The sequence below is a fragment of the Apodemus sylvaticus genome, chromosome 20, assembly GCF_947179515.1.
Source record: "Apodemus sylvaticus chromosome 20, mApoSyl1.1, whole genome shotgun sequence".
NCBI classification, from domain to species: Eukaryota; Metazoa; Chordata; class Mammalia; order Rodentia; family Muridae; genus Apodemus; species Apodemus sylvaticus.
Genome location: NC_067491.1, coordinates 37,554,833 through 37,626,921, shown reverse-complemented (window position 1 = coordinate 37,626,921; position 72,089 = coordinate 37,554,833). Strand labels below are relative to the sequence as shown.

Below are 72,089 nucleotides of genomic sequence, written 5' to 3'. Positions count from 1 at the left end.
AAATCTCAATGCCCAACTCCCTTTAACAGAGTTACATAATATTTTCATATAATCTATCTACAGTCTCTTGAATCATGTAAGTCACTTCTCTATTATTAATATCATCTAATACATTGTATATGTTTTATAGACAGTAGTTGTGTTCAATGCAAAAACATTTTTCAATATTTCTAATCGTTGCTTAAATCTATAGAGGTAGATCTGGTGCATATAGATGAGAGACTACACTGTTTCCAGACTCCTTTCTCTAAAAGCTGCAGTAGTGTTGCTGTGTACCGTCCTCTGAACATCTGGAAATGTTGACTAACTTGGATGCACACCATTTTGCTCAACCACTGAAGCTGTGTTATTCTCTGCTCTTTTACACAGGCACACACATTTAATTAGTGACCTGATACTCAAGGGCATTGTTTTTCCTGGATTCTGATTAGATTTCTTTCTTTTCCCTGCAGGAGTGGTCATTGTTTGGCACTAACATGGACTGGATTATTAACTATTTTGTTTTGCTTTTGTTATTGCCTGATCAAATCATTACAAGTCCAAGAATTCTTCAGTTCAAAGGTGTTGTCTGTTTCTGTTCATGCACAGTAGCAAGAATAGCAAATAAGAACTGTTATATAGTGGGAGTTTATTATGTGGCAAGGGTTCTGTTAAGAAAGTAGAAATCATGTCTTGCAAATGTTCATGACACTATCTGAAGCTTGTTACATACTTCCAGAAGGTAAATATTCTGAAGGTTCCAGAAAATTGAATCACTTCCTTTGTCACAAACCTCAAGTAAATCAGTGAAGCTTCAAATTCAACACTTATGACTCTAACATTTAAAGCTCTCAATAATTACCTGGACCTACTTGAACTCTTACAACACTCCTTGTCAGAGCTCAAACACATCCATATTTAAACATTACAAAGAAGAATTTGCAGTTGGAAAAATCAAATCATAACTTGATTTTCAAAAGGGTAAAATTCCCATCTCTCCCTTGTCTATTACTCTGTAAGATGTCATGGAAGGTATTAGTGTTTCTTAAACTAACAGTGGAGATTTTTACATGTAGTGATTCTGGTTTTGGCATTAACTATGACTGATTAAATCTGCTTGAGATCAGGAAAGAGAATGATGAAGCCATCTGTCAGTGATTCTCATAAGAAACACAAACCAGCTATGCAAACTCATCTCCTGGGATACTTGATCACATCTCATATTTGATGTTCCAAGAAGTACTGGTGATCTGCAAGACTTATGACCATCTGTGACAAAAGCGCTATTAGACCTCAGCTTTTCTAAGAAATACTGGTAAGGCTAGTGGGTGCTTTTTCTGCCTAAAAAAAAAAAAACTAAGTGAAATTCTCCTATTACAGGAGATGTAATAATTAAACACCATCTACTAGCATTAAGCTGAACTGAAATGATATTTCATGTTAGAGCTAATGAGAATACTGCAGTTATAAAGTTGAATTGGCCCTATTTAATTTTATATGTTCCAAACAACTTCATCTCCTTTGTTTATGTTATTTTTGAACCACATAAAAGAGAAAAGACACATTAGCTTTGAGAGGCATGGGAAATCAGATCTTCTGTATCTCTATTGGAATACAGATGTTAAGCTCAAAGCCAGATTTGGCCCCTCCCATTACACACACATCCTCTCCATAAAGTTGATAGAGCTGGGCATCTGAAGGAATCAACAAGTACACATGCTCCTCACCTATTAGGCTAAATATCATTTTTACTACAGTTTGAGAGCTAATTTGTGATGAGTTAAAATATCCAATTATAGTCCTCTAAGTAAGGTTCTCCCTCTGTACCACTGGCTGGTTTATAATATGCAATTTCTCTACATTAATCCCCCAATTGCTGGGCCTATAGTAGAACATAGGTACATGCTACTTTAAATAACCTATTTATTATATCTTTATTCATGGTAAATTAAAAAGCAATACATAGTTCACAGACATATATAGGACAGTGGCTGTATTATTCAAGTCTCTAAAGTGTTCTTCCAATTCTCTTATAACCAGGGCTTAGTTTTCAGCTAATGAGATTTTTCAGAGGCAAATGGATAATGAACACCACTTCCTCACCAATGGATGCATACCCCAGTGGACTAGAGCAGGAGGTTGGAAGTGGTTAGATGTTAGTTGCTGCCACCTTATTTCTTACATGCATACCTTGTCCTGTACCCCTGCTTCTTAGCCTCCCCAATTACAGCACCCTCTCAACCATGATAGACTGTCTCAGTGGGTACCCAGAAACAGAGAGTCAAGGGATTGTCTTGCAATCCCCCAGACTCTGTGATCCAGAATAGCTTTTCTACTTTGATATTCCTTAGTCATATATGTTATCACAGCAATGCAAAGGGTTAACCCTTGCTTACAAAGTTATTTAAACTTCAGAAAAATGTTAGCACTTTGGCTAAATTGATGGACAGATGAGAACAAAGCCTTAGCCTCAAGTTTGTGTGAGTTCCTGCTGGGTACTAAATGGATCCAATATGGCGGTAGAGAAAGGGTATTACATGTTAGGCAGTAATATGTAAACTTATTTTGGACATAGATTATTCACTGTGGTATAAAACAACAACTTTATTTCCAATATAATTATACTGGAGGATGTAATTAATGGCTTGGATATGGGTTAAGGTGTCTGAAAAAGCTTGAATTTTTATATTCACCCCCATTCCTACCTTACATATTTGCGTAGCATAGTAAGGGAAATTCAAGGCCTGTGGATATCAAATATTTTACTGTGTTCACTGTCTTTCACAACTGTATGAAACAGAGGCAAGAAAATTTGAACAGAAAAAAATGTTCTGCTTTTATTTAATTGAAAGTACTTAATTCCATTTGACTGAATACAGTGCCAGGAGTAAAGTGTTAAATATATTGCAACTATTGCAGCCACAAGACCAATGGCCTACTTTTCTACTTATGAAGTTAGAGTTGATAATATTATATGTCTGTATATCTGAGAAGTCTGAATTTGGGTTAGACTCAGTGGCAAGCACAGGAGTCCTCAAAGAGACCTGAGATTATATCCCCTGAGGAATGGGAATTAATGTAGCAATTAGCTAACCTCAAAATAGGGAGTTTCTCCAAGGAATTCCAGATGTGCCTAACGTAATCACACAGGTCATCAAATGAGGAAGAAGGGACGTAATGCCACAGTGATGCATTGATGAAAGACTAGGCTAGCCCTCTTTGATTTGAAGATGGAAGTCAACTATCAGTCACAAGGCATGGGAAGCCTGGAAATACTGTAATAATGAGAAGACAGATTCTATCCCAGAGTCTCCACAAACAAATGCAGTCCTGCCTCTGCCTTCCTCTCAGTATAGCCAGATCCATTTGGAATCTTACTGGTAGGGACTATAGGATAAATTTATGTCATTTCAAGCTGCTAATTCTTAGATTGATTTATTGAATTTCGAGGAAATGAGAAAATTTCAGTGACAATGTGAAACTAATCTAGACTAGAAAGAATCACCCTCAGTGCCAACGCCCAGGACATAAATGGCTATTAGTTCTTAGTTAGAAAGCACAGCTGGGGGAGATCCTGACATACATGAGTGTCATATGGATGGGCTCTTTGCCACAAATATCCTTCAAAAAAATCACACAAAAAGACCCGGAGAATGGATTGCCGAAAATGCTTCCTTACCTCAGGGAACTGCCTACTATGAGAGAAAATGGGGTAAGATAGCCAAGGGAACTTTTCTATGACAGGCTTTCATGAGCACACTGTGCTTTCTCAGCAGTTTTAAACCACACTGCCATTCTGTGGCTACAGCAGTAAAAACCGGTTACAAAAGTATAGATTACACCAAAGCTAAAGAACTCTGAAACAATGTATCATGTGCATTTAACTGTACCTTTTAATCTAACGCTAAACCAAAGCATTTTGTGAGGGAAAAAAGTCTACCATGAAGGTTGACTTATTCTATTTCAGGAACTCATAAAAATGGCTATTAGCACTTTTGGTTAATTAAGGCCTTGGAAATACAGACTGCACTTTGGAGTGCATCAATTTTGTGCCCAAGCCAGTTAGCCAAACTCTGAGGCTTTATTTGTGATCTAATGTAGGAGAGGAAGTAGTTATAACTGGAGGCCTTAAGTGCTCTGGATATAAGGTAGGTCAGCACTAGAATGCTGTAAATAATGTTTGCACCCTTTGCACTTTTCATGATAATATATGCCTATAATTTTTCCTTGCAACGATTTTCTCTTGCTCAATCCCAATAGCCACTTTGTGAAAGAGGTACTGTATTTGACCTAGGTTTAGGAATCCTCAGAACACATTGCATTTCTGACTTGCTCATTCCTATAGTCCCTGTCTTTCTTTAGTGCCCGAGGCTAGAATTTGGAAAGCATTGCACAGGGTTTCTGCCCCATAAAACTACTTCAGATGCTGTGCAACAGGATATGGAGATACGAGATCTGTGCTGTAGTCATGCTTCCTTTCTGATCATAATTTTAGCAAAAGTACCTTATAGAATATTTGTGAAAGACAGTCCTTAATGAAATGTGAATTCCCCAGAAAGTGGACCTATGTCAGTTATAAGTATTTTATATATGCATTCACCAACTTGCTTCAGGAATTTGAATAATCACCTGGGAAAACAGAAAACAACACCAACATGAGATAACTCCCATAACAATTAAAGGTGGTATTTAGGAAAAGCTTTCTGAAGAGCTGAATTGTGAGCATGGATTCCTAGCTTGGAAAATCCTCATTCAGGTCAGACATGGGGATTTCCTGAATTCTGTCATGGATTTCACATATAAATCTCTTAATAAAGATTTTCTTCTATATCAATGGAATCTGTTCATGAACTTAGTTTCTTTTCCTTTCAACCAGTCACTAACCACATTGCCTACAAGACATTTTAGAAACATTGAAAAACACAGTCTTCCAGTTCCATTCTGGAAGCAGGTACAGATTTAAAACATGTACTTAATTAAAATATATTACTACCCCCTTTCCTTCCTTCTACCCTTACATGTCTGCCTCTCCTGATCTCTTCCAAATCCAGTCACTTCTCTATTATTACACACACACACACACACACACACACACACACACACACAAACATACACACACACACACACACACACACACTAAAACTTATAATTACCACCTGCTGAGTCTTTCCAATGTTGCCTGCATTTATTTGTTTCTAGGGTAGACCATGTGGTATTTGGATAACCAAGCTTTAAGGAAGAAAAGTTCTCCCTCTCACAGTCTTAATCTAGAGGAAAGGCCCCATGTGAGTTCCCCTGTCTACAATGTAACAATTACTGTTGGAATTGTTTAGGCAGCCATGTTGAGAATCCATGAGTTGCAGCTTTTCTGGCAGCTATAAATCACAGTATAACAACAGACTTCTTGATTCTCTGACTTTTACAATTCTGTGCTTGCTCTTCAGCAAAGCCCTTGAGTTTTAGATGCAGGAGTTGTATTTAAGATATTTCTAATTGGGGCTATGCACTCCAAAGTCCGTTGTTCTCTAGATTTTGGTTCATTATGGCTTTCACTCCCTCTAGTGAAAAAAAATATTTCCTTTGATAACAGATGAGTGGATAAGATCTACACTTATCTATTGGTATAAGGACAGGCATTTAGAATGCAGTTAGAGATTGATTATATTGATAAGAAGGTGGTGCTAGCAGGCTCTCCTATAAATTCTATGATATCACTATCCATGGGATGTATTTCCAATACCAGAGGTGATATCCACCTGTCAGACTGGTCTTGAGTCTAATTATGGAGTGGTTGGTTACTACCAAGGCATAAGTGCCACTCACTACTACATCTTTGGGGCTGCCTGCAGTTCTCATCATTATTGTAATTTGTGGTCAAAACAAAACACTTGTTTCTGAATAATTACTTTGATGATTTTGTTCCCTCTTTTGCCCTAATCATTTTTTCTTTGTTCCCTCTTTTGTCCTTGTCATTTTTTCTTTGTTCACTCCTTTGAATGGGCCACAATCCTGCTGGTAACAGCTGCATTCTGCACAGTAGCCATCGAAAGTTTACAATTCTTGAAGAGTGAAAGCAAAGACTCTGATTGTTGGGCCTCTACTTTGTATCAGGTTTCTGTGTGCCTGTGGGAGCTGACTCAGTTGTGGTCACTCATGAATAGAGGAGAGTGTTAGTTAAACCTAGTCAGCAATGTGCCCTATGTACAAAGTGTTTCCCCCCACAAAAAAACAGAAAGAAAAAGAAAGAAATGTGACAGATAATTTAAAAGGAGAAAGGACCCCTTTGACCTGGCTTATGCTTTTAGATGTTTTGGTCCATGGCTGGCTCACTTCCTTTCTATGAAACTTGAAACATCGCATGGCCTCAGGAGCACCAGTAAACAGAGAGGAGTTAGAGACAGCACACATCTTCCCAAGGCACTCTGCCAATAATTTATTTTCTCCTTTCCCATTCTAACTCCTGTTTGTCCATCAACAGATTATCCAATGATGAAATGAGTTCCCTCATACTTCAGTCTCCACCAGACTTGGATCAAACTCTCAATTGTAAGCCATTCAGAGGATGCTTCATATACAACCCACAATACCACACAAAATACTAGGTAAAGGCAGAGAACACATATTTCCAGAAAGGACGCTCTATATCTAACCCATAATATTACATATAATATTAGTGGAAATTAAAGAGTATGCATTTCAAGAATAAAAATCATGTGTTTTGAAGCAAGGGGTATATTTAGACGTTGTAGTCTCATAAAATTTTAGAAAAACATTTCAAGTTGGTATATTTTACATAAAAATTTTATTTTAAAATCTGATATTCTAAAATGGTGCCAAATTGTAGGAAGGAAGCGAGAGCCACTCTCTTAGAAAGGACATGTTTGTTCAGGTTGCTGCCATCTCTATAACTAGGGCACTATGGGAGCATACATTTCCTTCAGCCACTTTCAAGTAAGAAGAGATAGTACCAACTCCCCTTTTCTGTTCTTACTCCCTGTTCCTTTTCAATGATTCACTAGTTCAGTGCACATGTGCATACCATGCACAGATGAGTTGATTTTGAGACTGGAATAAGTAGTGATAAGACCATGAAAACAAACAGAAAGCAAAACAAAGCAAAACAAAAACATCCTATACTCAAAGATAATTGTAGCATAATGAAATTTGGATGTTTTGATGCATTCTATTTTACTGTAAATGGCATATATAGTTTTAAAAGTTTTGCTATTCCTGTTTGTTTTGATTATTTTTTGAGACAAGATTTCTGGGTTTCTCTGTGCAGCTTTGGCTATCCTGTTCTACTCTGTAGAACAGGCTCGCCTTGAATTCATAGAGATTTACTTGCCTTTGCCTCCCAAGTGCTGACATCAATCACCTGCACCACCACCGCCCAACCCTTTATGGTGTTGGGAAGTTGATTAATGAACTAAAGTGTTCATTAATTATCTAATTGTGAAATTTCACAATAGCTTAAGTAGGATACTTGTTTTCTTTACTTTGAACATAATTTACAGTCCATGTATTAGGGAAAAAACATATTCATATATTCATATTCATTTTCATGTTCTCTTGGAAATGAAGTGATGGTCCTGTGATTCATAATAAGAATGGTGAACATAAACACCATTGCTCATTTAGTACCTTACTGAATAAAAATAAATACAATCATAAATACAATCATTTTTTTGCTTCACATTCTCTTCTCTGGAAGTCATCTTCCCTGATTCTCCATGCTTGTATGGCCATATTACAGAGACTATGTAGTAAGAGCCATCAATAAATTCTGCTTTGTATAAATTACTGTGAGAATGTTTAGAGTTGGAAGAAATGAATTTTTAAAATAATATTTAATTGATTGTCAAAGCTGTTTTATGTGTATTGCATTTTCATTTCTTATTAATTTTTTTCATAAGACAAATAAATCACTTTTCTCAAGCCAATATTCTTCTTCTCTGGAATAAAAAATATCTTCTGAATTTTAATATTTGCCCACATTATAAATCAAAAAATTCTGTGTTTGTATGTCAACCAAAGAAAAAGTAGGTAAAATTTGCAATTTACTTCATGGAATAATTTAATGCAAGTAAAAACACACATTAATGGATCACTCTGAATACATAAATTATGTGCTTTTATGATTCATAACTGTATTTCTTACACAAATGTGAAAAATAAATGTTTTCAGGATATAAACCAGGTTTAGCTAATAATTACTTAAGAAGAGTAAAGACACTATAAAAGGGTAATCAAGTGTTAAGAACTTTGGAATTATTAACCTAATAACTTTGATTGTTCAGAACTATAATAATAAATTTTCTTAATCCAGCAGTTGTTACAGAAATCATGTTAAGACCAGAGAAAACTAGCCATGGCACACTTTTCTTTTTCCCTCTGCGTTTAATGTATGATGATCAGGGCTGTCATGGAGGCAAGCGCAGCAAGAAATGCTTGGCACTAGGTTTGACGTTTACAGTATCACAAATCTCAACTTTGTCACCATCTCTGCAAATATTAGATATATAATTAAATATAAGTATATTTTATACATTAATGGCTAACTAAGTATAAGCCTGAACAAAGAGACATAAAACACTGTGGTCAACACACTTGGGAATCCCAAATTTTTCAATATGACTAGTGTTTTCCAACATGAAAGAACAAATTGAAAGAAGAGTCTGCAGACTCAAGCATGAATGTAACATTAATCTCATATTTGAGATAATATAGTTTGCTTTAATTTTTTTCAGGAATAGAATCACAGACATGTGGCTCTGTAAGGTAAAATGTTAATTATTATAATTAAATGTAATAAACATTAGCTTCCACAGTCATCTGAGCTGCAGCTCAGTTGCTTAGTAGCTATATGTGGCTAGTGGCCACCACTCAAGGAAGTAAACATATCAAGTATACACAGCATCATCTGAAGTTTTGCTGGATAGGAATGAATTCTGTAAAATGGGAACTCTAAGAATCATTCAAATGACCAGATTAGTAATACTTTTTAAGCAAAAGAACTCAGGTTAAGGTACATAGTTTTAAATAGTAAAAGCATTTTTTATTAAATAAACTATATGAACATGTGTTTCATTTTAAAAGTAGTGATCCAGTTTCTTGATCAGTTCAAGACTTGTCACTTTGTTTAGCTCCTGCTTAGGCTGATTGGTGAGAATTTATGGGTGTAGCTTCTGACCTCACTAGAAGACAGAATCTCACAGCACACACCCTGGCTTTTGGCTCACACAGTCATCCCCCTCACTCCTCAGGAATTGTTTTATACATGTATCCATTGGGACTGCTCCACAACTCTGCATTATAATAGGGTGTAGTTTTTCCTAATGTTTTCCATTTGTTGTAAAGAGAAGATTCCTTAATGATGAGAGAAGACGACATATGTGAGATCATGAGGACAGAGATTTGGTGTCATTATGGTTTAATAAATGAGATAAAACAGACTTGAGAAAGCCCACAGGCCTTAAACCTCCACAAAGAACTATAGGCACATAGGCACGCATGCTGCCAGTGGGAGAAATAGTCTTCCCCAGCAAAGACTACACCAATTGGTTATCCAAAAGCATATGGAGAGAGCTAAAAAATAAGTAAATTTATACAGACTGATCAGGTTCTATCTATGTATTTAGGAATATGTATGTATACATGAACATATAATACATAAAACTAACTAATAAAATAAGAGCCCATGAATTTGAGTGAGGACAAAGAAATATACATGGGCGGTGGGGAGGACAAAAAGAGGGGGGAATTATGTAATTATATTATAATCTCAGAACTTTTTTCATTTCTCTTTTTTCTTTTTTCTTGAATATTGTCTTCATTTACATTGCCAATGGTAAAACCTTTCCCTATATCCTCCCTCCCAAAAGACATCCAACCCTCCTTCTCCTCCCCCTGCCTTTCCATATATGCCCCTCCACCGGACACATTCTCACCTCCCCCCCTCGGTTCCCCTTTGTTGGGGCTTCTGTTGAGCTTTTACTTGACCAAGGATGATTCCTTTCACTGATGCCCAGCAAGGCATTCATTCCTCTGCCACATTTTTGGCTGGAACCATGTGTGCACCTTGGTTGATGGTTCAGTCCCTGGGAGTCTTGGGGTATCTGTGTGGCCGAAATCATTGTTCTTCCCATGGGGCTGTAAACCCCTTTAGCTCCTCTGCACCATCATCCAGCTCCTTCACTGGGGACCTCATAATCTCAGAACTTAAAAGAAAAAAATTTAAATAAATAAAATATTTGAGCAACATATATAAATAGGTCATCTATGTTAATGTGTCCACCCCAAGACTCGGAAACTTGTTGAAGGGAGTATAGAAGAATCATAAGAGCTGGGAGTCAAGAAGGACTGGAGCTTAGAAATTTCCTTTTTATGGAGTGAAACAAAATTCTATTAAGAACTGTTTATGTATTCTGGTGAGACAGAAAGCACGTGTTGCCAAACTTTATGGTATCAACTTGATCTTCAGACTGCACATGGTGGAAAGAGAGAACCAACTAACACAGATTGTCATCAGTTTGATTCTTATGCTAATGATATGCTTTACAAAAATATTAAAAATATATAAATATCCATCGAGAGAAATGGAAGACACCTTCCTTTGGTCATGGAATCTATTCACAGGAATAAAATAGTAACTGAGATAAGTTAGTATGAAATGGTACCGCCTCCTAGTGTCCAGGTAGGCATGGTACAGGAGGAGCTGAGAGTGCTACATCTTTATCTGAAGGCTGCCAGGAGAAGCCTGGCTCCCATGTGGTTAGGAGGAGACTCTGAATGCCCACCCCCACAGTGGCACACTTCCTCCCAAAATGCCACACCTGCTCCAACAAGGCTACACCTCCTAATAGCACCACTCCCTGTGCCAAGCATATTGAAATCCCCATAATGGATTAGAAGGATTAAGAGGTGTGGCCTTATTGGAGGAAGTGTGTCAATGCAGAAAGGGCTTTGAGGTTTCAATAGAGCATCCCTACAGATCTGGAAGTAGCTCTCAGTTACTGCCTCAGCTCTTGTATCCATGCCACCAATGTATCCATGACAATGATGAACTAAATCTATGAAGCTATAAGCGAATCCCCAATTAAACGCTTTCTCTTAATAGAATGATAATTTAGGAGAGCAATGAACAACACTGACCAGCATGACCAGATATCCTAAAGGTGCAATTGTATTACTCCTATCTTGGTTGGGACCAAGAGCTATCTAAGAGGACTTACAGCCCAACAACAGATGGCAAATCATGCCTAGTTCTGGAAACAGCAATGTGGTAAATGAGGTAACGGATCTTAGAAGGGAATCTAGTACTGTTGCTTTAATAGACAAGCATAATTCTTAATTATGTGCTAAAGCTTATTCTATACGCACAGACAAATGTAGCTATCACTCCTCCATCAGAGAAGCCTCTCTATACAGCAAATAGAAACCTTCACAAAAACTCACAACTAGACTCAGGACAGAGACCAAAACATAGTAGGAAGTTCAGCCCCAGAAGATACGTCTTCAGTACACCTTCTGTACCTGTAGCTCAAGGAGCATCATAGAAATTGGGCAAGGAAGGAATTCTATGTGAGACTCGGAGGATCAGTAAGTCTGCTGTGAAACTGTCTCTCCTATAAATGCCTGTATAAATAAGATGTGGATAGTGACAATGTCAATAGTCATGGTAACCAAGCACGGAGTCTCACTCCTAGAAGAAGAGCTATAGGCAACTAGTGATGGCTTAGCAGGGAAGAATTGACTTCTCCCAGAGAAGAGTGACTTTATTGGTTGTTTAGTGCTAAATGGCCTGCTTAGAATACATATACACAGAAAGATTTAAAAAGTGCCTAGTGATCTGTATTTGTGTATTTGTATACACACACACACACACACACAGAGAGAGAGAGAGAGAGAGAGAGAGAGAGAGAGAGAGAGAGAGAGAGAGAAATAGAGAGAGAGAGAATAGTAATAATAGTAAACAATAATGAGACCATCAATTTGAAAAAGAGACAGGGAGAGACATGGAAACTGTTGGAGAGAGGAAGAGAAGGGTGGAGAATATAATTATCTTTTAACTACAATTTAGTAACTAAAAATAAGAATTGATTTTTAAAAAGCCAAAGCCAAAGCACAGAGCAGGCTAAAGTAAAACAAATTAGTATTCAAATAGTCAAAATACAAGTGCGTTCAATTAGATATCAATTTAATTACATCAGCAGTCATTCCTAATTAAGAGTATAAAAGAGATTCAAATTGTGAAAAGAGTTGTCTAGGAGCAAGGCCTAGAAAGTAACTTCAAAACAAAAAAATTATAAAATGTCAAGGTTAGAAAGAGAGGTCCCTCTGTGAAGGAATGTACTGTCTTGCAATCATGCCGACCTGAATTCTGTTCCCAAAACAAACATACCAAATCTAGGCATGAGAGCACAGCCACAATCCCAGCACTGGGCATGTTGAAATACATGGATTCATGATGATCCCTGACCAGCCAGCAGAGCCGATTTTGTGAGTCCCCAGCCAGTGAAAGATTTTTATCACCAGAAAGAGGGACAGTGTCTCAGAACAGCAATGAAGTTTGTTCTCTGGTCTTCACATGCATACAAACATGCATGTACAACTACATCCATGCATATGTGTGTCTCCCACACATTAATACACATACCCGTATACATACATGCACAAAAGCAATAAAAATTCATATTGATTTTACATAACATGGTGAAAGAGGATAAAGTATACTCATACTTATCACGAGAAGCCTTATGTATGTGTATGCATGTTTGTGTGTATGGTGTGTGTGTGTGTGTGTGTGTGTGTGTATGTGTGTATGTGTGTTAAGCTCACTTGGGATAGCAAGATGGCTGGCTAAGTGAAGATATCGTCATACAAGTCTGATGACCTAGTTCTATTCATACAACCATGGTAGAAAGAGAATATACACTGCTCCAAGTTTTCTTCTCACATTTATAAACTCAACATGACACACATGCCCTGGCTCTATTCGCAACACACATCACACGAAGTATCAAAATTATAGTTCAGAACAGGAACACAATGAGAGAAAGGATTTGCTACCTATTGGTGATGTAGTCAGTTTTAATTTCTCGTAAATGTACATAGTGCTGCCTAAAAACACTGCCAGAAATCATGAAAGGCATGAAAATCAGACTGAAAGTTCGAAAGATGTTTTCATTGTTTCTCTCTGAGTCACTGGCAGAACATATGGCAAAATATTAAATTGTGATTAGTCTCCGTATTACTGTCAATCAGTTTGATCTAACTGACATTCATGGAAGACTATAGCCAACCATCACACAGCTTCTTGGTCTCACATGGAAGATTGACTGCATTCAGGCACACTGAAAAAGTCTTAACTAATCTAAAAGTACAGACACCATTCAAAAACATCCTCAGTCTCAACAGAACTAAAATAGAAATAAGGAGGATATCTAATTCTACATATTGGAAATTAGACAACATACCTTTAAATAGCATTTAGTTCATAGAAGCCACCTCAAAAAAGGTTTAAGTATATAAATTAAATGAAAATGAAAATCCAGCTTATCAAAATCCATGCAATGTAGTAAAACTGGGACTGTGGGAAATGTACTGCATCCATTCATATACGAAAAGAAACTCCTAAAACCAACAGCCTCAGCTTCAAATTAGGGAATGAAGCAATTTTTAAAATGTATCTGTTTGCAATTGAATTATAGAGCTGACATGATACATCTATTTTTGTAGATTCCTTTACTTACTGTATGTGTGATTATAAATGTAATTAATCAAGATAGTTTTATTTTTTGGAAGTGTAATGTGAAATGGCTACAAAAATTTTTAAATGAATTTTTTTCTTAATGGTTCATCATTATGGATAGAATATCTATATCTATATCTATATATATTTACACACATACATACACATATATATTCTATATGTTCTCTATACTGTGTATATATGTGTGTATATATATATATATATATATCCTCTATATTGTGTGTATATATATATATATATATATATATATATATATATATATATATATATTCTATCCATAAAGGAAAGATTTGCAGAAGAATTGTCTCTTTAAAGTGGTATCATGGTTGGAACTCCATTGACTAGACAATAAGACATCCTGCTTCATAACGAAACACAGTTCAGTGCAATGCATTTTGTGTTCATGCTCTCAAGTTCACTTCAGATTCACCGTCCTTCTGCCTCCACCTCCCAAGTGCTGGCACTGCATGTGTCTACTGCCATATCTAGAAATTACTCTGTACTTTGACTAAGAACTTTTGTAATAATGGCAAGTTTTCAGGTTTTACATGTTTGCTTATTTTAGTTTAATTATTTTGCACAGCATCATTGAATATCTATATATCTTTTATGTCCAATATCAGAGACAACCTGTTGAAAGGCCTGGTGCTTGCCTCTCCCGATGCTTTCACAACAAAAGAAAGTACTGTAAACTTCATGTCTGTAGAAGCTTGGTTCCGTGTTTTCCACATGACAGCACAGGGGGCTCTACTGGTGGCTGTCATCAGCCAGTATCAAATTGTCTTCAATATCAGGACCGTTCTTCAGATGCTAGAACTTGATTTTTTACCTCGGAGATTTCATAACTTTGTCCCTTGGATGAAGAAAGTTCCCTTGTGCAAGACATTAACCCTTTGCTCAGGGTGTCTTACATATTGTCAGGTTGATAGGGCACCAAGGATAAGTTTCTCTTGTAATATTCAAGTCACCTCTAAATATCTCTGAACTTCGAATCTACCTGGCTTCAGCTGAGTCTCGGTGACATCAATGGAGTGCAGTACCTTCTGATACCGTTTTCTTTGCTCCATAGTAAACACTATTTCTGAAATTATTGCTTCATTACGAATCCATCATCTCTCAGTTTGCATGAACTTAAGAGTCCAAAGTACCAAGGAACATGTAAGACTGAAGATTCTCAGAATGGAACATTGCACAAACTGAGGGACTCTTCCAGGGAGGCATTAAGGTGGGACACATTCAACAGTGTTTGAAATACTTCACTTGGTAGGATCCGTCTGATTAATCATCTGTGGATACAGAGAGAGTATAGGGCCGAGGGTCCAAGGTTCCTTTAGTCTTCATATTGACATCGCTCAGAATTCCTTATGACATTGAAAACACAGTTTTGCATGACCACCCAAGTGTAGAGAATGATGCTTGATGTGAGCCAAGCAAGCAATTAAACGCATTTCAGATGAAAACCTTCCGTGTGTATACATGCCTAAAACTTTTATGAGTTAAGCATCATCTTGGAAGTTGGTCTTAGAAACAGTGGGTTAGATGTAATTATGATAATTGTGTACATTTTAATGTGTGGCAGAAAATACAATATATTTAAAATATAATGACATTTAAAAGACTTTATTTAAAAATACTAAGAGGAGGATATATATGCTAAGACTGGTAATAAACAGACTGATTTTTTTAAAAGATGTATTTTATTTTATTTTTAATTATGTGAATGTGTGTCTGTGTGGAGGTATTGCATTTCTAGGCAGGTAAGTGTTGGGTCTTGAAGACATCTCTTCATTTTGAGCTGGGGTTACAGATGGATCTGAATTGACAGATGTAGATGCTGGGAACTAAACAAGGATTCTCATAACTGCTGAATCTTATTTCCAGCCTCACTGAATTCTTGGCAAAATGGTAGTGAGAATGTAGAAGATGAAAACTGGATATAGAGAGGAAGAAAGGAAGAAGTTGTTTTACAACATAGCTGACTGGGTCATTTAAGGGTCATTCTGAGCAGCCGCAGATGCAGAAGACTCCGCTCTGGAATGGGACAAGAAAACCAGAGCCGAGATGTCCAAAATTAACACTCCAAAGCAACTTTCAGCTTGGATCAAGCTTGAACTTGATGGTACGCCAATGGGCCAGGCAGCTGCCTGTGAATACAGTCATTTAGAGGCCTGAAGGATGAAACATGGAAAAGCCAAAAGCCTGTGCCTGGAGTCTGCAAAACTTTAGGTCACACAGGGTAATAGGCAAGAAACATTCAATGTACTTAGCTCACTGCATGTCAATGCCTCATAGAAAGGAAAAATATCATAAGGAACAAGTGAAGACCTTTACAGAGGATGAATTCTCAGATGGCCAGCTTTAACCAAGTTTGTGGTGAACTAACATGACTTTTAAAAGGAGACCAATGAAGCTATACAGACTGGTCAGTGGTTAGCAGCACTTTCTGTCCTTGGAGAGGACTGGAGTTCAGGTTCTAGTATTTGCCTGGAGTGGTTCAAAACAGCCTCTCTATCCATTTACAGAGGCTCCAAAGCACTGCAGGACTCTGCAGGCACCTGGTATACATAACAAAACGGGCACATAAATATAAAAACAAAAAGTAAATGTTTATAGTGAAACTGAAAGTAATTTGTTTTTTCCCAAAGCAACTTTGTGTGGCACTGATTATTATTCTAAGAAAGTTTATAAACTACCTATTTCTTATTTAGAATCAAATGTGTTCTGTTTATACTTTCAAAATGTTAAAACAATTAAAGCCTTACCAGATGTTATTTTCTTAGGAAGACGCAAGTCTAATGTTTTCATAAAATGACTAATTTGTGAAAAAAATTGTCTGATGAGGCTAAGATGAAAATTTTTACTTTGTAATGTTTAGCTATTGTGTATAGTCATAAAATACAGTCTTTTCTTCTTTCACAGATCTGTTGAAACAAGACAGGTATATTTCTGAAGCTACCTTATGTATCCCCAAAGTTCTGCTATTGGTTCCCCAAAGAACTGAGACTCAACCTGCACGTAGAGTCAGCAATGTTCTCTGTATACAGCAGCTGGCCTGTGACAGGCATTTTATAAACACACGTTTGATGACAGTAAGGCTTTATTGAGCAGTTGTTTTCTACAGAAAATCTATACATTGCGATTATTCCATTTGTTTTAATATTTATTTTCATAAAGATTGATAAGCACTTCCAAATTCCACCTTCGGTGTAAGGACAGTAAGCTCTGAAGTCTTCCTTGAAGACCATTTGGGGGTTCACTGGTTGACTCCAGGATTATCTTTGAAATCAATCCCCTGCCCTGGAAACACTAGAATATGAACTGCTTTCTTTTACTACAGTCCCTTCTCATTCCCTCTTCCTTCTGTTTAATTTGGAGAAGAAAATCTAGAGTCACCTTTAGAAAATTGAAAGCCTGTTTTATCCCCAGATTAAAAATTGGTTACGATCTTGTTATTTGCCCTTACATAAGTGAATCGACGCAAACAGAAGTAGATTGGAGATTTCAAAGGTCTGGGAGAAGGAAATGTGTTGGTGTGGTTCTCAATGGCAGAGGAGAGAGCTGAAAACACGGCTCTATGATACATGATGTGTCTTTATCCTGCAAGCACAACCTCTTCGTGCATAAAATGGGGATAATTATGCCGTGCATCTTTTGCCACCATAAAAGGAACTCAGGCAAACAAAAGAAAGAAAAGCATGGTTTCAAAGTCACTGAATCTTCAATACCATCATTAAATGCTTGTGGACATAATTTTGGTGCTATACTAATTTAAGCACTAGCTGGTAACAGTAAAGATGTGAGATGACACAAATGGAATTAAAGACAGAATGAATTTCAACTCCATTTCCTAAACTCTCTTAGCAGTATTAACTAGGTGGCGAATAACATTCTTATCTTCCAGATGGTAAACAAGTCACCTACTTGGAGAATGTTTTGAGAGTAGAAACTTTTTTGGTTTTCGGCTGTGGGAAGAATTAAGCACTCTCTTTCTAGTTGTATTTTGTATTATCTTAGACCATTAGTAATGCTAGAGAAGTGACTGAAATTGGCCTCCAGGAAGAGAGATGTTTCATGAGGAGCCAGTCTTTTGATGAAGGGAACACCAAAGAGATTTAGCACTGAAAAGCCATGCCAAATGTGATCAAGCTCCAAGTTTCTTTCGTTGTCCCCATAGACTCCTAACTATAAAGTAAGCTTATATGTGATTTGATGTCTTTATAAATGATAAGCTCATACATTCTTCCAAAAAATGAGCATACAATTTCCAAGAAATAATATTTGCTCAGGTATCTGAAACAGATTAATTCAAGATGCAGAAAACATGAACTGAATTCAAATGAGGAATTGTTTCATGTTGTCATGTTACTATCCGTCTATATCAAAATTTCATCTCATAAATTACTAAAGTGAGCCTCTCGATAAAGCAAATGACAAGGAGTACATTATTGCCATTGACAGCACACAAATTGATTCCAAGGAATAGCTCTCTCAAGGGGCTTCAGAGAAACCTTCCAAATAAAATCATTATTTTACAGTACTGACTTTAGAATAAATTTTTTCATTCATTTGCCTTTGTAAACTCTGGAAGGCTGCTTTGGCAGTGGGGCATTTACTTTTCCTAGGCTACAATGTGAAGTAAATGGAGAATGTTTACAGCCCAAATAGGTGCCCTGAATTAAACACACACTGCATACATGACCTGCATCTGAATTCTCCAAAGTCAACAGAATGTTAGCTTTCAGGGGGAGGTTTGAAAGACTGGCTAGGAACAGACAGCAATTCCTTAAATCCTTGGACCAATCAAAAAATCAGTTACTTGACATGACTTTGCCGATTTGTCAACTCTTAAAGACTTGTTTAGACCCCTTTTACACCATTGGCTCATTTTTATCCATACATGAGAGTGTTCATCTCATTCAGGGAGACAATGCTTACAGTTAGCCTCAGTCCTTACCCCCTACATGCTGCTAACTCTCTATATCATAATTCAAAGAAGAAGAAATATTTGTTAAAGGCCTGTCCAAACACAGTACATTTGTTGAATTCTATAATTATATATTATAATTTAAATAAAAATTCAGTGATCAGGTTGGGCTTGAACCCATGTTGACTTGCATACACTAGGCAACTATTCTGCCCCTGAGCACTGTCCACAGGCCATGTTTTATAGACTTTTCTATTGCACATTTTCCGTGGATAACCTCAAGATTAGTCTTTACATGGGACTAATTGCTTTCATTAAATGTTATCTAAGGAGCAGGCCTTTGGGGGTAGGCCGTATTTCCAGAGCACAGATGAGTTCATCTATGAATAGGTATGATATGGGCCTAAACTATTATCTTCTAGGTATTATCTGGCTTTTTCCATTAAAGTTTAGATTCATTTCTAGTACTTGTAGTCACAAAAACAGTTTCATCTGTGAAATGTCTGCATTTCCACAAATTAGTAAGAGAAATCTTCATTCAAATAAAGTCCCTTCCCAGAGATGGGTTTAGTAGAGGGACAGAAATTGTATGTTAATGCTTTCTTCATCTTTCCTTCTGTGCTGTATCTCAGGCACAATGATTGCCCCACTACTGCCTAACCTGCGTCACTATTGAGGCTCCACATTGTTTTTACTACCCTAAGAACTGAACCCATATAGATTGGTTAATTTCCTAGAATTTTGCAAGCATCAAGAGATTTAGCCAACACACTCATTCTTTTTTTGTTATTGTTGTTCTCCATTTAATGTTCTCATTCAAGACAACATGAGCACAGCTGTCGCTCTACTGCAATCAACATGGCACAATCAGTAGGAGAGATATAGCATCTGAAGAATATGCACTCCTTACACATTTTACACATTAGGTCTTTACCTTTAAAAATAAAGCACAAGCTTCCACTGGGATTATTATTATTTTTTATTATTTTATTCATTTATGATCCAGCTGTTGCCTGCCCTCCTGGTCCCCCCTCCCACAGTTCCTCATCTCATTTCTCCTTCCCCTTGCCTCCAACACAGGGTGCTCCCTTTCCCCCCACCCTCATCAGACATCCCTCCTCCCTGGGATCTCCAGTCTCTTGAGGATGTGGCGTGTTTTCTCCCACTGAGGCAAGACCAAGGGATCTCTGCTATATATGTGACAGATCTCTGCTATATATATGACAGGGCCTTCGCCCAAACTGTGAATGCTGCATGGTGGGTAGCTCATTGTGTGAGCGATCTCAGGGGTACACGTTAGTTGAGGCCGCTGTCTTCCTATGGGGGTTGCCGTGCTCCTGTAGAAGTACTTTTTTAAATGTGACTAACATTTGCAATCAGTTAATGTCAAGAAAAACAGGTCTCCACAATGTGAGGGCAGTTTATCTTCATTATCTAATAATGAAGAAATCAAGAGCAAGGACAGTCTTGTAGAATCAAGAATTTTGTCTCCACACTGTGACATTAAAATTTTGAGTCCCTGAGAGCTCCCAGGAGTCCAGGTTAGTTGTGATTGCTGGTCTTTTTATGGGGATCACCCTCCTCTTTTGCTTCTTCCATCCTTGCCCTAATTCAGTAATAAGAGTGCCCAATTTTCAGTCCAATGGTTGGGTATAAGTATTGTTTAAAAAAAAAAACATGCTACAAGGCCTGACAAGATAAACCCTGCAAACATTTATCCTTACTATATCATATCAGCTTTCCGTGAAGCAGCAGCATATCTGGCATGCTTATAAATAATATTGCTAAGGTATTATTGCCAACACTAAAGGTAGGACCTGCAATTGTAGTTCAACTCAGCACTGTTTTCACACACTGGACAAACTGGGTGGATATGACTTGCTGAGATAATGTTTTTCTTCTGCTATTATGTCCTTCATGTGCCTTTGATAAAAATCTAGCTTCTCAACAGTAGCTGGAGTATGTTAATCACTAACTGAATATTTGCTGAAGAAATGAATGACTACTTGGACAAGTGCCTCATGGAAGAGTTTCAAGGTCCTTCTGTAGTGTGGCTCTAAACTCACTTATCTCTTTAACACTGCAAGCTCTGAACACTCAGGGCAACTCTCTAACATTCAAGGGAATCATGGAAGAGTTTTAGATTTTAAAGAAAGCATCTACTACACTTCCATTCAATTACATATCATCTTTTGTTTTCCCGAATTTAAGGTTTTATTAGTGATAGTCTGTGTGCCTCAATAAAGCTATTTCCTTCCTTTCATGTCAAATGTACCCTTTTTTTAATACCTCAGGATTCATCTCAAATCTTACCGTGTCCTCCATAAACAGTTACCGAACTACTCAAGTATAAAATGATCTCCACCTTCTCCCTCCTCTGGCTTGCCAAGAAAGTTATTGTTAACTCTATCATATTTTTATTTTTCCCAGGAACTGTGCTTTATCTGTAGGTGTTCTGGTTTGATAGTAATACGCTGCTGTCATTGAATAAGTAGTTTTCTCTTCTTTATTTAGTTTAGATCCTTTGATGTCATGGCCTTTGTGTTGTTCTTTGTATTTTTTGTGGCTCTCACAGGCCTGAAACTGATGTTTATTTTTAACTTTGGCTGTTCCTTAGTCAATGTTTACTCACCGACTGATGGATAGGTCACTAGACATTTTCTTCCCTACGTCTTGCCTAGACTTCTCCAGCTATTCAATAAATGTTGATTTATTGTCCAAGTACAGACTGATTGATTAGTAGTATAGAAAGAAAACTAAATATTTTGACAGAAACTGGCAAAAGAGATGGTCTTAAACACTGACAAGTCATACAGTTAAGTGATAGCATATGGCACAGTGAAAGGCAGTGCCTTTATAACTTTTCTTTTTCTTTTTATTGGATATGTTCTTTATTTACATTTCAAATGTTATCCCTTTTCCCTGTATCCCCCCTCCTGGAAAGCCCCTACCCAATCCTCTCTCCCCCGGCTTCTATGAGGGTGTTTCTCCACCTACCCCACTCCCACCTCCCTGCCCTTGATTCCCCCTACACTGGGGCATCTATTGAGCCTTCATAGGACCAAGAACCTTTCATCCCATTGATGCCTGACAAGGCAATCCTCTGCTGCTTATGCAGCTGGAGCCATGTGTACCCCTTGGTTGATGTCTTAGTCCCTGGGAGCTCTGGGGGATGTGGTTGGTTGATATTGTTGTTCTTCCTATTAGGTTGTGAACCCCTTCAGCTCAGTTAATCCCTTCTCTAACTCCTTCATTGGGGACCCAGCGCTCAGACACCTTTTTTTATTCACTGTTTATATCAGTCCTGTGCTATTCTGTTTTGGTGTCATGGTTCAAAGTAAAGATTCTTTTTTTTTTCTTTTCTTTTTATTGCATATTTTATTTTATTTACATTTCAAATGTTATCCCTTTTCCAAGTTTCCCCTCAAGCAACCCCCTATCACGCCCCTCCTCCCCATGCTTGGGTGCTCCCGCACCCACCCACCCACTCCCACTTCCTACCTCTTAACCAGCAGCATGTGAATGTTTATAAGGGCTGTAATATATGTTAGTGTTTCCAAAAAAAAAAAAATCTAAGGCATAAAGAAAGCCATTCAATTAATAAAGCAAAGTAGAATATTCTATTAAACCCATGATGACTTAAGAAGAAATTTTTGCAACTGGAACATGATGTCAGTGCTTTGAGCTTTGTTAGTCCTGAAAGTTGTTGGACAACAGAAAGTTGTTGGACTACGCAGTTTTCATTTTTGAACTTGAGCCACAGCAACAGAAGAAAGACCGAAATGTATATGTGCTGTTGGGAGAAGGGTCAGACAGAGCTTTTAGTGTCTTACTATTTGCCTTCACCCAGGAAGTAGCACAATTGCTTCCCACATCTTAAATGTTAGATGACCGTGGAACAGAAGTGTGAAGCTAAACTTGTGGAAGGTGAAAGTGTAATAAAGGTGATGGTTGTGGGTTGGAGATGTAAAGGAAGAAGAGAACCAAAGCAACAATTCCCTGCAAACATTTGTTTTGCCTCTAAGCGATCTCAGCCTTTTCTGCATCCCACTGTACCCATGATCCTTTGCTGAGCTAGAATTCTGTCTTTGCTGCTAAGGTCTAGAGCGACCAAATCCCCTCAAGTCCTGACTTCATTTTGGAGAACCAGTACCTAAAAGTAAAACAGTCTCACCAGCTTCCAGACCTCTTAGAAAATAAAAGAGTGCCTGGAGGCATTGCTGAGCTCTGACGCTCTTCGGATCTGTAATGTTCAGGGTGTGACTTAACTCACTTGCATGGGATTTCGGTGAGAATGAATGAATGGCTAAAATGGACTCTGACAGCATTGCAATTGCAGTTGTGCTTGCTGGTGGGCTGTCTGTGTGGTTTACAGTGTGAATGGCTTTTGCAACAGCTGTGGTATTCATTCTGGACCTGAATAGTTCACATATCTATATTCCCAGGGTTTCAAGAAATCCAACTCTCAAATGTTACAGAGCAGGGTGGGGAGGCTTAAATTATCTCTACAAGGCACGGTCTCCAGCCTCTGAATCACTCTTTTTTTCTTTTAAGATTTATTTATTTTATAGACTGGCGAATGCCTTTAATCCTAACACTTGGGAGGCAGAGGCAGGTGGATTTCTGGGTTCGAGGCCAGCCTGGTCTACAGAGTGAGTTACAGGACAGCCAGAGCTATACAGAGAAGCCCAGTCTCTAAAAGCCAAAAAAATAAAAATAAAAAAATACTTATTTATTTTATGTATGTGCGTATACAGCTGCTTTCTTCAGAGACACCAGAAGACTGCATCAGATTCCTTTACAGATGGTTGTGAGCCACCAGGTGGTTACTGGGAATTGAACTCAGGACCTCTAGAAGAATAGTCAGGGCTCTTAACTGCTGGGCCATCTCTCCAGACCCCTAAATCACTCTTTATGTTACAATGCAGACACATGAGACCCATTGATGGTGTCGTGATCTTGCTTTTACTTAACTGTATATGTCTGTGTGATGATCTATGTTCTTGCACCTAAAAACATAGTAAAAAAAAAAAGAACAATATATGTGATATAATACTTATATAACAGTTGTTGGTAAATAAGATGAAGTTGGATAAATGTGTAGCAATTTAAAAGTCACTAAACTTAAAAACACATGACATAGTGAAAGCATTTGTTTCTACATGTCTATAAACAAAGTTTATGAACTTTTAAAGCTTTTTTAAACTTTGTAAAAAATTGGGTGATTATAATGATGATTAAAGTGTGTGTATGTGAGTGTGTGTGTGTGTGTGTGTGTGTGCGCGCACGCATGCATATCTGATATGTGTGAGTGTATGTGATGTGTGGTTGGGCCATTGACTCTTTACTTCCCCCTTTACCTGGCTTCCAGAGGTTCAACAGAGATTGACAGGCTCGGAACCATTAGTACCTTTGTCTTCTAAGCTGTCTCTCAGGTCCCGGTATTGAACTTCAGCATATTACCTGAACATGAGAAGGCATATTATCTTAGAGAATCAATAGCCCCTCTGTGTTCATGTTTATTCTCTTTATGATGCAGCACAGCTATGTAACTTGTAGCCTGTATTCAGAATGAGAATCCCTGCAAGTGGCTTTTTGCTTTGCTCCTTAAGGGTCCTCAGTTTTCATATTTTCAAAATGGGAGGAGCACCTATTCTCCTTGTCTGTAATAAATAGTCATCTATGTAACATGCCAGAAAACAAGAGAAAGTAATGTTTACAGGGAGTGTGTACTGAAATTCGAAATAAAATTTTTTCTGCCCATTGTCTGTTTTCATGCTTCATCGAAGGATAACCACTGAGTTATGATTTCTGTGTACTCCACAGGTGCATCAACTGAAGTTCAGGGATGCTCGGAGAGTTGCTTTAATTCCTAAACCTGTCATAAAAGGGAAGAACTCAGATATGAACCTTAACCCTAATAACCCCACTAGGAAAAATTCAAACTAATTTATATGCGTCTTTCTTTTCAGCTTGCCAACTTTATTCTACTATTCTTTCCTATCCCTTTACTTTCCTCTGCTGTCTTCTTCTACAGTGGGCAAGGACTGCTGCCATAATTTGTCCTGATTCACTGGAGTGGAAGTTCAGTGTAGCTAAGAAACAAACCAGCAGGTAATAAAGACAATGGCTGTAGTACAGTCCATTGTAACTGTGTTAGAGGGACTCTGCATGTTCTTTGGGAATGAGACAAAATTATTGTAATATAAGCAAGGAGTCATCATATGTCAAAAGAAAGATATAAATACAATATCCAGAGGAGAAAGTAAATTAATGCCAGAAGAAAGGTCATGGTCTTTACACCAATGTCAAAGAACACTTGGACTCGCCTCTTTCTAAACCACCAGAATGATCCAGCATGCTGTTACTCAGTGCAAGAAAGAGGTGGGGTGTGTGGAATGAGGAGTTAAAAGACAGGCAGTTAGACTTGGGAAAGAAGTCAAAATCAGTAGAGCTACATCCTCTCCCTCCCTCAGATTCCCTCTCAAGAAGTTAATTCCTCCCAGATTTATAAAGCTGAACAATATTCCCTGTCAAAACATGCACTTAGATGGGTAAAGGAAAGCTAGGGAGGATCTTTTCCTTTTATGCAGATGGTGATTTCAAGTCCCCACCTGATGAAAACCTACAGGCCTGAACATAAAAATGCAAGTCAGAACCTGGAAAGGAAGCAAACAACCCACAGCCTCCAGAGATGGAATTAAGAAAATCTCCAAAAACTTTCTTTGCTGCCTGAGTAAACATGTGACTCTATTTGCACTTTCTTCTTCTTTTTCTATTTACTGAAATTTAAAAAGAGCCACAGAAAGTCCTGATTACATAAAGCACCCATCTATAAAAATTATTATTATTTTCTTTACTTACATACTAAATTATATTGTAATCAGCTTCTAGTTTATATGTGTTTTATTCAACAACAACAAAGGATAGGCAGTAAGGAAGTTTTTAAAGCCGTGGGTAATGAAAGTAATAAACAACATATTTTCCAGATTAAATTCTGGCTTTGTCCCAGAACACCATAGAAATGCATTCAAATTGCACAGAGAACTGCACAGCACTTGAACTTCAGAGCCCGCGAGTATTTCTATGTGAGTCTACTCTGTCTTCTCTGCAGACCACATTTAAAACGGTATTAAGATTAATGTCACTCCATTTTCCAGACCCACACATCTCCAAAGCAAGAAAAAAAATATTTCATTTCAGAAGGATAATAAATACTACTTACAAACAAGACTGGAAAGGGTGGAGACTGGAATGGGTTGGGGGTGGGGAGGCAAACTCTTCAGTTACAATCTTTTAGAAAAAAAAAAAGAAAGAAAAAGAAGAAGGCAAATTTCACATCAAGTTGCTCCACTAGACTACAAAAGCAGTTTGGAATGCGGGGCGGATGCTAAAGGGATAGGCAAACGCAGAGGGGGAGGAAGAAGGGGGCCGATAAAGTCTCTGGCTACAATACAAGAGACGTATCATTACCATATGATCTAATGTGGGTGTCAGCTGGATGTGCTCACTCAGTGAAACCTTAGTTCCTAACCGTGCTATGGAGTAGAAGCAGGAGGTTTTCAACCTAGTGACAGTCACAGAGCTGCACCGCCCCCTCCTCCTTTCCACACCTGCAAACCCTTTTGCTTGGGCTGCGTAGTTAGTGTTTAATTACATCGCAGCTTTGAGGGCTCCTGTGGCAAATACCCGGATTAAAAGGTATGGCTTTCAATAATTGTCCTGAACTCTGCTACAGGCTAATAAAGCTTCTGTCAAGTGGAGGGCAGACGAAAATATCTGGTGAGAGAAAAGGAAGGAGAAAGAAGTTGTGCTGAACTTTTAGTAATCTTTATACAACATTAGAAATGAATTGCTTGAAAACAGAAGTTAAGTACTCGGTTAAAAAAACAAACAAACAAACAAACCTGGTTGAATGCATTGGTTTTGTGCTGTCTCTTCTGTTCTTGCAAATATGCTTATTAAAAACTTGTAACCTAACACCATGACTGTCTATATTGATATTTTTGCATTTGTACTGATGAAATGCTTTGCTCTTTACAAACTGCTAGCAGAAAAGCATTCTTAACTAGCACATTGCTTGTGCCTAAATTAGGTATTTAAGGAATTCTTCATGTGTTGGATTCTTGCATTCTTCACAAATCTTTAAACCTCAGCAAGTCAAGTCTCTGGATATAGAAATATAATGTCTACTTCTGCATCATCAGCAGTGACTAGGAATTATTACCAGAAAGGTGAAAAGGAACACTGGAAATATTTATTATGTTAAAGATCTGAGATAATACAACTGCATATTTCTTTGCCTATGAATGTTCCTGTCAATATGTTCAATATAAATTAACCTTTCCTATGAGGTGCATTCACTATGAGGTAAGGGTGGGGGTTGATTCTTATTTTAACTTAAAGCAGACTGAGCAGCGGACCACTGGTTAAGTGTGCCCCAGTGGTCTCTGTGCCTGTGGCTTTTTCTTCCTGTAGCTGTTTATTTTAGCAGACCTCCCCAAAAGGAACATGGGTTTTATTGTAGCTCTTGTTTATGGACAAATGCATTTTTATTGCTTATATTTTTATTATTTTTATCATTACTGAAGTTTTGAATTCACCTTACAATGAGGGATTTACAGATTTCCTTCATACATACGTGTTAAGTTTTAACTCTGAAAGACCTAATGATGGTATAAGCATGTTTATACAAAAACTAACCTGGATAAAATAAATAAATAAAGGAAGGTTGTTTAGGGGCCAGACAGATGGCTTTTAATGAGATGTTTCTGAACTAAAACAACTCTTTCTAGTGGAAGATTGGCTTTATAGATATTTGAGAGGAACAGTTTCCATGAAATACTAAAAGTGTGGCTTCAGTCACAACCTCTTTCTTTGTAAATGGCCTTTTGCTGTTCTAGTTGCTATTTATCACAAAAGACAAAAAAACCAACACTGAAGAAATCTTGAGGACCATTGACTCTTAAGATTTCTCTTAAGTTAATTGCTCTAAACATGCTGGATCTTTGAACATTATAAAAAATATTTTAAAAGGAATTTCATGGGAGAATTTAAACAAAATTTATAAGCATGCTTTTTTTTTTAGGATAACAGAGTTTAAAAAACATGTATACAAGCATGCACACATACACACACATGAGAAAGTTACTGAAGTGGTATACAGTCTAGTTTTATCATGCTTTAATCTAAAGGAAGATTGAGTAGAGAATTTGTACTATTTTAACAAGGTAAACAAAGATAAATAATGATGGTGTTCCTCAGAGCCTGGGCTCAACATTTCCTTTTTAGGGTTAATAGGAAAGTCACCAGGCATGTCTGCTCTGGAGAATGGATTACAAAGAAACATCTGCAGAAACACTCCTTATTATTTATTAAATCTGAGATTACTTTGTTTCATTTTTTTCTTCTTCTACAATTACAAGGCATTAAATATGCAAGACCAGCAAACTTGTGGTAAACCATAAACATTGTATTTTAATGTGAAACAGATAGACTTCTCCTTTATTGCAATCTGAAATAATATCCCTAAATAATAATCTCCCTTTAAGAGAAACACAGTAACTGAATGGGACTGGGTTGCTAAAGGATACTTGTCCTTGAACTTGAGGAAGTTATGTGAATCACAATCTTTATGATCTTTTTAATTGAAAATCACAATTCTGTATGGAGTGTTCTGTTTTAGACATACTCCAATATTAAATGTAAATTAAAAATGAAAAGGATTTTTTTAAGTTGTAAAGTATTTGTATATTTCCTAGTGGATGTGAAAAAAGCTTCAAGGATATACTACTTTCTGTTATATGTTGTTTAGAAACATAGTAGCTTGTAAATCCAATATAGCATTGTATTTGCAGAGATGCAGCCCTTCTGGAGATCATGAGTCTAAAAGTAATGCTTTCAATGCTTGAAGACTGCTTCTAAGAGCTGAAGAGGAATCTTCAGCCATGTCAGTTCAAAAATAGGTGGCTTGATCTCTCTTTTGAGTGTTCATTTTGAATTATTTAATTAATATCCAAATAACTAGAAATTTACTGTGAATATACAATTTGGGCTTTAAAACATCAGACTTGTTTCGTTTCTTAGAGCCAACAAAATGCACTGTGTTATTAATAAACTGATGGTAGCTGAGTCACTTGTGTTCAAAATATTGTGCAAGGCATGGGTACAGAACAAGAAATAATAAGGCACGCCCTGAGGGAGAACATCCTCTAATATTGGGGCAGAGTAAACACTGAAAACACATTATAACATGTGATAAGTTCATTAAAAGAGGTCAGAATATCGTGCTTCAGATCACAGAAGAGACAAGGAGCAACTGCTCGGAGGAGTGAGGAGATACAAGGGGGAGACCCAGAGTCTTTAGTAATCTTTAAACTTCTTCAGAAGGTAGGTAATCAAAATGGCAAAGATATCTAAGTGTCTGGTTGAAGTGAAGTCTTGGGAGAGAGAAAATGCAGAGAATTTTATCTTTAAGTACCAATTAGTACCAAATAATGGCTGGCTTCACATCCAACTCAGGAAGTATAGTTATCATCGACAGGTCATAAGATTTCAACAAATGGTGTCAGCAGACCTGTACAAGGAGAACCTTAAATTTTAGACAGTGACTTGGGCAGCAACATGGACGATAATTTGGAATAATAGAAATGTTCAGAGCAGAAACAAGTTGGAGTCTTTTACAACAATTTATGGGGTTGTGGGTGAGACCAAAGAAAACATAGGAGGATCGGGACAAGATGAGGTGTCTCTGATAGAAGTTGGAGATTCCTTAGTACATAGGAACAGTTTTGTTTGACTGTCTTATGGTAACACTGAGCCAGCCTGGTAATACAACCACGATTTCTTATTGAAGGACACCCAGCCAGTGATCTGGCAAATCATCTTAATCCAGACCCTAAGGCGAAACCAGCTATTTAGTACTGTTTGAATTGCTACTGGCAAGGAAATGGTTTACTTATGTCTGTAATCACCTTTGCTACTCTTCAAAGACATTTTGTGAATGCCTGACTTCTTCATAACAAATGTTATTTTCTATACTTTTTCTTTGTACTCACTTTGCTGTGAGATATTATGTAACAACTTGCATGTAAATTAAGTGGCATCCTTGCTTAGAAAGCCTTCTCTTTGTTTCCCTGGTTCCCAGGTGGTGAAACTATATGAGACAATCATGAAGGCAACTCTTATCTTCTTCCTTCTGGCACAAGTCTCTTGGGCTGGACCATTTGAACAGAGAGGCTTATTTGACTTCATGCTAGAAGATGAGGCTTCTGGCATAGTCCCTTATGACCCTGACAATACCCTGATATCTATGTGCCCTTACCGATGCCAATGTCATCTTCGAGTGGTGCAGTGTTCTGATCTGGGTAAGTGAGTCTGGCCAAACTTAATGCCTCTTCTTCATGGACTGAATTCTGAGTGCTTGGTCCTTTGAGGTCTCATCCCAACAATTCCAGAAGTGAGAGACACACCCCCTAATGAGCAGTAGGGGAAATAGTCAAGGAGAAAAGAATTAACTTCAAGGCTAGGACACTTCAGGTTTTACACACTATACTGCCACACCTCTAACCCTTTTCAATCAGCTCTACAAAGGTTTGCAGTGAATCACTTATAAAAAAATCTTAATGACTTGAATAGACCCTCTTTTTGCAAAGTAAAATGTCTACCAATGTGTCATCTATATTGTGTTTCTAGAGAGATGTTTATTCATTGCCATTTTCATTTTCTTTTCTCTTTCTAAATTATTGATTTGTTTTCCTAAGATGTTAGATACTATGAAAACTTGAAAAGTCCTTTACTCTTTACAGGGTCCAGGCAACAGAGATTAAACATTACTAACTTGCAAACTACATAGTTATCAGAAGCAAAATGAGTCGGATTGTGCAACAGAAAATTATCTTCAAGATGTATAAGCATTCCCTTCATTCTCTGGTCTGGGTTCCCACGTAGCTTTGGCAGCTGATTACGGTCTTTAGAACTTGTCAAAAGAAATATTTAAAACTTAAGCACAGTGTAAATATCCGATATAATCTCAGATTCTGAAACTTTCAGCCTGATACACTAAAGACAGCTGGCTTATCCTTTTGAAAGTAAAAATTGGCCTGGAATTCCAAGAGCCACATGATTAGAAGATAAATCTTCAGAAAGTTTGGAGGCCCAACAGTTGAGCCAAAGGTCAGTGCACTTGGTTCCCATGCACTGCTGCCTTCCCGTCTTTCTCTTTACTTGTCTGTTTTCTTCCAGCAAAGGAAAACAGGATCGCAGGATTAGATTTTTTGCTGTGTGTCTTGCTTATAGAAGAAATACCACAACATAAGAAGATGCTTCTCAGAGAAGCCCCATAGTTATCCAGCGCAATTTGCTGGTCATATTTTTCAGAGAAATGGTCAGTAATATTAACCAGGGAAATACTGTAGACAGAGTATCACAGACAAATGTAGAAGTAAACAGTTCAACATCAACAACCAAGAAACACCTATCTCAGTATTCAGTGCTGACACTTTAAAACTTCAGTGAGGGTGTACATAGATGTTTTTAGAAGAATATAGGTAGTTTCTTGGATCACTCATTGATCGGGTAAGTATATTCTCTCCCTGTGATGGATCAGGGGCGTTCTAGGTGTGAGACTATACATTATTATCAGTTTCCTTTGAACTATGACTGTCAGATATTTTATTGAGACAAAAGGATAAAAGTTTCAAACTTTTGTCAATATTTACTATAGAGTAATTAATACAAGTAGATATTTTCTATTTGCTTGATTGTGTGTTTTCCTCTAAGGCTGTGGTTCACAACCTTCCAAACACTGTGAACCTTAAATATAGTTCCTCATGTTGTGGTGACACCCCTCACCCAAAGATAAAATTGTTTCTTGTTGTCAATTCGTAATTGTGATTTCTCTATTCTTATGAATTGTAATGTAAATGCTTTTGGAGACAGAAGTTTGTTAAAGGGGTTAGGACTCACAGGTTGAAAACCACTGCTCTAAGGGTTATTTCTGCCACTGTTAAACAACAGGGATCCTTAAACAGTCTTTTCAATGAGAATCAATAAAAACTGAGAAGCTAAAGCTCTGTCATTTGTCTACAAGGAAGTATGAAAGCTTCTGCAAGATGCACAGAATGTTTGGCTTCAGTTATCTTCAGTGTAGCATCACCTGCTTATCTAGTACACAGAGGACTGAGAAAGTAAATATGAATTTGCCATAGATCGTAGCCAGCCAAATACTTCTGCATATTTCATTAAAATTTAGTTTGTGATTTAAACAAGAATTCAGTGTGAAACCCATAGTTTTCTTCTATCTTTATTAGATAGAGAACCCCTTTGAAAAACTAATCAGCCAATGTAGACTTTATCAAATTAAGAAGTCCAGTTGTTACCAAAAGAAAGGATAATTCATTCCTTTTACATTGGCTACTAACAGCTATGTGATTTTGTATACATTAAATACATTATATGTACCATGAAATATTTTGATATATATATACACTGAGTTATGCTTAAATCTACTAAAAATAACCCATCATCTCAAACACTTAGCACTTACCCATGAAAATAATCTTTCCAAAGTCTTCCCTCTAGCAGTCTGAAACATTTGGTACACCTTGCCTATCTAGAGTTGCCTGATCATGTAATCTACCACAAAACATCATTCTCGAACCGAACTTCATAGCCTTGGGTTATCAGACTTTCCTCACTAACCCTTTCTACCCACCCCTGGTTGGCACTATGCTATACTCAACTTTTGTAAGATCAGCTTGTGTATATCCTACAGTACCTGTCTTTCTATTTCTTGATTGATTTGCTTAACATAGCTCTCTCATGTTGCAAAGTACAAGCTTTAACAGTTTTAATGAACAATAGTCGCTTGTATATGTATACCACAATTTTGCTAACCATTCATCAGTTAACATACACTAGAACATAGTGTTGTATCAAATTATAAATCTTTCATCTAGAATACTAGAACAATAGAGGTGAGAGACAGACTATACAATGGGAGAACATATTTTTAGCTATACAACTATGAGTTTTTCTTTTTTTCAGAAGAAATAAGGAACTCCAAAAATCCATTAGCAAAAAACTAACAAATATAAATATATTATGTGTGTATGTATATGCATGTATGTATATATATATATATATATGTATATATATGTGTGTGTGTATGTGTGTGTGTGTATGTGTGTGTGTGTGTGTGTGTGTGTGTGTGTGGAGAGAGAGAGAGAGAGAGAGAGAGAGAGAGAGAGAGAGAGAGAGAGTGAGGCAGTGCCTAGAAAGGCAATCTCAGGTATTCCAGACAACTCTGGCTTAGCAGCACAGAATTCTATTCATAAGAGTAAGTCTTGGGGGATCCAGTTCAGACTAGACTTCCGTGACCTTTGATCCTGTTAATATCTGGTTACAAATGCATAAGAGACCATAATTGAGAGCAAACTTTCTGATCCCTTGCCAGATTCCTTGTTTTAGGTCATAAAAGAAATGAAAATATTTAAAAGTTTTCTTCTTTGACAGGCAATCATCAATGGTAAGAGTTACATTTTCAAAATGAACAATAGACCTAAATTCACATTTCTGAGAACTGATCCATTAATGCATGAAATAAAATACACAAAAGATCATTCATCATTGGGGAAATGCTTATCAGAAACTATATAACTGGATAGCAGTAAAATGGCCAATTCACAAAAGGGAGTCCTTGAACTCTGTGGGCAAGAATTAAAAAAAGAACAGCATTCATAGAAAATGGTATGGCGGGTCCTCAGAATATTAAAAGTAGCACATCACCATCCAGCTGCTACACTCCTGGGTACATGTCAGAGAGGTTCCTTCATACCCATGGGCACTGGAGCACTATTCATAGCCAAGAACAGCTAACAGAAAGTATGCCAGCAAATGTATCTCATTCCTTTCCAAATATTGAATGCTGTCTAATCTTGATCTTGATCAGGTGTTCTGTTCTGTGTGCTTGATATCTCGAAGGAAGATAGCTTCTCTTGTTTATAGATTTTGGCTCAGTTATTGTTGTTGGGGCCAGGGATCACCAAGGAGCATGATTTGGTAATAACTTTTATCTCACTGCTAAAATTTATATGAGCCCTGAAAAGGTAAATACATACAATCATTGTCTTATGTTTAATTTTCTTTAAATTAAGCACATAATGACTAATGTTTGAAATGACTCATTCCCTTTAAAATAATTTAAAAGAGCTTTGTCTATATGGATTAATATCCTTGAACTCAAACCTACTTTGCCCTCTTTTATATGAAATTTGATATTTAAAAAAGCATATTTTCTTATTTAATGAATGGATATGTATTTAACATTGGTAGACAAGAACTAAAAATATACATAAACATTCTTACAAGAGAAACTTTTATATTCAGGATACTATTTCATAGATATGTATCTTAATCCCATGGCAATTAATTACATGTGTTCTACCTTCCTTGAAAATGATTGTCTCATATGTATATGGCTCTTAAAGCCATAGAAAGGGAGGTATGGAGGCCATAGCTGATATGAGAGAGAGAGAGAGTGACAGAGACAGAGACAGAGAGACAGAGAGAGACAGAGAAATGGAGAGGAGAGAGACAGACACAGAGAGAGGTAGAGATGAAAAGGACAGAGACAGAGGTCAAAGATCATCTTAGCCAAGTAAGAAGGTATTATCAAAATAAAAGGAAAAGACATGTTCCTGCCATAATCTATCACTTCCTTTTATAAACATTGAGGATTAGCTTTAGTTTGAACTGACACTGTTTAGCCATCAAAATGATTCTTAGCTCTAAGGTATTTCCATCTCAGTGGAGTAAGAACACAGGGTCTCAAGTGTTTGAATTTAGCACTAAATCATCTCTAATTCATAGTTGGATTAATTTTAATCCAAGTCACTCTGAAGCTAAAAATGATCTTAACGTATTTGATATTTTCGTGATTTACAAAAAACTGGAGTCTCTGTCCTAATTAAGTAGAATTAAGTTGATTAAGGGCATATTTGCGTATAATCATTTGTTGGGAAGCATCTGCTAACTGAACGAAGGCTTTCTATCCACACATGGACCTTTGTAGATAAACTCTCTGCAGGTCTTGAACTTCATGGAACAAAGATGAGCACAACAGTAGACATCACTCACAAGAAGAACCAACTCAAAGATAAGTTGTTTACTTAAAAAAATCTGTTTGACATGCATGCAAAACTAATTGTATTTTCCAGGATAGTCTTTATTAATCATTGTAATGTAGGAAAGAGAAAAAACAGAGAGATATAGACTCTAATCATCAGCAAAAAAAATTAGCTTAATTTTTTCATATTGATGCAAATCCTAATAGGAATTGAGACCAGCTCTACATGTGATAGACAATTAATTTGTTATACAGTTTACTGAGTTTTAATAAAAGGTATCTTCTGAAAGATACCATTTAAATATGCCTTCAGAGAAACACACTTTTTGGCCATAATGAAAAATAAGAGTGAAATTATGTAAATACCTCAACATGCACATGGCAGTTCACCACCCTCTGTAACTCCAGGTCCATGAGAGATCTAATACTCACTGGATGGAACACCCTCCTCACTAGGGACACGTGTGGCACAAAAACATACATGCAGGCAAAAATCCACATACATACAAATACAATTATTCTTAAAGTTTTATTTTAGTCAGATGAATATTGATGGGGAGATTCATTTGATAACTGAAAACTTAAAAACAGCACAGAAAAGACAGTTTTGTCATAACACATCAGAGGAAAAAGAAAACCTTAATAAAAAATAGGATACAGAGAGATTTTATAACACAATGTAACAGAAGAAAAGTTTCAAGAGCATGCTCATGAACTATTTAGTGTAGGATTACAAGGCAGCTTGATTTTTTTAGATTTAATTTACTTTTCTTTATTCACTTTACATCTCACTCATTGCCCTTCCCTGACATTCTCTTCCACAGTACTTCCCTCCTTCCCCCTCCTCTTTTCCTCTGAGAAGGTGGGGAGCCCCCTTGGTATGGTATGGTATCCCCTAATCCTGGCACTTCAAGTATAGGTACTTCCTCTCCACTGAAGCCAGACAAGGCATCCCAGCTAGAAGAACATAGCCTGCATATAGGCAACAGCTCTGGGAAAGCCCCTGTTCTAGCTGTTCAGGATCCAGAAGAAGAAAACTAAGCCTCATATCTGCTACATGAGTGTGTGCAGATATAGATCCAGTCCATGTATATTCTTTAGTTTGGTGACTCAAAATCTGAGAGCCGCAATGGTCCAGGTTAGTTGTTCCTGTTGGCCTTCCTGTGGAGTTCCTATCTCCTTGGGCTCTGCAATCCTTCCTCCTATTCTTCCATAAGAGTCCTCAGGCTCCATGCACTGTTGGAGGATTGGAGCTTGCCCACGGGATGGGTCTCAAGTTGGGCTGGTTATTGCCTGATCATTCCCTCAGTCTCTGCTCCCTCACCCATGCCTACATTTCTTCTACACAGGTATAAATTGGGGGTTGAAAATTGGGCAGCTTGATGCTTTAAAACTGATGTGCCAGAAAGAAACCTGTGCACAAAACATCCAGAAAATGTTCATAATGGAAAGCAAAGCAAAACAACAACATGAACTGCTTCTCGGTTTATCCTGCGTTTGCAGGTGGACAAGCCAAGACTCTGCAAAGATGAGAATGAACGCCACAAGCATGTGGTCTCTGAGACGTGCGGGCTTAAGGCATCACGTCTCCATATCGGGTAGATGAGTATTTGAGGAGGAAGAACCTTGAGTGAGGTCTAGAGGGGAGTAGAGTCAGAGCAATGGGTGAATGTAGTTTCTCACACAACATCCAAGGTATGAACCAAAACGAATCTCTAGGAGTGAGCACGCATGCTCAAGATGAGGTGGTGCTCATACTCAATATTTCTGGAGTGAGAATCCATATCATGTTGGTTATTGGTCTAGTTTAGCTAGGACCTATTATGGAAATTTTACTTCTCTGGTCTGGTTTAGTCAGAGAATAAAAGAGGATTGACTTAGATTGCGAGTTACATCTATCCCCTGCCCCTTTATTTCTGGGACACATTTTTCTTTTAGACAAGGGCTCAGTATGTAGCAGTGGCTGAAAATACACCTATCACTAAATACAGTTAAGATGAAGCTTTAACAAAATAACACAGTCTTCCAGCAGCTATCAAGTCAGTTTTAAAAGGAGTCATATTTAAAAGCAGATAGATAGATAGATAGATAGATAGATAGATAGATAGATAGATAGATAAAAGTAGAGAATGTGTGTGTTAGTGTGTGTGTGTGTGTGTGTGTGTGTGAGAGAGAGAGAGAGAGAGAGAGAGAGAGAGAGAGGAAAAGAGAGAGGGACTGAGGTATATATTGCATCAACATTATTCAGATTAACTTATCTACTTTTCTTATATATAGTCTGCTAAACAATCTCATCATAGAGTACATAGGAAACAATAGACCAGCTGAAATTTAAGGCTTTTTCCCTTGTGATGTTCTAAAAATCTCATATTATGGCTAATTTACCCATGATACTTTACTTAGATCTTTTAATATGCTAATTTATGATGGGACACTTTATCTAGATATAAAATGTATAGAATTAGCGAAAGTAGGGGGATGAATCTGCTATGAGAACTTTTTTTTTGCAATGGGCATATAGATAAACTTGGCACATAAAATATTATGTTGGAAGCCTAGATGGTTATTTTTCAGCCACATTCTTTATTCCTAATGAAGATTTTGTTTATGCCATTAAACCCTTCCTAAAAGTCACCAGGTAAAGGAAGTCACCACACTACCTTACACTTCTGCTTCAATCGAGAGCTTTTACAGCAAGGTTTTATAAGTTATCGTAGAACTGTTGTGAAGGAAATAGCATAACATAACTTTAACTGAAATAATTTCTTGCTATGTAATCCAAAGAAGTTGTGGTTAGCTTCAGTATATGAGATTGTCAAGTGAGTATGGATCCATTAGTAATTCAGAACAGATATGTAAACATTATAATTTTATCATTAAAATGGACCTCCAAGAGCTAATTTGCAAAAATCACAAATCTGAGAGGGTATTTTTCTTTCGTGCTACATCTCCAGATAGAAAGCATGAGACTTAGCTTAAGCAGTTTCTGTCATAAAATGCAAGGATGCCAACATGAGCAGAAAAGTCAGCCTTCCAGAGACAGAGTCCTTTCCTTATGTGTGTGAGATCTCCCATCATCTTGGCATCGTTCAAATGTTAAAACAGCCTCCACAGTTTTATATCATAATTATACAAAAGTAAGCATAAAAGGAAAGCAAATCTCTGACAGAAACCAGAAAACAAGTACTAATGAGACACAGGACTACATTCCAAAGGAAAGGAAATCATGTCTTTTTGTGGTTGGATCACACTAATTATCACAGATTTGGCAAAAGGCTACATCCTCTAATTGCATGCAATTAGCAAATTGACATTTTTGAAAATGGCTGTTATTATGACTGTGGAGTACCCTCACTAACCCTCCCACAAGGTAGCTGTTCTATACTCTACTTCCCAGTTCTGAACACACTTTAATCTTCTATTTCCATGGGAACCATGTCTGTAATGGGTTCAGTGTTTATAGAGTACAAGATGTCAGTTGAATATCATCTGAATTTGATACTGAACTTAACTAATACACTGGTCATTGCTAAGAACATTATTTCCTACTACTACAATTGGAGTGGTGGTCTCTGGACAAGAACAACAATAATAGCAACGAAAAAGACCTCTTAGAAATAAGTAATTTCTAAATGTACGTAATTATCATGGAATAAAATGAAGAGATTTGAAATTTGATTGCCATGTGGTTTCTGAGTACATGCTCATTAAAGTCTGAGAACTGGAAAGCTATCTTCCCAACATAGCTGTTATTATACTTTGTTGTGATTTTAGTTTTAATGAAAAACTACAGTGAATTGTATTTTTCATGGGTTATACTCCCAAGTGGGTAAAGTCTGTTTGCTTCAACTGCATATATAGTCTCTAGTCAATGAAACAAAACATTTTCCAATGAGTCAGAACTCTTTATTACTTCAATATTTGTAGTGATGGAAAACTTGTTTCTATCCAAAACTTTAAAATTTAAATTTGTGTTATGTTATCTGAAAATATAGGGACTGACACACTATATGAGAATAGAATTCCAAGTTGTTTTGTTTTTTAAAGAAAATGTGTGTGTGTGTGTGCGCGCGTGCGTGCATATGCGTGTGTGTGTGTGTGTGCGTGTGCGTGTGCGTGTGTGTGCGTGTGCGTGTGCGTGTGTGTGTGTGTGTGTGTGTGTGTGTGTGTGTGTGTGTATGCATGTATGTATGTAAGCACAGGGTGTATGTGTGCACACCTATCTATATAAATCTACATTGTGTGAATATAAGTGTCCATGAAGTCAAACAGAAACATGGAGTCCCTGCAGCTGAATTTATACACAGTTATGGGCTCTTGTTGTAGGTGGTAGAAATCAAACACAGATCCCCTGCCAGAAATAGCACAAACTTGTAAAAACTGAACTATATCTCTAAAATCAAATATCCAGTTTTTATTTTTACCTCCTACATTCCCCAAAGTAAAAATGAAAATATGTTATATAATTGGCTAAATGAGTAGTGAAATGTATTTTTGATGATCAAGGACCACTTGCTTGTTATGCATCTATATTAATATACTGAAAGTCTACATTCCAAAATTAAGGCTTTTAAAAGTTAATTTCACTGAACATATATCACCAAATTTATCCTACTCAACCTTAGACTTCTTGCTTTTTAAAATGGCCATTAAAATTGATATTGCCATGGCATTCTGATTCAAATCAAAAGAATTACTCTTCCAAAAGCTTAAATTTTCAATGTACAAACAAGAACCTGATTACAAGTTCAAATGCTTTTAAGATTTAATGTAAATCCATGTCAGTGTTAGATTTATAAGAGTTGATGCATACTTGGTTGGAGCCCTCTTCTTTATAAGGTATTTATTTGGCTATTACAGGTTTACAATTCTAGCAAATATTTACAAAATATTTGCTGAGAGTCAACATGTAGCAAAGGATTAGAGCCTCATTCTAAAAGGAACACAAATTTCCTCTCTGAGGACAAACAATTGTGGGAAATATTTTCATTTATAACTAAAGAAAAAAATCTTGACTTTGTTGGGAAAGATGAAACAAACAATTTTAATTACAATTGATGTAACCTTGAGGGAAAACAACTGAAACCTCAATGTCCTTGTAAGCACACACTTTTTATACGCTGGAGATGGCTATAATCCCAGTACTTAGTAGACTTAGGCAAAAGGGTTCCAAATGGAAGGGTAACCTACAACATTAAATATTGTCTCAAAGATTGAAAAAAAAACAATCTTCAAAGATGCTGTAGTTGGGAATTTCTTCTCAGAGTCTATGCATTTTTGTTTCTCCTTTGCTAGGCTTGGACACAGTACCCTGGGAATTCCCACCTGACACAACCTTGCTAGACCTGCAAAACAACAAAATAACCGAGATCAAAGAAGGAGCCTTCAAGAACCTGAAGGACCTGCATGTAAGAATCATTTTATCTTATTATTTGTTCTGAAATCAGACACTAATTGTATTTTCAAAGGAAAACCACAGTGAGATCAAAATGGGCTGTGGTAATAGGTAATAAATTAGCACATAGCTGTGTGCTTATCAGATTCGCTTCCTGGCAAGAACAAGTAAGCAGAGTAACATCTTAAGTAGCCACTAACGAAGAAACATCACAAATATTTATACATATAATCCATGTGTCTTCACAAAAAAAAACCCAAATTTTTATACCTTAATCTTTGTCAGTCCTTCAATGAGTAAATATATGTACTGTCACAAATAGATTGCATTTCAATTATAGAATAAAACACAGACCTACTTAATTCTAGTGTTATTTTATGCTTTTGTTTCTTTTTTGTGATTTATTCTCTAAGAGAGGTGTGCATGGCCTTGGAAATTCTCTTGGTATCAACAGAACAAAGAATAACCACCCACATGTTGTTAAGTAAATGTAATTCTACACATATATGTGTTTATTACTTTGTACTTTAGATTATTAGTGTGTGTATGCATGTTTTTAACTTACATCTACTCTGTGTTCAATCTGATGTTCAAGAGTGTATCAAAAAAGGGAAGATACTTTCAAATGGGTTTCATAAGCACCTTTTCATAAAGGCCTGTTCATAAGGCAGCTGAAAAATGAGGCCCTTTGAAGCATTCAAATCCAAAGGAGGAAGGAGGTAGGAGAGCTGTGGGCAGAACACTAGAAGGTCTTACTCCACTGTCTATATTGCTTAATCTTCTTAGACGGTTGTAAAGGCACTAGGTTTAGGCGAAGTTCAGCTTCCTCAGATATAGAGTAGTAAGTACCCCAAACAAAAAAGAATGGACATCATTGTCTTGGGATGTGTGTCATGACCAAATCAAATTGTGTCAAGCTTTCTGAGGCAAACCTTTGAAGTCTGACTACAGAGAACACTGGAATCTCTAAGAAATGCATCAAATTTTTTTCAGTTTGATTCCTGTGGGAGAAGTATGATACCTTACAAAATATGAGTGAACATTTCATAGAGGCAAGCCAGGTCTGAAGTACATTTCACTATGAAAATCTCAGTACTCCACTGTGGGGCCATTCTTGAAGTACTTGACAAAGCCTTTTGAGATGGCCTTAAAGAACACTCAGAGATGGGGAGAAAGGATCTGAGAGTCATGTATATTGACATAATCAATAGAGATAACAATGCTAACACTGAATAAAAGGTGACACATCTTATTTGAGTCTCAACAATGAGACAACACAATTCTCCTAGTGGGGAGAAACATCAGGGAAGTGCATTTGCATTCCATATTAAAATCTAATTTGAAAGGAATTTCTAGTAAATAGAACTTCTAGTGATATGGTCCCAACTGCGGTGATAATGGTTCATAGACATTTTATTTTAATGTTGACTGTCATGGTAATATAATCCTGAGTCCTAGGGCATTTAATTCACATTTATTTATTATACCCATTGTTAAAATGATTGAGGAAAGGCAATGTTAAAATTGGCAATATATGATAAAATACATCTATAAAATGTTACCAGCCTGCTGCTACATAGTAGAAGAAGAAATTTAGATATAAAAGCAATAATGAAATGGAATAAGCTGTTCTGAAAACATTATAAAGTTAATGTAGCCAAGATGGATTTCTTAACAGCTGAGATGCTGTTAGCGACACATTTCCATGAGACAGTGTACTGGATTTGTACAAGAAATCAACTGTTTTTCCCAATCTAGAGATTCTGTATTGATGATGCTACCTAAGGTGTAATATGAAAGACTTAAAAAATAACATTGCAACAATTCAAAAACCTCTGTATCAGTCAGATAAGGTGAAAACAGTGAGGTCAGTTCTTCAATATGTCCCAACATAAATAACATGTACGTTGTGAGTGTTGAGAGAAAAACTAGACGCCTTTGTATACACAATCAACAGGGATTTTTTTTTTTAATCGTGAAGAAGCACTTTAAAGGATTAGCAGGGTATTAGGGTATTGAAAGACAAAGAAGAGAGGAAAGGAGTCTCCCTGTGTAAGAAAAAAAGGAACATCAGTAAAGCAAAATGACAATAAAATGTCAAATACTGTGTGAAAGCTTCAGGTTTGCCCGAATGAGGCAATGACCCGAGCCAGAGCTAGGAGCTTTTGGGCGTGCTCTGCAGTGCTCCTCCAAGGATGCCAGTGAGTCCCACACCCCTGCCCAGCTCATGGCTTTAGTCTCCAGGCTTCCTGGCAGAGTTGATGGCAAAATCAGCAATATTTGTCTCTGACTCTCTAAGTCACTGCTAAAACAATTTTAGGAAAGTGAAAATAAAGAAGGAGTATCATTTAAATGAACTGATACAGCTTAAAATATGAACTCATTTTGCCTACATTTTATTCCAAATCTGCCATTTCAGGGAAGGAAAGTTACAAGTTTTAGGCATCCAGTTTCTGCAAGGCTCTCCTTAAACGCCGTTGATGACAGGTATTCTCTCCTTAAGTAAGTTTCCTTCTGGAAGGATTGTGAAGCCTTTGTCATTTTGGCAAACCTCTGTTTCGACTTCAAAGCATCCATTCGAAAAGGAGGAGAGGTCATTAGAACCTGTGATGCAGGGATGCCAGACAGCTATTTATCTCTCAGTCTTTCATTCTCTAGCCTGTCTTTCCTTGTTATTTTGCAAAAAGACATTATAATTTTGGTTAGGAAAAAACTGTGCTGGAATGACAAGGGAGGAAAGAAACAAAAGTTTAGTTAGGATTAAAATAGAAAAGGTTTAAACAGGGAAAAGTCCTTTATGCCCCAATTTTTATCTTTACTTACAACTCTGTGGGTTATTTCCTGAGTAGTTTTAAAGATAAAAGATACATATAAATGTGTGTGTGTGTGTGTGTGTGTGTGTATTGATAACTTTTATACAATAATAAAGCCACATTGGATATGCTTGTTTCAAACTATGGTGTTGTAAACATAGCAAGAAATGGGTTTTAATATAAAAGTCAAGAGAAATTGTCAGCCACTGAAAACTAACAAATATTTGTGTGGCACTTACAATATTCCAAGTGTAGGTTTCTATCCCAGGAGGCCTTAACTTAATTCTGGCTATTGTTATTTTACTATCCCTGTCTATGGATAAAGAAACCCAGGCAGAGAGAGATGGGTTGTGATTTCATAGTCACACAACACTTAAGAGCCAGAACTTGAGTATAGAAGGTCAAGATCATAGAGATGAGATGGAGTCCAATTAGACTCTTGGGACAATATTTAGGATACTAGAAGCCCTACATAAAAGTCTTTTGAGAAAAAATTTATACAATATTAAGTCATATTTTAACACCCAAAAGAGTAAATCAGGTCTTTTAAACTGGATTTCATACATTGAACAATGTCAAGATTTCATTATTATCTTCTCTGGCTGGTGGCTGAAGATAAGATATCTATCTTCAACAAGCTCTCTCTCTCTTGTCCTCTCCCTCTCCCTCTCCCACCAAAACAAAAAAAACAATCATATATTAAAATACATAAGTGGAAAGAAAGCAATAGAACACACAACATCAAAATAAAACAAAAGATAGAAAATCCAAATAAAACAAAAGATGGGGAATCTGTTTTGTGGTAGCCAGGTACTCAAGGGTATGGGGCCTATCTTAAATATAAATGTTATACCTGGTGACCTGCCATTGGACAAAAGTGATTGTCCCTCTCCAAGCAGGGGTCAATAGCAAATAGCTTCTTAGTCAGGGTGGAAGTCTTTCTTCACTCCATTTTCTCAGTGCAGTTTCTTTGTCTGGTTTGAATTTGTGTGCCCCTTGTGAGGGCCATCACAGTCTCTCTGAGTCCATTTGTTTACCAGCCCTACTGTGTCTAAAAGATGCTGTTCCTGAGAGTCACTCACCACCTCTGACTCTTACAGTTTTTCCTCCTTTTTGAGACATAGATCCCTGAGTACTGGGGAGGGCTGTGGTTGCTAAAGACACCCCAATTAGGGCTGAATGTTTCAAAATCTCTCACTCTCTACATGTTATTCAGTTGTTGGTATTCCTGTTAATCACCACCTAGTGCAAAAGGAAGTTTCTCTGGATAAGGTTGAACAATGCTCTGGTTTTTGGGATAGCAATATACCATCAAGTCTCATTTTTTTTTAACTATTATAATTTAGCAGATAAATAGTTGTAGATTTTTCACCTAGGTTCATCATGATTTCCCTAGTCTCATGTTCTTGGAAATGTTAACAGTGTCTTATGGAATGGGCCTTAAATACAATTAAAATGTGACTGGCTAATCTCATATTATATATATGACTACTGCACCAATAGCTCTTGCAGGCAGGTTTTTGTTGTAGGTCACAGGGTTTGTAGTTTGTAACACTGATGATTAAATTTCTCTTCCAATAGCATGCTAGTCATTAAAGGAAAAGCATCTAGTTGGTCACCAGTACTTTTTCTCAATGTTTGATGACATAGTAAGTGGTGTCTTCAGGAATAGGGACTTACCATTATGAAAGGTGACCAACAATGTTGGCAATACTATCTGATGGATATTTGGTGTGTATGGTGGGGCATCTGGAAGACCCCTTTGGCCAATTATTCCACACAATCTCTGACACAGAGAGTTTTACTTGAGAACATAAGATATTTAGTTGGGATATCCTCTCCAATATTATATGGTGAGTCCATTTACATTCTCTTCTTATTTGTATGTATTTTAAGAAGCATCTACTATAGTAGGTTTCCATCTAACTGTTCAAAAAGTGTTTTTATTATTGATTTATTGGTATATTTATTTACATCCAAAGTGCTGCCCTCCTCCCAGTTAGACCTTGCAGAGCCTCTTCTTCCATCAATACTTCTCTTAGTCTATAAGGGGGTAGCATCCCACAGGGTAACTCCCATCTCCCCAGGCATCATGTCTCTGTAGGATTATGTGCATCCTCTCCCACTGAGGCCAGGCAAGGCAGCCCTCTGCTACATATGTGCCCGTGGCCTTGGACCAGCTCCTGTATGTGCATTGGTTGTTGACTCAGTCTCTGGGAGCTCCCATGGGTTCAGGTTACTTGACACTGTTGGTCTTCCTGTGAGGTCATCATGTCCTTCAGAGATTTCAATCCTTCCCCTAACTCTTCCATATTTACCTGTCCTCTATCCAGTGTTTGGCAGTAGGTATCTACATCTGTCTCAGTCAGCTGCTGGGTAGAGCCTCTCTGAGTGCAGCTATGCTAGGCTTCTCTGTCTACCAACACAATGTAGCAACAGTAATAGTGTCAGGGATTAGAGCCTGACTGTGGGGCGGATCTCAAGTTGGGATGGCCCTTGGTCAACTATTCTTTCAGTCTCTATTCCATCTTTGTCCTTGTAATCCTTTTAGACATGAGCAATTTTGGGTCAAACGATTTTAGGTGGGTTGGTGTTCCTATCCTTCTACTGGGGGTCCTGTCTAACTACTGGAAGTGGTCTCATCAGGTTCTATATCCCCACTGTTGAAAACTTTCACTAAGGTCACCACATTGTATACTGGGAAGGTACTAGAGGCTCATCCCACCCCCTACACCCAGAAGCTGCATATTCCCGTTTATTTTCCTCTCCCTCTGGGCTTCTCTCCTGTCTCCACCATACCTGATCCTGCCCACTTTCCCCTCCTTCTTCTTTCACCTAGGTCCTTCCCTCTCTCTCTCTCCTATGATTATTTTGTTCCACTTTCTAAGTGATATTGAGGCATTTTTACTTGTGCCTTCCTTCTTGTTTAAATCCTTAGGGTCTCTAGGTTGTATCCTGGGTATTCTGTAATTTTTTGGCTAATATCCACTTATTAGTGAATACCTACCATGCATATCTTTTTGGTTCTGGGTTACCTCACTTAGAATGATATTTTCTAGTTCTATTAATTTGCCTGCAAACTTCATGCTGTCCTCATTTTTAATAGCTAAACTGTATTCCATTGTGTAAATGTACCACATTTTCTGTATCCATTTTTTCCACTGAAGAACATCTGTGTTGTTCCAGCTTCTGGCTATTATAAATAAGGCTGCTGTGAACATAGTGAAACACATATCCTTGTGGTGTGGTGGAGAATATTTTGGGTATATACTCAGGAGTGGTATAGCTGAGTCTTGAGGTAGAACTATTCCGTTTTCTGAGGACTTGTTAAATTGATTTCCAAAGTAGTTGTACATGTTTACATTCCCAATAGTAATGGAGAAGTGTTTCCCTTATTCCACATCCTTGCCAGCATGTGCTATCTCTTGATCTTTTTAGTTTAGCCATTCTAAAAAGTATATTGATGGAATCTCAGAGTCATTTTGATTTGCATTTCCTTGATAAGTAAGGACTTTGAACATTTAAGTGTTTCTCAGCCATTCAAGATTCCTCCATTGAGAATTTTTTTTTCCCGAGACAGGGTTTCTCTGTATATTCCTGGTTGTCCTGGAACTCACTCAGTAGACCTGGATGGCCTTGAATTCATAAATACGCCTGCCTCTGCCTCCCAAGTGCTGGGATTAAAGGTGTGTACCACCACTGCCTGGCCCATTGAGAATTCTTTATTTACCTCTATACCCCATTTTTTGTTGGGATATTTGGTTTTTGGACTCTAGCTTATAACAGTTGTAAATAACAGAAATATATATATATATGTCTTTTGGTGTCTGTGTTACCTCAGACACAATGATTGTTTCTAGCTCCATCTAATTTATTTACCTGCAAATAATTTAATCATTCTGATCAGCTTAATAATATTTTATTGTGCAAATATACCATATTTTCCTTATCTGTTCCTTTGTTGATTGGCAGATGAACTTGGTTGCTTGGCTTTTTCCAATTTTTGGCTGGATATTATAGAGCAGCAATAATCATAGTTGAGCCAATTTCTGTGTAGTAAGATGGAGAGACCTTGTGGTAAGTCTGTTGCCAGCTTTTTGGAGGGATGTTAATACCAGTTTCCATAGTGTATTTAGTAGTTCACAGTCACATCAACAAGTAGTCAGTTTTCCTCTTTCCCCACATCTCATCCAGTGTGAGCTTTCACTTGTTTTATTGATCTTGGACCTTCTGACTTGTGCAAAATGAAATATCAAGATTTAATTTGCATTTTCCTGAGGACTAAGAATGCTGAACGTTTCTTCAGGTTCTTCTAAGCCATTGTATTTCAGCTTTCCAGAGCACTTTCTTTAGTTCTATATCCCATTTTGTGTGTGTCTGTCTGTGGAGTGTGTGTGTGTGTGTTTACTTGAGACAAAGTTTTTCTCTGCAGCCCTGCCTATACTGGAGTATACTCTGTAGACCAGGTTGGCTTCAGATTTAGAGATCTGTTTTTATTTACCTCATAAGTGCTGGGATTGAAAGCATGTACCACCATGACCAGTTCCATACCCCATTTTAAATTGGATTACTTGTTTTTCTCATGCTCAGTTTTTTTATTTCTTTGTATATTTTAGTTAATGATTCTTTGTCTATTGTATAATTGACAAGGTTTTTTTTCCACTTCATAGGTTTCCATTTTCTGACATGATAGTGTCCTTTGTTGTACAGAGGGTGTTTAGTTTCCTTAGGTACCATTATTGTCAGTCTTAATGCCTAGATAGGACTGATCAGGGTGCTATTCGGAAAGAAACATTTTCTTGTGTCAGTGTTTTCAAGCCTATTCTGTAATTATTCTTCTATAATATTCAGGGTATCTGGTCTTGTGGTGAGGCCTTTGACACATTTTGAGTTGAGTTGTATGCAGGGTCATGAAAATAGAACTATTCCCATTCTTCTACATGCAGCCATTCAGTTTGACCAGCACCACTTGTTAAAGATAATATCTTTTATCCATGTGTATTTTTGGCTTCTTTGTCAAAAACCAGGTGTCTCGTATTTGTAGGTATGTAGAATTATGTTTGGGTCATCAGGTTTTTGCTATTGATCAATATGCCTGTTTTTAATGTCAATGCTTTTAGGCTGATACCTGCAAACAGTTCTTTTATTACACAGGATTATTTCAGCTATTCATATGTGGCAGGTGTCAAGGGTCACTCCCTGTGTACCTTTTGGTTGGTGGTTTAGTCCCTGGGAGCTCTGGGAGGGATATCTGGTTGGTTGATATTGTTGTACATATACATATCCACACAAAAGAACACATTTCTATATTTTTCTGGATGTCTCCTGATTTTTTTCCAAAAAATTTCTACTATTTTCACAAAAAGAATACATTGGCTACATATATGACATGTGCATATGTGTGGAAGCTCTCAGTTTTCAGGTATTATTTTCTTCAATTTCCACAGACCTTGATCCTTGTCAACAACAAGATCAGCAAGATCAGCCCAGAGGCATTTAAACCTCTAGTGAAGTTGGAAAGGCTTTATCTGTCTAAGAACCAACTAAAGGAACTGCCTGAAAAGATGCCCAAAACACTCCAGGAGCTTCGTGTCCACGAGAATGAGATCACCAAACTGCGGAAATCCATGTTCAATGGACTGAACAATATGATTGTCATAGGTACAGACTTAATTATAATTGAGGATCAGGACCTAGGGGACATGATCAGATTTCAAGGATCCTTAACATCAGGAAGGGCAAGAGTCCAAGTGAGAGTCCTGTGTATCAGAAAGCTGTGTGACCATCGGTTTCAGGGCCCAAAGAAAGGAGACAAGGTGCCTGTGCAAGACTATTTCTGCCTTTTCCTTGATGATCTGGCATGGAGAGAAGACTGGCCATTTCTGAGCAGATGAGCAGGATATAGAATAGACAGTGCTTCATAAAAAATGATATGGGGAAACCTTTCCATAGTAGAGTTTTATTGTGTTCTGAAGAAAACACACCTGTAGATTATTTCTCTTATAAAAGTAAGGTTTTGTGTGTGTGTGTGTGTGTGTGTGTGTGTGTGTGTGTGTGAGAGAGAGAGAGAGAGAGAGAGAGAGAGAGAGACCTAGAGACAGAGACAGAGAGACAGAAACAGAGAGACAGAAAGAAATATTATTTAATGTAATTTTATAATTATTTTGCAAAATGATAGCTTTAGATTCTCTAGCAACATTTAAAATTGCTTAAGAAATCTCTAGCATAAAGTAGTATTATTAATACCTTCTTAGCATTTCTTAGAGAATTAGAAACAGTGCCATGGCTGTTTCTGTTTTTAATTTTTTATGAATAATTTGTTTTTTATTTTTTTATACTTGTTTTTGTTATTTGATTAATTAGTTAGCTAATTAACTAATTCATACAAAGTTTCGTTGCATAAAAGGAGATTCACTTTGCCCTTGAATGGTGAACTTCCTGTCGGAATTTCTCTAGTGTTGGGGTTATAGGCACATTGTCTGTCCCACAACATCAGGTTGTGTTTCAGTAGGATAAAGTTTCATTTTATTTTGATGCTTCTCTGAAAGCATCTGTTTTCTCAATCAAGAAGTTATGAAGCTAACATTTTCTTTTCTAGAATCCTCATTGAAACAGGTAGACATTGTACATTACCTCTAAAAGCTTTGTGCCTTTTGTCTTCGTAGAACTGGGCGGCAACCCACTGAAAAACTCTGGGATTGAAAATGGAGCCTTCCAGGGAATGAAGAGCCTCTCATACATTCGCATCTCAGACACCAACATAACTGCTATTCCTCAAGGTGACAGGAAATTCTCCAAAAAATGTTTTGAAAATTCAAATTCCAACAGCTTTGAGATAATTTTTAGATAAATGATTATGGAGGTTGAAATTGGGACACACGGGGCAAACCTTATCTTCAGCAAACTCTTAATTGTCAGCATTGTGTTTCTAGAACCTGGCTGACTATTGGGTCATGCAGACACAAATAAAATTGGTCTAACATCCTTTCTACAATGGAGCTTAAGACACAGTACATTTGTATTCTGCCTTTATGACTTCCTAGAGAAAAAACACTGTTAATGAAAGTGCTTCAGTATTATGATTTAAAAAAGAATAAGAAAAAAAACCCATATTCCTGGTAGTATTTCTGAAACTGGACCAAGTTTGACCTTAATTTTCCAATTCTATAGGGAATTCTTGTCACTGAAAAACTTTCCATCCATCAGCATCTCAATAAGGTGCTTTCTTAATCTTGGTGATCAGAAAGAATGTAAACCTCAGAATCTTTGATTCAAGTTGTCACTTAAATTTGAGAGTTCAAGGACTCTCAAATTCTTAGGGTTAGGGTCACAAAAGTAAGTAGCAAAACATGTGGGTTATGGATAAATAGGGAACTAACAATGTCTCCTATTTTTATGTGAAAATGTATTGAGTGTTTAAGCTTAACCAATATACTCTGGAGACATATGAGTGGGTAGGAAATACTGTTTCTATGTCAGGCACAGGCAGACCCTTTAAGAGTGATCAAATTAGTCAGTTCCAAGCCTGATTTTATTGCCCTGTGGGAGCCTGTCCTGTTGAATCATAAAAGATGAAAACCACATTATAAAAAGTGCCTTGAATTTCACTTTCTTCCTACCTCAAAGTACTGTTTCACAAAAGTCTCGCCACATTCATACCTATCCCTCATTCCGGATCCTAAGCACTGGGTGCCTTGTTCTGAAATTGGGACTAGATGCAAATAATGAATATATATATATATATGTATATATATACATATATATATATATATATATTCATAATACATACATACATAGGCATGTTATATGATAGATTAATGAATAAGAGAGCTAGCTAGGTAAGTACATATTTATTCATACCTTAAAAGGTATATTTATTTTTAATATCTAATTTTTGGAATGCAACTAATGCCCTTTTTATATTAGGTAAAGGGAAATCGATATATATTCATGTATACTCAATTAACCATGGATCAAAAACACTTCAAAGGTTTTATATGTGTGTCAAACAGATAATATTGAGATAATTTAGAAAATAAAGACACATGCACATAGAATTGATGCAAACATATCATTTATACAACTAAGTGAACATCAGTAGATTTTGGCACACAGAGGTTCTGCACCAGTTCTTCAGATACTGATGGCCCTATGAATATATGTATACCTATACACACTGAGAAATATATGTCAATATATATCATCTACTATGTATGCATACTGTGAACTATATCTAATATATCCATAACATCTTAAAATTTTGGAAGTGAAGCAGTTGAAAATTTCCCAATACTTGCTGTTGTCACCAATTTTGACTTTGAATTTGTAATCCCCCAAAATGTCTCACAGTGACAAGTTTCATCACGTGCTATTTATTTTCCTTTACATTTTATTTGTTCTCTCTATCCTGGGAACTAATTATCATCACCTCAGGATTGCTTTTATTGAATTCCTCTTAATCACATGAAATAAACAACTATATTTAATTAAGCACCCATAAGTGCTAAATATTGGGTCAAACGTATTTTATGGATTTAAGTGTCCCAGTCTCATAGTGCAGTCCCTGTTTTATAAGAAAATCAGGGTTTAGAAAGTTGAAGTAAAAAGCAGGGTCTTAGAGATGAGAATTGACATGGCTGAGATTTTGATAGGAGATATCAGAGTTTATAGTATCAACTATTTGACTGAAGTTCTTTTCCTTATACATAGATGTAATTCTCTAGTTTGTCCATACTAGACTGGGAACCTTACACCTGCACATCACCATGAGCCTGGTTATATTTTCTCCTATAACTCATGGAAATGCAAAGTCAATGTAGTAGATTATAATATTGTAGTTTTGAGTTAAACCAATCTAGTAATGGGTATAGCATAGTCATGTAGGCATTCCTTGACTTTAGATTAAATATTTACATCTGTGATACATGAGTTTAGTCAACTGCAAATGGGATTTTTAATGTCATCTATATTCTAGCATTACCCTGTGTATTAATAAATAGAAGTAAGATTTGTACTCTTTAGGTAAAATACTTATACCAAGCTGATCTTCTTCATTTTATTCCCAAAATGACAAGATAAACACACACACACACACACACACACACACACACACACATACACACAAATCAAGGACCTCCACATAAAACCAGACACACTGAAACTAATATAAAAGAAACTGGGGAAGACCCTTGAGGACATGGACACAGGGGGAAAGTTCAGGAACAAAACACCAATAGCTGATGCTCTAAGATCAAGAATTGACAAATGGGACCTCATAAAATTACAAAGATTTTGTAAGGCAAAGGACACTGTAAAAAGGACCAAATGGCAACCAACAAATTGGGGAAAGATCATCACCCACCCTACATCTGATAGAGGGCTAATATCCAATATATACAAAGAGTCTGTTTTCTTAACATGAAGGGAATTGATTTTTATCATTTCATGAATTGAAAAAAATTAACATAATTGCGAAAAGTGACAGAGTCAATGTTTGGTACATACCAGAGACAGGTTAAGTAGAAGCTTATTTACTTGCTTATTTGTTTATTTTTTGTTTATTTGTTTCCTAGAACAAGCTATTCAAAAACATACTTCCCTGAAAATGGTAATTTTAAAACAAACATAAAAATTATGTCAATAAATAAAATTGTTAATATAATTTGGTGGATGTAATGCAAACCTCATAGTAATTTTATCTGTTAATTCCTAAGTTTGTGTCTTTACAAAAATAAATAAATAAATAAATAAATAAATAAATAAATAAATAAATAAGAAAGAATTTTCAACCAGGTACTAGATCTATAGGTATTGATTACTATTTTCTTGTAGCTGTTGTTCCTGATTAAAGTGGAACTCTGCATTACTAAGAGCCATATAAACAGATGGTTCTTTAGAAGGCAGGACTAAATAAAAAATTCAACTATTGCTTACTATTTACTAAATCTTTGGATTTTACAATCACTGAAGGAGTATTGTTGAGAGTTTAGTGGGCCCTTTAAATCTTAAATTATTTGCCCAGGTGTTCCACATCTGTCAGGTTACTTGATTATCGAGATCTGCACTCCCTTTCATGAGGAAACAGTCTGGATTTAATAGGTCTATGTAAGTTTTAGCTCTGGCTGGACAGCCATGGTGTAGAGGCATCAAACACGTTCACAAAGCCATCCTGTATAAGGGCCGACACCAGCACAATACACTGAGTACTCGTTATGAATTATTTTTGTTAATAAGATATCTGCATATATTTATACACAGACTTAACGGATACACAGACATGTAATCCCTGTACTAGAGTTCTGGCGTCAGTCTCCTTATTTCCTGTCTTTATATCATGATTTTTTTATATCGTAACAGCAGTGTGAGCTCACCAACACAGGTGGAGAGAGCAGTGAGGGTCGGTGTTTGACTTCGCTTTCACAGTTGCCAGCACAAAAATTTATCACATGAAGCAGACACTTCTTAACCTTATCAGTGTCCCTCTAAGATAAAAGCAGTAAAGTATCATATCACTTTAAAGCGGGTAATGTTTTTATTAAAAAAAGAAAAAGAAAAAAGATAAAGACCGAAATTATTTGAAATGTCATTTGAAATTTACAGCGTGGGTACCCATTGACGTATATTCTGCGTTTAGAATGTTTGTTGGCCAATTCAGCATCTTTTCCTACTTATTCCAGGTCTGCCTATGTCGCTCAGTGAACTGCACTTGGATGGTAACAAGATCACCAAGGTTGACGCATCTAGCCTGAAAGGACTGATTAATTTGTCTAAGTAAGAAATGCATCACTTTCTACCAAAGGATGCCAAGGGCAGGGTATTGTTCTTCTTTAGAAACACAATGCTCTTTCAATTCTTTAAAACTCTCACACTTTTTGTCATTTTATTTTAAGTAAAACTCCAGCTTACTGCATGATTTCTTGATAAAAGTCAATGAACTATTATAATTATTATAGACAACATAATTTGTCACGTTTTGTATATTTTTTAAATATACAAATATTGTATAAATATTGTATTGCTTATAATTCTTTTATTCAGGTGCTTAGTTAAAACAGGTTTTAAATGTCCATTTAATATATTCTAACTCAATGTGATCAAAAAGAAAGTTAAGAAAGACTGTAAATAGTTTGACCCTAATTTGAGAATGTATTATTCTCAAATGTGTGGGCATTGAAATATTACTTTGAGAATAAGTGCAAAAAGTTATCTAACTCATATTCTCTTAATGTCTTAAAAGAAAATATCATGTTGCATTTACTTCAGGGTCACAAATGAAAGAAAAACATATTTTCGTGGCCCTGTCTAACTGTATGTTTCCTTTGTATATTACCATGTGTCTGCTTTTTAACTTGGTTTCAATCTCTCAGTGTTTATAACTTGATTATCACATTAGAAAAGGCAGGTCAATGGCTGAGCTTGTTTAGCAGTCTTCAGGGAATACTCTGTCCTTGACAAGCATATAGATGAATATTCTCACAAGAAATGTTTCTGCTGTCCATTTATGTCAAGTCAACATGGCTCATAAAAGAATACACAAAGCACATCTTTTTATCTTAGAGAGATACCAGTGACCAAGTCACCATTCCTTATGTCTGTGTGTAATTCCCCAATAACACTATACATGATGAATAGAAAATATAAATATACCATTGTGACTATATTTACAAATTGCTTCCCCAATATTGCAAGTAATAAAAAAGGTTCCATGTAGAAAAATTTAACCAGAGACCCTGATATAAAAATCTTCTTCACAGTAGTATTACATCATACATTACCTATTTTTTCTTTATTAAATAATTCCCTCTGGCTGCAGATGAGAGGAGGCAGATGAATTGCATTATTTGTTACATGTGTTTGACATTAGGATCTTATTTTCAGGTGGTTATTATTATGATGATGATTTATAACAATAGTATAAAAGAATATTTTAAAGTTCTAAGGATGGCAATATTCAAAATATATATGTTTCTTTAGAAAAGAAGTATGTCCTATATGAAAAGCAGTAAAAAGGTCTTGGCATTCTAAACTCTAATACTGATGAAATGTGCTTATTAACAGGAGATTAAAGTTCTAAAAAATTTAAAAAAGGGTAATAAAATTCAGGTTTTTTGGTAAGTATGTTTTAAATTCCATATAATTGATGTATCTGTAGGGTCAAATTACTAAATAGCTGAGTTTATCAAATACATTTCTCTCATTATCAAATCTAGAAAAAACATTTTATTAAACTATTAAACCACTGTATTTCTTATTATGAGTGGTTTGAACACAACAAATGTAATGATGCTGATTTTTTTTTAAGAAATCCAAACCTGTGAAAAGAAAACAAGAACAATTTTCATGGCAAAGTTTCAGTTCATTATCAGGACTATGCAGGGAAAAAAATACAACTCATTCCTTGTCTGAATTAAAATATTGTGATTGTTATACATAGAGGCACAAACAAACACACATATACACACATATGTATGTACATGTATAAATATATATACATAAGTATATACATGTGTAAGTATATATATATACTTACACATGGCATACACATACATGTATATCATCATGTCCTGTATTAGGTGAAGTATTTTGCAATAGCAAACATGGTTTTTGAGTTTTGTCACTGTTTCTTTTAATCCATGGAGACATATACAACCTCAAAAACACTGTGTGGTTGAATATATGAATAAATACTTTAAAATAACATTAATCTTGAAAAAGTTGTTAGGGGTTCTATAATTTAAAAATATTACAATGCTAAATTGAAAAAAAAAGGACTTGGAATGTCACAAGGTATAGGAGACACAATTCTGAAGTAGAAAAGCAAGACCCATACATGATAGGTGGGGATCTAAGAGGAAGGGAAAATGTAGTGTTCTCAGCAAGATGTCAAATAATTAATCAAGAGTTAAAACAATTGGTAATCCTACTTCTGCCCCCAAATCCACACATTTTAATCATTATTTTAAAATAAAGGCAGGGCCATATATATAAGGGGCTTTACTTGTGTAAGGCCAATATCTAAGTTCTAAGTGTCTCAAGTCTGGACGTACCTGAAAGGTAGGGAAACCACTCTGCCATGTCCGGACCGTTCTGTTTTATGTGAAGGTGCTTGATAAACATTCTGCCTCTTTGCAGCTGTTTGATCTCTTGCACTATTCTGTGGCCATATCGATTAACATCTCTCTGGTTTGGGTGATTTTATCCCTAGAATGTTTACTGGACTAGTCCTGCCTCCAAGCCAACTTCTTCTGGCTTGGAATCCCGTTAATAACACAGAATCCTCATTCATTATACTTTTAATTTAAGATAATAACCAAGAGCTCAACCAAATTAAACTTATGTAACATAGAGAAATGAGTCAAGTGTCTGAGTGGGAAGAAGGAGAACTCACAACAAGTTGGTCCAGAGTGCAATTAAAGGGTCCCTGGGGAAGTTTTATTTAATACAACACAGATTCCACTACTTGTTCTATAAAGCAAGTTTATTAATATTTTAGAATGTTAGTCCTTTAATTTTCTATGAATAAATGTGTATGATAAATAGGCAGTTGCTTCCCTTAAAAAAATGACTAAAAGAATCCTATTTCTTTGTGCCCTTTACCATGCGAATCTGCATGTTTATTAGATACAGAAATCAAATTATGGTTATTTGTTGGATATGTCAGATTCTACGTTGATTCTACGATAGGACTGGCTATGCTACAAGACAATTGCTATTTCAAAGGAAAGGCATAGAAGCAGCCAAGTCATAACACTTTTATATTTTCCAAGGTCTTCTCAGAAGAGTCTTTACTGAGAGTTAAGAACAGGCTTTGTGGTGTGGGGTGGGGGAGACATTTCTGTTGGTAAAGTGATGGCTGTGCAGTTGTGACTGAGTTCAGATTCCCGATGTAAACACATAGGCGTGGCAGCACTTACTCCGGAACAAAGAGACAAGAGATTCCTGGAACTTACTGACTACCAAGTTTTGACAAACTAATGGGCTCAGGGTTCAGTACAGACTGTCATAAACATAAAGTGAAAAATTATGAGAGTATCCAGTGTTGACATTAGTCCTCTGAACATATACACATACATCTATGACGCACCCTCAAACAGACCTGCACTTAAACATGCACATTGTGCACACACTTGCATGTTCACATACACACAGGGAGCAGAGGTTTTTCCTAGGCTCAGAAAGGTTGAAAGAAAAACACTCTGACAGAAACCGTTGATGCAAAACCAATGACTGTGTTATTAGTTGCTCAATTACCTACTGGCTATAAGAAAGGCATTCCTGACTACCGTGCACACTAATTCCTGCTCTCCTCTGCAGGCTGGGGTTGAGCTTCAACAGCATCTCCGTTGTGGAGAATGGCAGTCTGGCCAACGTCCCTCATCTGAGGGAGCTCCATTTGGACAACAACAAACTCCTCAGGGTGCCTGCTGGGCTGGCAGAGCATAAGTATGTCCAGGTAAAGCAAATCAGTTTCTACTTATGAGGCTTATCTGGAGAGGAATCGGCCCAGTGTGATTCTGGGAGGAAGGGAACTCTCCATAGAAAGTTGTTCATGTCATGCCTCTCTCTACTCTAACAAGATCCTATGAGCTGGGGGCTTGAAGAACATTCATGGGCTGAGATCAGAGTGCCAGTATGGCTTGGGTCTGGTGAGAGTGAGTCTCACGCAGATATTGAGCTCCTGATGTCATCCCTTATTGTCACATGGTAGAAAGTGCCTTCTGAGCACCCATCCCATTTGTAACTGGTTTCTTTCCATAGGCCCATCCCACACATCACATTATTGAATGTTTTAAAACATGAACTTCTGAGGATACAAAACTCAAACTGTTGCATAGAAAGGAACCTTATATATTGTCATATATACATTCATTGGCAGAAAACACATCTGATTTATTTTTTTAATTTTTAAAATAAATACACCCTGGATATTTTATAAAACTCAGTGCTAAAATAAGTATTTCTTATCAGTGAGCCTGATCTGAGGTCATGAATCAGTGTGACGAATGAGTAGCTGTTGTAAAAGGTAAGGGCGAGGAATGGTGTGATTAGTGACGTGGAATAAACAAGGTTTCACTGTAAGCTAAAAGTACACTCGTGGCTGGAAGATGCAATGCACTGAGTCAGTTTATATAAATTATCAAATGACATAGCTTGATAAAGATAGAAATCCCAGGACCAGTGGTTCATTGGGTTCATAGTCTTTGTGTCTATAAATCTACAAATAAAAATTGTACTTACTACATAGTGACAAAAATAATTATGTATAATAACAGACTTTCAGTGGTACTTTGAGAAACTAAAGTTTAAAAAATGTTTATTCAAGTTACTCACTTAAAAAATAAGAAAAATAAATAACACCAAAATGAAAACTTCGTACTACTAAATGGATTAACAGATTATTTTTCATTGAGGTTTTGTGTGTGTGTGTGTGTGTAATATTTTTTCTATTTTGATATTTTTTGATTGTTTGTGTGAGATGAATCTCACTTTGCAGCCCAGGCTATCTTGGAGTTCACTATGTAGACTAGACTGACCTCAAATGCACAGAGATCCTCTTGCCTCTACGTTCCAAGGGATGGGAGGACAGAGAAAAGGGAGGGAGGTGATTGGAGAATGGGTTGAGAGAAGAGGGCTTATGAGACATGGGGAGGGGGGAACCGAGAAAGGGGAAAGCACTTGGAATGTAAACAAAGAATTTAGAAAAAAATAAAGGCATATGCCATTACATATTAAAAAGCTCTTTCCATTTAAATGGTTGTTAAGTTCAATCACTGTTCCTCAGAAACAATATTTTGACATATTTCATAGGTAAAATAATATAATACCCATGTATTGCTGGTGACACAAGACAGGCTGATGGTCTGTTCTGCTCTCAGTAATGTGAAAAGATAAGGACTGATCTCCCTTTCAGTGTTGTTTAGTTGTGGCATAAACTCCAAGCTCAACTGATACCAAAGATGACATTAACTAAGTCTAATCTCCCTTTCATTGCTGTTTAATTGTGGCATAAACTCCAAGCTCAATTGATAACAAAGGTGACATTAACTGAGTTTAATTAGAGTTTGATATGAAAGTGAACGAAGAACTTTACATCTTTTCTTTGGCGCTGAGTGTTTTCACTTGAGGTGCTTAGCAGTGTTAGTAGATTGATAGAATCTGTTGCTGTTTGTGTTTTAAATAAATGACTTAGAAACATGCAAAACCACCTATCCTTTTGAACTGGTAAGGTTTCTGTTGAACTTAGTTTTGTGTTTTGGTTCCACAGTTACCTCTTTTATTCGTAATTTTTTCTCATCAGCTAAGCACACACTACAGAGAGCATGGAATTGCTTTACCAGGCACATTAAAAGAAGGCGACACCATAGAAAACCACTCCATACAATTTTGCTGCACATATTTTGGCACTAAGCTTCAAGTGGTAGCACACTTTATCTTGTCAGTCACAGAGAAAGATGATTTAGTGTGATGCTTCGAAGTCTTTTGAATTTAAAGAAAACATCTCCACAGTAACACGTATTTGAAAAGAATCATACTGAGCTCTGGCTCTCTAATTTTTAGAACCTGTATCCTATCTACTTTTTATCTTCATGAGCCTAAGGATTTCACATGTATTACTTCTTTTCGATTATTTTGTAAAACTTATAAATATTTATTTTTTATTTCTATTATATATACCGACATTGGAATGCCTTAGCAGTGTGTTTAAGATATAAACATAGCCATCACATAATATCACTTTCTAGATGTAGGTACTATTAAATCAAATACATATTAATGGATATTAAAAAAGAAAACTTATGGATAAATTACCATTGTAGTAAGCATGACAACAAAATGTGTTTTATGAAATATTTTGGTAAATTATAAGTTCAATATTTTTAGAATTTATAAAATATCGGCAGAGAGAGTCACACATTGGAACTCACTTATAATCTCAGCATTGGAGATGCTGAGGCAGGGGAATAGAAAGCTTGAGAACTGCCTGAGCTACCCGGGAAGAGAATCTCAGAAAACAAACAAAATAAGAAATAAGAAAGAGGTCAACCTTTTTGGACTTGCTTATGTAAATATGATACTTAAATTTATTTTGGAGATGGTGAATTCTTTATTTAAATTCTAGTGTATACATTATCCTTTTCTGTTCAGTAAGTTACATACTCATTCCATATGGCTTTATTAAGTATTATGTGGTTTAGCATTCTGGGTTTTGCTCTAAAGGTAAAGAGTATATGGTATATGCATATCCTGTATGTTAAACAACATCTATTAGATGTGTTTCTTGACCATCTCCTGTTCTGCAGCAAGCACTGGAAATATAGCCAAAGAGAGCAGCTTTCTCCCGCATTAAGCTATTGCTTTAGAGAAGAGAAAGAGAAAAATCAAATAAATGCATTGTATAGTCATAACTGCTGTGAGTATGGATAAAGACATCCCTCTGAATTCAGAGTTTCAGAAGGGGGAAAAAAGAGGAGGCATTTCTGTGATGAGGAAAGGAGACAGCAAGCCTGCAGGTATCTTGGGGAAGGCTCTGAAGGAGCGGAAGCCTGTGTGGGAAAGTGGACTGGGCTTGGACAGTGACGGGACACAATACAGGCTCAGAGCAGAATGTCCTCAGACTGTGAGAGATGGTAAGGCCCTTGCTACTGATCCATTTTAACTTGTGCAGGGAATGACAAGGTATAATCCTCCTGCTTCTGCTTTTGGGACACGGATGGTCTTCTTTACATTGTGCTTTTTGGCATGGCCTTTTTCCTTTTTTACTATTTTTTTTCCTCTGAATTCCTCTAGAATATAAAATGATACACTTGGTTTTTGAGAATCAAAGGAGAAAGTGGGAAGAGCTAACAGCCACGTCAATAGTTGAAGATGAGGCCCCAGAGGCTTAGGCTGGGTTGAGGGAGCGGGTGCGAGGGGGTCTGGACTATGTGTGCACTTTGCAGATAACGTAGTGGAGCTGGATGGTCTAGAAGTGAAGTGCACGTGCAATGTCTCTAGCCTGGACATCTAGAGTGTTTGATGAGCAACTTACATAGAGAGTGCCTATGGAGGAAGAAAAAGCAACTCTTGAAAGGAAGGCAGAAAATGAAATTTGACTTGAGGAATTGTTACGCCTTCATACTAAAGTTAAAAATAGTATTTACATGAAGAACCTTGATACCCCAATGGAGAATAATCATTCTACACTACTTCATCTTGCAGGTCGTCTATCTTCATAACAACAACATCTCCGAAGTCGGGCAGAATGACTTCTGCCCACCTGCATACAGCTCTAGAAAGAATTCCTACTCTGCTGTGAGTCTCTATAGCAACCCTGTCCGGTACTGGCAAATCTTTCCAAACACCTTCAGATGTGTCTATGTACGTGGCGCCATTCAACTTGGAAACTACAAGTAAATCCCAAACAGCCTCAAATTTATAATCTGGGGAAGGGGAAAAAAAAAACAATCTGTCAATATTATTGCTAAAAAGAAAAAACTATTAAAAAAGAAAGAAAGAATGCTATATTCTGGAAACCCAAGCATACTGTGGATGGCTTTTCTACATGACTTATGCATTAAGCCAAATATGCAGATTGAATAATTGCCTACAATAAAAATATTTTACCTGTAGTATTCAGAATCACTTTTAAAGTATTCTGTAGTTGTGAACTGAGATATCAAAATCTGATGTAATCATAGATGTCAACCATTTAGTAAAGCTTTAAAAGGAGCAGAATACAAAGTCTTCTGTAATTCATAGAGCTAAATTAACTCTTTGGACACAAAGTCAAATGCCGACCTCTAGCAATGTATTAATCTCCTTTGTTATTGGTAAGGCCTTATTTGAATACATAAGTTCAACATGGGCTTTGTAAAATTTTCACTGTCATATTGAAAAAATAAAATTTTAAAAATGCATTCAAAGCAGATATGTTGTAAATGTTCAATTCTAAATATTTTTGAAATTTCTGAACAGTTGACAGTATTAGTATCTACTTTTCAAATTCTTAGCATTACTTCTACTATTTTTATTTACATTGGACAATGGCAATGTGTATTATATATTCAGTATTAGGCCTATAAAGCACAAAACAGATTCCTTTTTATTAATATAGCAAATTCATATTCCAGTACTAATATGAAGTCAACTTTAAAACTACTATGCATTCAATCAGGCTGCTTATCTAGATATTTCTGCATTTACTGAAATATTAGTAATAGATGTCTCCATTAATTAGCCACTGGCTTTTGAAAAACAAATTGAGTTGGATTTTGAAACAGCTGTCAAGTCAGTGTTAAGTATGTGTCAGAAACGGGCCACAGAGCTTAGTGGATTTGTGACTTGGAATGTTTGTGCCCTAGCTAGTGGAACAGTATGTGAGAACATCCTGTTTCTGCTGCAGTGCTGGTTGTATTCTGGCCATCAATCATAAGACAAAAAAATTGAACCACGGTTAACCAAAAGGGGTGTGGCTATTGTTGGGATGAGCCTTCGAGTTCAGTTCACTCAGAGACCTCCCCAGCTTTCTCTGCCTGCTCCTTTACCACTAACTGCCTCTGCACTCAGCTCCTTCCTCTCAATCCCAGGCTGGCCTCTGTGATGACCAGCTATTTTCCCTTCTCTGAACAGACAGGCATATTTTCAGAGTGTGTAGTAGATGGCATTGTGAGATTCTTTCTAATTCTTACACATCATTTCCAAATCTCTGCAGTGTGAACGTTATTAAAACCAGCTTTCACAGAAGGAAACCCAGGTTGAAACTTAACAGCTTCCTCATCCAAACAAACAAACAAACAAACAAACAAACAAACAAACAAACAAAGACAATGACTCCCTTTGGTTCTTTCAGACATCCTGAGGGTTATTTTCTCTCTTCCCTTCCTCTCCATCAGTATTCCCATCTCTCCCTGATGACCAGGCGCCCTCTGATTTTTCAGTTTCCACCTTCCATTCCTTTGTCAGCACCCTTCCTAGTGCTCCTCCCATGCTTGCCAGGGTCTCCTTTTACTTTCCTGGATCTGTGGGCTTCATTTTCACTCAAATGATGTTTCTGTAGTTCTACAAAACCCTTTTAATGATGTTTCTATGGTGTATGAGGTCCCACTTGTCGACTGTTAGCCTTAAATTCTTGGCAAGTGGAGTCCTATCCAGATACCCTTTCCTACACTTGTGCCAGACATGGTCCTCCCTTTGTGTTCTCCTACTTGTTTGTGTTTCAAGTTTCACATTGATGTTTTTGATTCAATGAGTTCTTATGGACACACACACACACACACACACACACACATATAGTTGAGTCTCTTGGACACTGATAATGTTCTCCAGAGTCATAAACTATCTGATAAATCTCGGTACTAGACACAAATACACCTTAAAGTTGTTGGTCAGGAGAATACATGAGTCTCCCAAAATAATTCATTGCCCTCAGCTGCCTTCCAGACTTTAGAAGTAAACCCCTAATGTGGAAAACTCCATATATTCATGCCCAAGAGATGAAGGCCCAGATCTGTGTCAGACCTCAATGCCTACCCCCTGAATACTAACTTTCATAGTCCTACAAGATGCTTTGGAAGCTCCCAGGGGAGGGAAACTATCAAAAGTCCTACCCAGCTATGAATTCTATTAACCAAACAACCAGAATTCCAAGATGTCTCAGAAATGCCTGTATTCATATCTTGGTAACCAACGTCTGACTGGAGTTAAGGAACATGTCACAGGGGTTAAGGAAATGTCACAGGGGGAATCATGATGAACACTGGAAACTTAGTCAAGTACCTGTGAGTCAAGGACTTGTGATGTCACAGATCTCAGAGGAGAATTCATTATCACCACTTTAATAAACCAATGAAATCCCTCACTTTATTCTAAACATTTATTCTTCTACCCACAGACAAGTGTAGTTTCCATTCCTTATTGAAAAATTTCTTTTGGCAACAGAAAGAGACAAATACAGAAAACCAGGCCTAGTCAAAATGCAGAGATCGGCTGATTTCGAGGATCCAGTACCAGTGGATATAACTATAATATAATTCCTGCTCCTAATTTTCAGATAACATTAAAGAAGAGGGGCCAGAAAGGGTGTTAGGGCTAAAGACACAAGGAATATTCTGTGAGATTGTGTCTACTAGAAATAAAAGACGGATTTTACCATTGATACTTCAACCTGAACAAGAAGACCTGGACAATGTCACCAATAGACATGATGAAAGAGAAGTGGGGAAATTTTGAGGGCTCCACCCCCAAACAAGGAACTACTTTGCATATCACATGTATGCTTGTGTATTTAATGTGTGTGTTAAAGGTATGGGGGTGGATGGGAGTTTCTATGTACCTCTATGGTACATGTGAAGACCAGAGGACAATTTTGTGCAGTCTGTCTGCTTCCTTTTTCCACATTTACATGGGCCTTGGGAACTTAACTAAGGTCACCAGGCTTGGGTAAGATGTGTCGTTTCCTGCTGCACTATCTCACAAATTTCAGAATCTGACACTGTATCATCACTTTATCATTTAATATCCATGATGAAATCATGCTTAAACTACATGTGCCATAATGATATAGTTATCTACTGCATAGCGCATCTTAAATATTTACTACCAATGCCATAAACAGTATTTACGATAGCTTTTATGAACCACACATCAGCATTTATGATTTCTTTTATCTGTGAGACACACAAGTTCCAGTGACATCAAGCAATAGGAACATAGGGTGTAACTATAAACAGAGAAGGTAAACTTCCAATGGCGTTTCTTTATGGACATTTAGCAAAGTTTGTACTCATTTCAAAGTAACCCCAAATAGCAATAGCCTTTGTAGTAGACTAACAGACCACAGCCTGAAGTAGCATTACTTTATAGCAGAAAAATATGGGTTTGTTGACAATTTTTAATGACATTATTGGACTTTAAGATATCCTATATTTTTTATTACCCTCTCTAGTATCCTGTAACTACATATAGCTATCGAACATTAGACTTTTATGCTACAGTTAAATGATAGGATTACATGTAATTCATCTACTCATTTATTTATTTTCTGTGTTATGTGTTCAGGTGTGTACTTGTATGTTCATATGCACTTTCTTGTGAATATACATGTGGAGACTAAGAGATAATGATGGACTTCTTTTCTATTGATCACTGGCTACCGTGTTGATTTATTTAGAGATGAAGTGTCTCAGTGACCTCGGGTTTGTGGTGTAGAATGGACTGGCTGTGCAGTGAGTGTCCATGAAGCATTGGTACTAGACCCTTAGCCTCAGGCTTACAGTTACAGACCACCACTCCTGGATTTTTATTTAGTGCGTAGGATCTGAACTCAGGTCTTCAGATTTGCATGGCAAGAACTTTCACTACTGAGTCATCTCCCCAGCCCCAAATTTAAGTTTAAATAAGCACAATTAACTGGCATCATATTGCTTTGTCTAAATATAGTTGGTCGTTCTTAGTGACTTTAAATCTTTCTTTCACAGACTGGATCTTGAGCCAGACAAAAACCATTCACAAGGCTTATGCCAGACATACAATAAAAAAAAAATTTAGATGAGTTACTGGAACTCAAGGTCTGGAATTTAAGGCCATATAATATAAGATACATTTATTTAAAGAGATCTGGATGAATATTGGGGGTTTATTAACTATTTGACACTTTGACATCCAGAAAGTTATTGAAATGCCTCAGGAAATATTTCAGCATAGAGATCTACTCACCCACAGAGGTGATTTAGGGGACTGGCTGCATTCTGTCATCATAGCAGAATTGCAAAGCAACATGGTAGATAATCATGGAACAACTGGCACTTAGCAAGAGAGATTGGTAGATGACAGTGTTTCACATGGATATTGCTTGGGGAGTTGCTATTGAGAGCTGAAGGTAACAGCTCTGACAGATGATCCTAAAGGAAGATGTTATGATTGGGTGCAAAATGTCCCCTACTGGCTCATGTAGTAAACACTTGCCAGCTAGTAGCTGTTAAGGTCCTGTAACCTTTTGGAGGTACAAATAGAGAAGAAATCTTCAAGTTTAAAGTCTGGCTCTGTTCCTGTGCATTCTGATTCTTGATCTTCCCTGATGTACACAGGTAGAATCATGCCCCTGCGTCATAACAGCCTGGAGTTATTTCCCACCACCATCTTATTCCAGCCCAAATAGTCTGAACCTTCAAACTCTGATCCAGATCACCCTTCTGTGTCAGGTATTTGGTCACAGCTATGAACATAGTAACTCATAGAGAAGCCATACTCAACTTCACCACCATCTGAAAGAGCTACAACAACATGCATTTGGGTTCACAATAGATGTCATCATGGCAACCCAGAACTTTCCTTTTTTCTCTGAATGTCCTAATATAATCAAGAGAAGGAGAATGTGGAGAAAGAGGAACACTCCTCCACTGCTGGTGGGGTTGCAAATTAGTACAACCACTCTGGAAATCAGTCTGGCGGTTCCTCCGAAAACTGGCCACCTCACTTCCAGAAGATCCTGCTATACCACTCCTGGGCATATATCCAGAGGATTCCCCACCATGTAATAAGGATACATGCTCTACTATGTTCATAGCAGCCCTATTTATAATTGCCAGATGCTGGAAAGAACCCAGGTATCCCTCAACAGAAGAGTGGATGCAAAAAATGTGGTATATCTACACAATGGAGTACTATTCAGCCATTAGAAACAATGAATTCATGAAATTCTTAGGTAAATGGATGGAGCTAGAGAACATCATACTAAGTGAGGTAACCCAGACTCAAGAGGTGAATCATGGCATGCACTCACTAATAAGTGGTTATTAACCTAGAAAACTGGAATACCCAAAACATAATCCACACATCAAATGAGATACAAGAAGAAAGGAGGAGTGGGCCCTGGTTCTGGAAAGACTCAGTGAAACAGTATTCAGCAAAACCAGAACAGGGAAGTGGGAAGGGGTGGGAAGGTGGACAGGGGAAGAGAAGGGGGTTTACGGGACTTTCGGGGAGTGGTAGGGCTAGAAAAGGGGAAATCATTTGAAATGTAAATAAATTATATCGAATAAAAAAAATTAAAAAAAACATAAAAAAAAAAGAAGGGGATAGAAAAGAAGTTTCCTTTACAAAGCCCTATCTGTCACAGGATTTTTTTCCCATCAAAGTCCGGATCTTGAATGACATACTTTCTGTTCTGTTAGAACTGAATGATCTTCTCCATGGTACAGAATGTCTCTGATACTGTGGAATTTGCATTTGCAATCAGATTCTCTAACATACATTGTCTATAATCATAGCTACTTGTAATTTTATTACTTAAAAGGGGAGCTTACTCTTCGGAACTCATCATTTATATACCAAGGCATCTTTCTTTTCTTATTCCCTCAGATAAAGTTCCTCTCCATTCCTTCCTAACTCACCATTTACACAGATAAAAGAAGCAGATGTTTTTACATTTCATTCCCAGTTGTTTATAGTATGGTTTGTGTTATAGTATGGTTTGTGTTATAACTGAGTTAATGCAGTGTTTAAACAAGTATCAGAACCCCAAAGATGTGGAAAACTGAGATAAGTTTGCAAAGATTGTGGCTATCATTCTCCAGATACACTCCTTGGACTTTAGTGTCTAGGGAAATGCCTCTTTCCAGGTCTTGGTTGTAGTCTGAGAGTCTACATTTCTGATAAGAACAGAAATGTTGATGCTCTAGGCTAGCAGTTCTTAAGCTGTGGGTTGAGACCTCTTTGTGTGCTGAGTCTCCCTTTCACAGAGGTCTCCTAAGACAATCAGAGATACCAGATTTGTATGTTATAAAGCATATAGACAGCAAAATTAGTTATGAGGCAGAAAACAATTTTATGGTTGATATTGCTGCACATGGGTAACTGTATTAAATGGTCACTGCATTAGGACTGTTGAGAGTCACTGCTCCCTTCCTAATATTCTTCCTAGAAGGCAACAGGAAGTTTGTGTGGTTCTCACTGGGCCATTTCTTTCTACACCCCATGTTGCAACACCACCACTGTATGGAGTTTCTAAGCCTTTTGTGTCAAAGCAATGCAAGCTACATAGCTTTGATCAATAAATCTATTCTATTTATAATGTCAGGAGACAAAGTTCATGACAAAGTGTTGGTTCAGTCTTTGCTATAATTGGGCTCTAGAATGTTCTCTCCTACATTGGGATCAAAACTCAGCTTTGCCCTACTGCAAGACACTGGAAGCTTTAAGAGCTAAGACCTGGTGGAATGTTCTACAGTCAGTCTCTTGAAAGGAATTGCTGAAACCCAGCCTCTTCTTGTCACCTTCCATATTTCAATAAGGAAATAAATGGTTTGGTTAAAATATGCTACCACCATAATTTTTGGATGTTCTCTACCATGCCTATAAGAATACATTTTCTTTTAAAATAGACTGATTGTATCATGTAATAAAACCCTTTGGTGACCCATACTTCTTCCTTCCAGTTCCAGGATTTGTGGGGCACCTCAGTTGTAATCTCTACCCACCCCCTACCTGTCTTCGTATAGGATTTCACTGACATACTTTGTCTCTGGCTGACATAAAGTTGTGAGTAATATTGTACTACAGATCACTCTCATTCATTCTGAGCTCATAGTAACTTGATTACATCTGCAGACACTACTTTCTAGTGATGTCATAATTGCAGGCACTGCTGCTTAATTTTAAATATCTTTAGCAGAATGAACAAACCTACTCTTAACAATGATTTTAGTTTTATAAAATAATTATTTTTTGTTTTACTTTTAGAAACAACCGAATTTGATTTACACATGTTTTATATAAATGCTGAAAATCTTTTCACTCTGGTCTTTTGCGGATCGCACACATGTCCTATGGTATCTTGAACCACCTCCTGTCATTTTCAAAGGATCCAGACTTCCAAGAACACAGCTCACATAGTCTTTTAATACATTTCTTATCAATGCCCTTGACCTGACAATGAATGCTGCCATGTTATCTTCATTGCATAAATCAGTATAGTGCAGGTCTCCATGTTCCACCTAGAAATGTTCTTCTGAGTCTTCATTCCCATCTTTCATTTTTCATCCTTCTTTTCTCCATAACACTGTGCCAAGGAACTCCCTCCCTCAGTAAAGTTTTACAGCTGCTGCAGACACAGGACATAACTGTCTTATCTTCCTGTAAATTGAGAAATACCTAATCCCTCAGGGAAACTAAAAGTATTCTATCCAGATGTTTCTTATCCATCCCAACTCCAGGCATGCCTGCGCCTAGGCTGCCACGCTGGACACTTGTAAGATCTCTGCATCCTTCAGATGCCATTCTCCACAGTACCAGGATTATGGGGTGCTGGGAGGTCACTGCAGTCATTTCAAGATTCCCACACTTATTTGCTAAACACCTTTTGTGCCTCTGTTCACATACACAAGGCACACCATCTGCCACAAATACATTACACGCTGAAGAGAGCTAGTTAAGCCACCGTGCATAACAGTGGAAAACAAAGTGTAAGCAAGGGAGAGAAGATATATGATTCCTAGAAAATTCATATTCAGTCATAAATATTTTGTAAAGTTATATAACCTTCAGTGACATAAAATGCTCTCAAGGAAAAGGAAAAGCTAAAAGCTATATTATATCTATGACCCAAATAATAAGTAACCAGAATATGACTGGGTAAGAACTCATCTGAGTACATGAAGACTCAGATAATGCCACCAGATGATCTCCTCAGATGCTTCAAAAAGGTAAGGGCATAGCTATTGTCCCCAGATTATCAGCAACAGGAGCCAGAGGACAAATCCACTTAAAATATGCATAAACTATTAAAATTTTCTTGGATGCAGGGGGTGGGAAAATAGGTTGGAGGTTTTTGGGGAGGGGAGAAACTGGAAAGGGGTATAACATTTGAAATGTAAATGAAGAATATATTCAGTAAAAAAGAAGAAAAATTATTCTATCAGACAGGAACAATTACGGGTAAGAGTTTTGACTGGGGGATGGCAACCCCATCCATCACTTGATGCCCTGTCTTTCTGCTGGTGGTGGGCTCTACAAGTTCCCTCTCCCCACTGTAGGGCATTTCATCTAAGGTCCCTCCCTTTGAGTCCTGAGAGTCTCTCACCTCCAAGGTCTCTGGTACATTCTGAAGGGTTCCCCCAACCTCCTACCTCCCAAAATTGCCAGTTTCCACATTCTGCTAGACCTCAGAACTTCAGTCCTTTTCCCCCACCCAATACCAGTACATGTTCTCCTCTTCTTCCCACCCCTCCCCACTTTCCCTCTCAGGTCTCCCTGCCCATCCCTTTGTAATTGCTTTCTTCTCCCTCCCAAGTGGGACTAATGCCTCCCTCTTGGGCCCTTCACCTTGTTGAATTTTTTGAGTTTTGTGGATAGTATCTTGGGTATTCTGCACTTTTATTTTTTGGCTAATATCCACTTATTAGTGAATACTAATGTCCATTTGGGTCTGAGTTACCTCACTCAGGATGATATTTTCTAGTTCCATCCACTTGCCTGCAAAACACAGGATGTCCTCACTCCTAATAGCTGAGTAGTATTCCATTGTGTCAATGAACTACATTAGAATTGCAGGGATGGAAATGGATAGGAGCCTGAGGGAAAAAAAAACATCCAGTGACAGGCTCAAAGTGGGACCCAGCTCATGGGGAGGCCCCAAGACCTGATTACTGAGGCTATGGAGTGCTCACCTAAAGGGACCTAGCATGACTGCCCTTTGAGAGACCCAACAAGCAGCTGAAAGAGCCAGATGCAGATATTTGCACCCAAACCATGGACAGAAGCCGCTAACCCCAGTCATTGAATTAAGAAAATGCTAGAAGAAGCTGAGGAGGAGGTTGACCCTGAAGAAAGACCAGCAGCCTAAATTAACCTGAACCCCCAAGATCTCTCAAACACTGGACCAACAACCAGGCAGCATACACCAACTGATATGAGACCCCCAATATATATATATACAGCAGAGGACTTATGGGTCTGGGTCTAGTCAGAGAAGATGCACCTAACCCTCAAGAGTCTAAAGGCCCCAGGGAGTTAGAGGTCTGGTGGGATGGGTGGTGGGTAGTGGGGACATCCTTGTGGAGACAGGGGTCAGGAAGGAGGTATGGGATGTGGAACAGCTGGAGGGTAGACCTGAAGGGGAATAAAATTTGGAATGTAAAAATAAGCAAATAATAAATAAGCAAGCAAGCAAACAAACAAACAAATAGAAAAATTACTCTATCTACCTGGAATTTTAAAAATGTCTATCAAAAATATTACTGTTTTAATTTAACAATACCTCTACAAACCTGGTGTGTTCTGACACTGTTCCCCTAGATGATATGCTTTGGTGACAGACACCTCATTCTTATGCAAGGAACAAGCCAGTAGGAAGAGACATTGCAGGGCCTGACATATGATATTGAGGGAAGTAAGGTAAAATCAAGTACTAAGAAGTTAGAAAAGACAGGCTGGCTATGTTACATGTTTGTGCATGGCGAAAGAACTGCCTTTTTATTGGAAGTAACCCTTGAGGAAGAGTGTGAAGGTGAAGGAACAAACCGAGACAGTGAGGCTCTGCTTGGGAAGGCCCATGTCAAGGCCCAGAACTGACCGAGAAGGAAACTGTGCTGCCAGCAAAGCAAGCAAGACAAACAAGGCACGAGGTCAGAGAGATCGTGGTTACCGCTTCTGCAGAGCAGGGCTTCTTTAGCTTTCCTATGACTGAGTTCTTTTCCCCAGAGACATTTTGATGGAACACTTGGCATAGGTAAATATACTAATCTAACATTCAGTGACAATAACTCAAGAAGAAATGCAAAACAATTCTTTGGTATACATACATTTACATTTCTATATGATTTTACAACTTATTGGAGGCTAAAGAAAATTCGCATACTAACGAGGTGGGTATGTTTAGTTTTTTTACAAGAGTCATGAAATCTTTCTGTGTTCAACGGCTTACACAGAGGTTGGAGGATCAAGAGTTCAAGATGATCTTTGGCTGTATAATTAATTTGAGGCTAATTACTATGGTAAGTAGAACCTTGTCTCAAAAGAAATGGTTGCCAGTTGTTGTGTGTCTATGTGCATAGGATTATCTGGAGATCTCAGGTAGTTGTGAGCTACTGCCCTTCAGCTACAAGAGC

The 72,089-nt window shown here is 37.2% G+C and overlaps 1 protein-coding gene and 1 long non-coding RNA gene across 3 annotated transcripts; one reads left to right on the top strand and one right to left on the bottom strand.

Annotated features, from left to right (window-relative positions):
• Positions 1–23,144: 23,144 nt before the first annotated feature.
• LOC127670936 (uncharacterized) lies at positions 23,145–26,087 on the bottom strand. The gene is made up of 3 exons (XR_007974651.1): positions 25,900–26,087; positions 24,035–24,137; positions 23,145–23,683 (listed from the first exon to the last, which is right to left on the bottom strand). It is a non-coding gene; the product is annotated as an uncharacterized LOC127670936 (long non-coding RNA).
• Positions 26,088–26,119: 32 nt separating this feature from the next.
• On the top strand, positions 26,120–61,913 carry Dcn (decorin). Of its 2 annotated transcripts, none has more exons than XM_052165535.1 (8): positions 26,120–26,375; positions 29,821–30,040; positions 40,096–40,208; positions 48,456–48,669; positions 49,674–49,787; positions 53,685–53,778; positions 57,322–57,460; positions 61,207–61,913. In XM_052165535.1, the coding sequence occupies exons 2-8, from the start codon at positions 29,845–29,847 to the stop codon at positions 61,399–61,401; spliced, it is 1,065 nt and encodes a 354-aa protein (XP_052021495.1). In that variant the 5' UTR covers positions 26,120–26,375; positions 29,821–29,844; the 3' UTR covers positions 61,402–61,913. The 2 variants fall into 2 exon arrangements, with proteins under 2 accessions (XP_052021495.1, XP_052021496.1); XM_052165536.1 differs by lacking the exon at positions 26,120–26,375 and adding an exon at positions 28,909–29,063.
• Positions 61,914–72,089: the final 10,176 nt, after the last annotated feature.

Coding starts and splice junctions, on each gene's coding strand:
- Dcn (XM_052165535.1), top strand. CDS start 29,845: ATGAAGGCAACTCTTATCTTCTTCCTTCTGGCACAAGTCTCTTGGGCT. Junction 48,670..49,673: donor GAACAATATGATTGTCATAG/GTACAGACTTAA, acceptor TTGTCTTCGTAG/AACTGGGCGGCAACCCACTG. Junction 53,779..57,321: donor GGACTGATTAATTTGTCTAA/GTAAGAAATGCA, acceptor TCTCCTCTGCAG/GCTGGGGTTGAGCTTCAACA.